This window comes from Bombina bombina, chromosome 5 (genome assembly GCF_027579735.1).
Source record: "Bombina bombina isolate aBomBom1 chromosome 5, aBomBom1.pri, whole genome shotgun sequence".
NCBI classification, from domain to species: domain Eukaryota; kingdom Metazoa; phylum Chordata; class Amphibia; order Anura; family Bombinatoridae; genus Bombina; species Bombina bombina.
This window is the reverse complement of record NC_069503.1, coordinates 545805457-545877545: the sequence shown is the minus strand read 5'-3', so window position 1 is coordinate 545877545 and position 72089 is coordinate 545805457.

Genomic DNA, 72089 nt, shown 5'->3' with positions numbered 1-72089 from the left:
AATTTATTATTATCAATGCTTGTATAAAATGTCGCTCTAGTATTTTAGCATAGATATTGGTATTTAGTAGAACTAACAAAATTGAAAAAGCTTCTCTTTTAATTTTGCCCTGCCTGTGAGTTCGCACATTAACACAAGTATTTGTTAAACTTTTATGCATTTAGACTTTAACCCCTTAATGACCACAGCACTTTTCCATTTTCTGTCCGTTTGGGACCAAGGCTATTTTTACATTTTTGAGGTGTTTGTGTTTAGCTGTAATTTTCCTCTTACTCATTTACTGTACCCACACATATTATATACCGTTTTTCTCGCCATTAAATGGACTTTCTAAATATACCATTATTTTCATCATATCTTATAATTTACTATAAAAAAATTATAAAATATGAGGAAAAAATGGACAAAAACACACTTTTTCTAACTTTGACCCCCAAAATCTGTTACACATCTACAACCACCAAAAAACACCCATGCTAAATAGTTTCTAAATTTTGTCCTGATTTTAGAAATACCCAATGTTTACATGTTCTTTGCTTTTTTTGTAAACTATAGGGCCATAAATACAAGTAGCACTTTGCTATTTCCAAACCATTTCTTTTCAAAATTTGCGCTAGTTACATTAGAACACTGATATCTTTCAGGAATCTCTGAATATCCATTGACATGTGTATATTTTTTTTTAGTAGACAACCCAAAGTATTGATCTAGGCCCATTTTGGTATATTTCATGCCACCATTTCACCGCCAAATGCAATCAAATACAAAAAATCGTTCACTTTTCACAAATTTTTTCACAAACTTTTGGTTTCTAACTTAAATTATTTACAAAAAGCTTGTGCAATTATGGCATAAATGGTTGTAAATTCTTCTCTGGGATCCCCTTTGTTCAGAAATAGCAGACATATATGACTTTGGCATTTTGGTAATTAGAAGGCCGCTAAATGCCACTGCGCACCACACGTGTATTATGCCCAGCAGTGAAGGGGTTAATTAGGGAGCATGTAGGGAGCTTTTTGGGGTAGTTTTAGCTTTAGTGTAGTGTAGTAGACAACCCCAAGTATTGATCTAGGCCAATTTTGGTATATTTCATGCCACCATTTCACCGCCAAATGCGATCAAATTAAAAAAAACGTTAATTTTTTTCTCAATTTTAGGTTTCTCACTGAAATTATTTACAAACAGCTTGTGCAATTATGGCACAAATGGCTGTAAATGCTTCTCTGGGATCCCCTTTGTTCAGAAATAGCAGACATATATGGCTTTGGCATTGCTTTTTGGTAATTAGAAGGCCTCTAAATGCCGCTGCGCATCACACGTGTATTACGGCTAGCAGTGAAGGGGTTAATTATGTAGCTTGTAGGGAGCTTGCAGGGTTAATTTTAGCTTTAGTGTAGAGCTCAGCCTCCCACCTGAAACATCAGACCCCCTGATCCCTCCCAAACAGCTCTCTTCCCTCCCCCACCCCACAATTGTCCCCGCCATCTTAAGTACTGGCAGAAAGTCTGCCAGTACTAAAATAAGAGGTATTTGGCCCTTTTTTAAAAAAAAAAAAAAAAAAAGCATATTTACATATGCTGATGTGTAGGATCCCCCCTTAGACCCCAACCTCACTGATCCCCCACCAAACAGCTCTCTAACCCTTCCCCTCTGCAATAATGGGCGCCATCTTGGGTACTGGCAGCTGTCTGCCAGTACCCAGTTTTGTAAAAAAATGTGCCTTTTTTTCCCAAAAATGCCCTTTTCTGTAGTGTAGCTTCCCCCCCCCCCCCACGAAGACCAACCCCCAACCCCTTCCAGGTCCCTTAGATTACATCTGTAATATTTAAATAATAATCGTTTTTTTAACTTAACTTTTTTTTTTTCTGTAGTGTAGCGGTTCCCATCCGCTCCCGCCCCGTGCACGCACCCGCCCACCACCCCCCGTGCACGCGCGCGCTCCCGTGCGCGCCCCCGTAGGTGCCGATCCCGCCCCCCTCCACTCCACACAGAGCATTGATGGCCGCCCACCCGCCTCCCACGTAAGCTCCCACCCACCAACGATACCGGCCATCGATGTCCGGTGCAGAGAGGGCCACAGAGTGGCTCTCTCTGCATCGGATGGCCAAGGGGGGTTATTGCAGGATGCCTCCATATCGAGGCATCACTGCAATAACCGGAAAGCAGCTGGAAGCGAGCAGGATCGCTTCCAGCTGCTTTCCAGACCAAGGACGTACGCCACACGTCCTCGGTCATTAACTGCATTTTTTTTGAGGACGTGTGGTGTACGTCCTTGGTCGTTAAGGGGTTAAATAAAGTTTTATGCTACTGTATTTCTATACTTTTAAAGTATTTACATTGATGCCATTTATACATAGAGTTCTCAATGAATAGTAACAATTATTTCAAACATAATATCCATTCCCAATTAATTTTAATGAACATGAAAACAAAAAGTGGAATATTAGTTGATTTTTGGTTTACCATTCAATTAAACCATGAAACCTACATATTTTCTTTCATGATTCAGTCAGAGCATACAATTTAAAAAAGTTTTCAATGTATTTATATTATCAAATTTTCTTTGTTCTCTTGTTATTATTTGTTGAAGAGATATCTAGATATGTAAGCCTGCACAAGTCTGGAGCACTCCATGACAGGAAATAGTGCTGCCATCTAGTGCTCATTGCTGTCATATAGTACTGCAGACACGTGCACACTCCTGAGCTTACCTTCCTGCTTTTGAACAAATATGATATATGAATGATGAAAAAAAACATGTTGGGTTTTATGTCGGGAATAGTTGCCAAATTAAAGGGACACTGAACCCAAATTTTTTTCTTTCGTGATACAGATAGAAGAAAAAATTTGGGTTCAGTGTCCCTTTAAGCTAAAAAAAACATACAAGATATATACACAAATACACAATACAAAAACATGCTTAATAATGTAGCTCTAATATTGTAGAAAGGGGGAAGGGAAATTGAGAGAGGGAGTGAAAGGAGGAGTGCAAGGGGGACTAAGAGGGTAAGTAAAGGGTGGTGTAAAAGCAATGGTGAGAGGATGACTAAGAGGAGAAAGGATAACATAGAGTTGGGGGGGAGAATCATGATAATGAGAAGGGGAAGAGACATGACTAGTGTGAGGTGACAGGAATGGTTACAGAGGGAGATACATGGAGAGTGAGAGATAAAACTGCAAGATGGAGAGAAATACTTTGGAAAAGAGAGAATTAAAGAGGAAGATAGAAGAGTGAGGGATGGACAAGAGTGTTATAGGGCGTGAGAGAGTGAGAATGAGATGTAGGGGTAGATTTATCATATGTCGAGTGGACATGATTCGCTATAGCGAATCATTTCCGCTCAACATCGCTAAATGCCGACAGCATACCCTGTTGTCATTTATCATTGCACAAGCATATCTAGTGAAATGCTTGTGCAATGCCGACCCCTTGCTCACTGTCAGCGAATCGGCTGCTTGCAGGGGCTGTCAGTCATCCCAACCATATTGGATCGGAATGATTTCAATCCGCCACCTAAAAGGTTGCGGAGAGGTTAAGAAGCAGTGGTCTTATGACTCCAAAGCAGCATTTGCTGCTTCATAAATGGAGCCCATAGATGAGAGTAGAGATATTAAATGTATCAGGAGATAAAATGGTTGTGAGCATAGGAATATGAAACTAAGGATTGTGAGAAATCAAGAAATGAAATTTAGAGATATATATTTATAGACAGGGTGCTGTAAAAACAAGAAATCAGAGCCTGCAAGAAACAAAAACAAACAAAAAAATTACAAATTGAAAACAAAATTTCACAAATAAACCAAAATTAACTTAAAAGGTACCAAGTGGTTGACCACAATCAATTGCTTAATAATTATCAATATGTTAAGGGGCCATTATAGTTGTAGCATGTTATTTTAAGACTATCAAGCCTAGACTACTGTGTGTGTAAACACCCCAATGGGGTTAAACACACAGTAGAAATACCACGCGGGACTCGCAGAGCACTACTGGTCTGAGCGGAAAACACCACTGATCCAATCAGCAGTGCAAATAGTGTGACTCAGATGTGGAACTGGCACTGCTAGTTAAACAAATAGTACTCTAGTTTCGATAGTCTTAAAATGACATGCTCTAACGGATTGGAACATGCACTTTTTTTTTACTGTAATGGCCCTTTAATGGCTGAGGATGAGCCATTTTCAATTTCAGTGGGAACACAATCAGCCATTTTCATTGTTTATCTGCAATTCATTTAGGAAAAAAATTGGCCCCTTAGAATGTGCTTGGACTGCTTTTCTGATCACAATCCGAATTCTCTATATTTAAACAGAACTGCATAATCAAGAAATGCATACTATAAGGTAATGCATTAGTACTCTGAATTTCAAATGAGCAGTAGAGTTTTTTTATGATAAATTTCTTCCATTCGATGGCCCCCTTTATCATTATGCCTGACCAAGGGACCTTAGTGTTCTGAAAGCTTCCAATTGTATTCACTATTTGGGCCAGATTATAAGTGGAGTGCTATTTAATGCTCCCGCTTGAGCATTAACTACACTAGAAGTAAGATTTATGCACACGTCAGGGTGCGCTCCTATTACAAGTTGAAAGCAAAAGTTATTGCTCATGTGCTAACCTGACGGGCGCAATATCGTAACTTAGAATATTGCGCTATCGATAACCTATTTCCCTATAGAAGACAATGAAGCAAAAACCTTGGAAAAAAACTAACACCCTACTCGCGTGCCAACCCGATCGCATATTCTCAAGTGCACTAACCTGTCATGAAAATATGAATATTTAACATTGCAATGTTATTTACATAGAATAATATGTTCTATTTATTCATAAATAAATATTTCTACATATATCTTGGTATTTTGGTACAATATATATATATATATATATATATATATATATATACACACACACACACACACACATATATATATATATATATATATATAGCTGATTATATATAGATAAATATATAATAATATATATTAATAAATACAACATATTCTGCTATGTGCAGAACATTGGAATGTGAAATATTTACAGTGAATAAATAGTTAAAGCCATTATTAAATATGAATATTGCATAACTATGCTTTTTCATGTTTTCATCTACTTAAAGGACCAGTCAACACAGTTGATTTGCATAATGCAAGATAACAAGACAATGCAATAGCACTTAGTCTGAACTTCAAATGAGTAGTAGATTTTTTTTCTGACAATTTTAAAAGTTATGTCTTTTTCCACTCCCCCTGTACCATGTGACAGCCATCAGCCATTCACAAATGCATACACACTTATTCTTGCACATGCTCAGTAGGAGCTGGTGACTCAAAAAGTTTAAATATAAAAAGACTGTGCACATTTTGTTAATGTAAGTAAATTGGAAAGTTGTTTAAAATGGCATATTCTATCTGAATAAAGAAAGTTTAATTTTGATTGAGTGTCTCTTTAACTGTAAAGGGTTCCAATACACTTATATATTTGTCTATATATGTTTACATATGTATTTATGTGTTTATATGTCTGTAGATACATATATCTATAATATAATCACGCTTGTAACGCGTCCGTCGCCAGTTGCACACACATCCTCAAAGGAATGTTGGCTGCGCGCAGCCAAATGAATCCACCTGGATGCAGCGTACGCAAACAAAGCTTAAAAAAAAAAAAAACATGCAACCGCCCACACGAAATAACAAAAAAACACGTAACCGCCTGCAAGAAATAATTAAAAAAAACTAACCTCCCACATGAAGTATAACGAAAAAACCTAACCTCCCGCATGAAGCATTAACAAACACCTAAACGGCCAACCCCCACATTGCAAAATAAAGTAGTTAACCCCTTATCCGGAAAATAGCATAATTAAAATATTAACCCCTAAACTGCCAACCTCCCACATCACAAAAAACCTAATTAACCTATTAACCCCTAAACCGCCAACCCCCCACATCGCAATAAACCTAATCATCCTATTAACCCCTAAACCGTGAACCCCCAACGCAAATAACTAATTTAATTACTAAGCTACGTATGTCATAACAGCCCCCTAACCTAACACTCCCTAAATTAACCCCAATACTAAGTTATAATTAAATTAAAAAACCCTAATATTAATTTAAATATAAAACCAGACATTAAATTACAAAAAAATAATCTAAAATTACAAAAAATAAAAAAGTCTAAAATTACAGAAAAAAATAAACAAAATTATAAAAAATAAACAAAAATTAAACCTAATCCCTATGAAAATAAAAAAGCCCCCAAAATAAAAACACCCTCTAATATAAACAACCAATAGCCCTTAAAAGGGCCTTTTGTAGGGCATTGCCCTACGTTAAAGAGCTCTTTTACATGTACAAAATACTAAGTCCCCCCCAAAAGTAAAAACCCCCACCCACCAAACCCCCCAAAATAAAAAAAACTAACAATAAAAAACTAAACTACCCATTGCCCCTAAAGGGGCATTTGTATGGGCATTGCCCTTAAAAGGGCATTCAGCTCTTTTACTCCATTTAAAAGGGCAATCAGCTATTTTTCAGCCCAAAAAACCCTAATCTAAAAAAAAGCCACTCCAAAAAAAAAAGCCTAAGACTAAGCCCCAAATAGGTACTTAGACAGAGAAAAAGAGTGTAGGAGCGCTAACTAAAGCTAAGGGGTCCTAGAGATCAATATACCAATTTACAACGTATCAAAAGTCTAATAACATATAAAATAGGGACGTCTCCCTTACACAATAACTGATTAAAATGTAAAAGAATGTAAAATAACAGCAATACAGAATCAAGAGTGGGCTCTTGTGTGTCTTGAAGTTATAAATAACAGCATTAGAAAATTTCCACCTTTAAAATTCCATCTTAAAAATAAAGCAATTAAAATGGCTCCAAAAAATATATCCTCCTTGTGATTTTAAGACTGTATAGCGTAACGGAGATATAGTTATTATACTGGAAATACGAATACATTTCACAATGTGATGTCTTGATGTCTTAGTCTCTTTGTTTGATTTGCAACAAAGTGTCAAAGGGATATATCTTTGTAAAAATTTATTTTGTGTATTCAGGCTTACCGGATATTCGGACACACTTCGTGTCTGGTGCAAAGTTCCTCTTTACTTTACCGGTGATAGATTACTTATTAGCTTTCTCCTTTACACATTCGTATCTCCAATGCTGGCACTTACTCCCAGTAAGTGATTGTTGCTATTGGTATGTTGCATGCTCCAGCGTGTTGTAAGCGGGAACATGTGAACAAACGGCCATTCGTTTAGCGTGCTCCTCCCCTGTACTTCTTACAAGATTATGCAGGAGTTAATGGAGCAATATCATATCCTTTGTATTCTCTTTAGTGATGAGCTGTATCAACGTCAATGCGTTTCGCCTGTGAGCAAGGCTTTATCAAGATACGTCTTGTAGTTGCTTGAAATGTCTAGCTACGGGAGTGTCTGATTCTTCATCCTCAATGAAGAGTAAATGCTCCAGGAATCTCTCTTTCAGCGGTCTCTTAGTTTTACCTGTATATTGTTTAACCTTTTAATGCCATTATGCCGTTCTATTCCGTCATAATTACACTGGGCTTTAGAGCCGTTATGACGGAATAGAACGTCATAGCCAACGGCTGTCCTGAAGCCTTCTGTGCTTCCTGAATTTGATCGCAGTCTGGAGGGCATTCCTAGGGTTGTAGGGACGCCCCCAGTCGCGATCCAATAATTGAAATCTTGCGATCGTGTGCACGACTGCGTGGTTTCAATTTGTCTACATCGGAACAGTTGTTCCAATGTAGACACTTTAACCCAGTCACGAAAGGGTTAAGCATATTTTGCAGGTAAGAAGATAAACTACATGTGTAGTTGCACAATTGAAAGAGAAATTAATCTCATGATCTTGTTGTGTAACAGTAGATTTGAATTTGTTACCCTCTGACACGAAATCACAGGTTTTACAGATGGCTCTCCTACACTTGAAAAATCAATTTCGTCTTTGGATCCAACATTTATTTGTCTATGGTCTTAGGTCGACAAATGATTAGCTAACGTTCTTCCCTTCCTGGGTATGAAGTCACATCCTCCCTGTGTAATGTTCCTAAGTATAGGATCTGAATACAGAATGGGCATCGATTCCCTTATGATACCACAAATGTTATTATACGCAAGACTGTAAGCAGTTATAAACTTAGGTTCCTGTATATGGTGTGTAGTCTTACTTTTTGTTTTATTGTTTTTGTATGTTAGAAGATCCTTTCCATACATCTTATCAACATCCTTCTTGCCTAAGTTTAAAACTTCTTCTGTATTACCTGTCTTGATAATATTACTGGTTTGAAATAAAAAGTTTCTAGAACAACATTTACTTCTAACATAATAGTGATCTATAGGGCTATTAAAAACAGGCAATACTATAGTTATGGAGGTATGTTTATTAATTCAACTATCAAACTACTGTGATGTCTTTATTTTATCCTCTTTTCCTTTGTAATATATAACTGTTACATACAATAAGGGAATTGTAATATTTTACACACTAACGCCTAGATTTAGAGTTCTGCGTTAGCCGTCCAAACCAGCGTTAAGGGGTCCTAACGCTGGTTTTGGCCGCCCGCTGGTATTTAGAGTCAGTCAGGAAAGGGTCTAATGCTCACTTTCCAGCCGAGACTTTTCCATACCGCAGATTCCCTTACGTCAATTGCGTATCCTATCTTTTCAATGGGATCTTTCTAACTCTGATATTTAGAGTCTTGGCTGAAGTGAGCGTTAGAACTCTAATTTCAGTCGCAGAAAAAATTCAGGAGTTAAGAGGTTTCTGGGCTAACGCCGGTTCATAAAGCTCTTAACTACTGTGCTCTAAAGTACACTAACACCCATAAACTACCTATGTACCCCTAAACCGAGGTCCCCCCACATCGCCGCCACTCTAATAAAAAATGTTAACCCCTAATCTGCCGACCGCACACCGCCGCAACCTACATTATCCCTATGTACCCCTAATCTGCTGCCCCTAACATCGCTGACACCTACATAATATTTATTAACCCCTAATCTGCCCCCCCAATGTTGCCGCTACTCTAATAAATGTATTAACCCCTAAAGATAAGTCTAACCCTAACACTAACACCCCACTAAGTTAAATATAATTTAAATCTAACGAAATAAAATAAATCTTATTAAATAAATTAATCCTATTTAAAGCTAAATACTTACCTGTAAAATAAACCCTAATATAGCTACAATATAACGAATAATTATATTGTAGCTATTTTAGGATTTATATTTATTTTACAGGCAACTTTGTATTTATTTTAACTCGGTATAATAGCTATTAAATAGTTAATAACTATTTAATAGATACCTAGTTAAAATAATTACAAAATTAACTGTAAAATAAATCCTAACCTAAGTTACAATTAAACCTAACACTACACTATCAATAAATTAATAAACTAAACTATCTACAATTAAATCAACTAAACTAAATTACACAAAAAAACACTAAATTAAAAAATTACAAGAATTTTAAACTAATTACACCTACTCTAAGCCCCCTAAAAAAATAACAAAGCCCCCCAAAATAAAAAAAATGCCCTACCCTATTCTAAAATAAAAAGTTAACAGCTCTTTTACCTTACCAGCCCTTAAAAGGGCCTTTTGCGGGGCATGCCCCAAAGAAAACAGCTCTTTTGCATTTAAAAAAACATATAATACCACCACCCCCAACATCACAACTGTAATAATTCCACAAAAATAAAGATGTTACTTTTCTGCTCATTGATTAGCAACTAGGTTGCTAGCAATTAAAAATAGGTGTGTTTCCAATTTCTAGCAGTCTAGAGGCAGACTTAACTCTATACTGCTTGAATGTTGGGAAAATATATTATAGTTCTATGCAAACACATTAACATTGTCTTGTTGCTAATGTTGTCCACACATGAACATATTAGAACAGTAAGAATGAATATGACTCTCAAGATTGCTAGCAAGAGAAAAAATACATTGCGCATAAAAAATGAAAAATTATAGGATTGTCTGAATTTTGAATTATAAACCTTACCAAGCGTTGGCAAAGGATATGAGTGCAAGTGTTCATGACAGGTAAGATTAATAAGGCAAGTTTGGATGGTACCTTGACAAAGCAGCTGATAGATCTGTGGCAGGTAGCGTGTATCTGGTGTACACGGAAGTGTCAGGCAGCAGCTGAGGTGACGTCACCGCCGATCAGCTGGAAGTGAGAGCGGAGCAGCGTCTTCGTGGAGATACTGGATATGCTTAAACAAGATTCTGCTTAGATTCAGAGAGGCTTGAAAGAGCAGTATTACCTTCAATACCAAGCAATGAAGGTTATGTGGGTGTGCCTTATAAGGGGGAAGGTGAGTGAAAAGGAGTATGTTACAGAGGGCCCCCTCAAAATGAACCACACCGGGGTTCAAGGATGAGGACGAAGTGGATTCCTCTGATGAAAGAGGGAAACCAGTCGAGGAGCTGAGAAATTAACAGAGGGTTCCAAGAGTCTTCTTCCGAAGGGTAGCCCTTCCAGGGCACCAGGTACTGTAAACGACCTGAAACTTTCCTAGAGTCCAGGATACTTTCCACTTCAAACTCATTATCAGGAGAGACAGGGAGTTGAATGGGAAGTGAGTTTGAACGTTCCCTCAGTTCTTTATATGGTTTCAACAAGTTGACATGAAAGGTGGGATGAATCTTATAAGAGTCCGGTAGATCCAGGGTAACAGCAATGGAATTAATAACAGCCTTGATCGGAAAAGGTCCAATATAGAACTTGTTTAACTTCCTAGAGGGCGTTGAGAGGCGAAGGTTTCTAGTGGATAACCAGACTAGGTCACCAATCATATAATTAGGAGCTGGTCTCCTTCTGAGGTCGTAATAAGTTTTTTGTCTGTCTTGGGCATGTTTAATATTCCCTGCTAATATGGAAAAAGTTTCTGCAATACTGTTGGTTGTATCGTTCACCACTGGACAAAGACTTTCTTGTTGAGGATTGACGTGAAAAACCGGGTGGTATCCATAATTTGCGAAGAATGGAGTGGTTTTAATTGAAGAATGATAAGCATTATTATGTGCAAATTCTGCGAAGGGTAGTAGAGATGCCCAGTTGTCTTGATTTTGAGTTGTGAAACATCTGAGGTATTCTTCTAGCCACTGGTTAGTCCTCTCAGATTGCCCATTCGAGGATGGTAAGCCGTGCTCAAACGCCTTTCAATGCCTAGGGAGGCACAAAGATCTCTCCATAACCGGGAAGTAAATTGGCTACCTCTGCCAGTGGTTATGGAAAGAGGGAGTCCATGTAATTTTATTACATTGTTGATCAAAACGGTTGCAGTCTCCATGGAGGTGGGCAATTTTTGGAACGGAATAAAATGAGACATTTTAGAGAAAAGGTCTACAACAACCAATATGGTGTTGTTATTGTTGGATTTTGGCAGTTCAACAATAAAGTCAGCCGCTATATGTGTCCAAGGCTTTTCAGGAATTGGAAGGGATAGTAGGTAACCAACTAGTTTACTTCTTTCATGTTTACAAGTTGTACAAATCTCACATGTCTGTACATAATTTCTAATTTCAGAAATCATGTTTGGCCACTAGTAGGACCTTTTAGTGAGTTCTATGGTCCTTTGAACTCCAGGGTGTCCTGTTAATTGTGAGTCATGCATACTTTTAAGAATTTCCAACCTGAGGGAAGGTGGTATATAGAGTTTTTCGAATTTGTAGAAGAGTCCATCAGTTCCTTTGGTTAGCAATGTCTTTGGAACTGATGAATCCTTTAGTTGTTCCGTCTTGACACGAGAGTCATCGTTAAAGGCCAAGCCTAGGTTTTCTTGGAAACAGTTTTCTGGGATTATAGTTCCGTATTGGTTTAAAATATTTGTTTTTTCTGGGAGTCTGGAAAGGATATCAGCTTTGATATTCTTAGAGGCTGGCCTGTAGATTATGTTATAGTGGAATCTCGAGAAAAATAGACTCCATCTAACTTGTCTGGCAGTTAAAGTGCGGTGGGTCTTCAAGTACTGGAGGTTCCTGTGGTCGGTATAAATCTGTATTGGAACTTCAGTACTTTCTAGAAGGTGTCTCCAGTGTTCTAGAGCAGATTTCATTGCCAATAACTCTTTTTCTCCTATATGATAGTTAAGTTCAGAGACAGTTAGAACACAAGAGTAGTAAGCAATAGGGTGTAATGGTTCTTGTGGTGTTGGTCGCTGGGAGAGGATTGCACCTATTGCATAATGAGAGGCATCCACCTCCAATACAAATGGAAGTTCTGGGTTTGGATAAATGAGTATAGGAGCTGTTGTAAAACATTTCTTAAGAAATTGGAAGACTAGATTAGTCTCATTAGTCCAGAGAAATGGTTCTTTGCTTTTTGTTAATTCTGTGAGGGGTTTAGCAATATTAGCGAAATTCTTTATAAATTTTCGATAAAAATTTGAAAAACCAAGGAATTTCTGTACATCTCTTTTTGTTTTAGGTATGGGCCAATTCAATATGGATAAGACTTTGTCAGTTTCCATGGACACGCCATTAGGAGTTATGTGATATCCCAAAAATGTGATATCTTGTGTGTGGAAAATACATTTTTCCAGTTTGACATATAAGTGGTGAGCCTGTAGCCTGGAGAGAACGGCTCTGACTTGTTTTATGTGTTCTTGAATATTAGATGAATAAATAAGAATATCATCCAAATAAATAACCATTGAAGTGTCTAGTAAATCTCTGAATATGTCGTTTATGAACCTTTGAAAGGTTGCGGGGGCATTACATAGCCCAAACGGCATGACCGTATATTCATACAATCCATAGCGGGTTCTGAACGCGGTGAGCCATTCATCACCAGGTCTTATGCGTATGAGATTGTATGCTCCCCTCAAGTCCAGTTTAGTAAAGATGGTAGCGCCTTTTAACCTTTCAATAAGCTCTGGGATGAGGGGGAGGGGATACCTATTTTTTATGGTTCTCTTGTTCAACTCCCTGTAATCCACGATGGGGCGTAGGGTTTGATCCTTGTTTCTTACAAAAAATATCCCTGCTCCTGCAGGTGAGGTGGAGGGTCTTATAAACCCTTTTTGAAGGTTCTCATTAATGTATTTTTTAAGATCTACTAGTTCAGCTTCAGATAGTGGGAATATGTGGCCGTAAGGAATATCAGACCCGGGTATTAAATCTATCGGACAATCGTAAGGTCTGTGCGGAGGTAGGCTTTCTGCCTCCTTTTTACTAAAAACCTGTTCAAAATCTAAGTATTCTGGGGGTATCTTAGATTCTGTTACTGCTAAGAGTGGAGTATGTGGAAAACAGGTGGTTTTACAATAGGTAGATGTAAAGTTTACCTTGTTTTCTACCCAACAAATAGTTGGTTGATGTACCCTTAACCATTGCAAACCCAAGACAATAGAGAAAATGGGTGAGGGAAGTACATCAAATGTGATGTATTCATGATGTTGATTGTGTGTTGTCATTAACAGTGGTACTGTTTGGTGTGTGATGGGACCGGAGACCAATTGTTGTCCATTAATAAGACGCACCATGACAGGTTTAATTTTTTTAATCAGTGGAATTTTATTTAATTTTACAAGTGCTAAATCAATATAAGAGGAGTATGCCCCAGAATCGATCACAGCTTCACAGCGGTGGCGGTGGTGGTCCCACTGCAGAGAAATGGGAATTAAACAGTTGGTTACTTGTGAGTTAGATAGTGATATGGTAACCTCAATGTTTTTTATCTTACCCCTCTTTGTTCTTTTAAGTAGTGGACAAGCGGAAACCTCATGTTCATTGGAGGCACAGTACATGCAAAGGTGATTTGCTTTACGTCTGTTTTTTTTCTTCGGAGGTCAATGGTCGCCTGATAGTTGCTATATACATGGGTTCATCTGTGACTTTTACATGCTGTGATGTTGTTTTCATATCTGAGTATCTGGTATTTGTGTCATGGGAATACTTCTCCTGTTTTCTTTCTCTTATTCTATGATCAATTTTGATACTAAGCTGCATTAGAGCATCTAGTTCATCTGGCAGGTCAAGTCTGGCAAATTCATCTTTAATGGCTTCTGATAAGCCTAGCCTAAATTGGCTCCTAAGTGAGACTTGATTCCAACCTGAATCCATTTGCCAGATCTTGAACTCAGATATGTAATCCTCAACAGGTTTTTTGTTTTGTTTTAAATTTCTGAGTTTATTTTCTGCTGTGTGTTGTCTGTGGGGGTCTTCATAAAGAGATGACAGGGCAGTGATGAAGTTATCTAATGAATTTAATATAGGATTGTTTTGTTCATATAGTGAATCTGCCCATGCTCTGGGTTCTCCCCTCAAATAGGATATTATAGTTAAAACTTTAATTTTATCTGTGGGGAAGGTTTTTGGTTTTAGGGTGATAAATAAAGTACAAGCATTAATAAACTGCCTAAAATGTTTCCTATCACCGCTAAACTTATCTGGGGGGCATACAGGTGGTTCTGGGTGTGAGTCACTGTGAGGTGGATTGGAACTAATCCCTTCTTTAATTATGTTCCTTAAAGTTTGGTTTTCCACCTGTAGTTCTCTTAAGCCCAGATTCAGCTGATCCACCTTTTGTCCAAGTGTGGCAACATAATTAGAGAGTTCCACAGGATCCATTATACCCCTTAAATTTTTTCGGGCTTGGTATTCTGTAATAATTCCACAAAAATAAAGATGTTACTTTTCTGCTCATTGATTAGCAACTAGGTTGCTAGCAATTAAAAATAGGTGTGTTTCCAATTTCTAGCAGTCTAGAGGCAGACTTAACTCTATACTGCTTGAATGTTGGGAAAATATATTATAGTTCTATGCAAACACATTAACATTGTCTTGTTGCTAATGTTGTCCACACATGAACATATTAGAACAGTAAGAATGAATATGACTCTCAAGATTGCTAGCAAGAGAAAAAATACATTGCGCATAAAAAATGAAAAATTATAAGATTGTCTGAATTTTGAATTATAAACCTTACCAAGCGTTGGCAAAGGATATGAGTGCAAGTGTTCATGACAGGTAAGATTAATAAGGCAAGTTTGGATGGTACCTTGACAAAGCAGCTGATAGATCTGTGGCAGGTAGCGTGTATCTGGCGTACACGGAAGTGTCAGGCAGCAGCTGAGGTGACGTCACCGCCGATCAGCTGGAAGTGAGAGCGGAGCAGCGTCTTCGTGGAGATACTGGATATGCTTAAACAAGATTCTGCTTAGATTCAGAGAGGCTTGACAGAGCAGTATTACCTTCAATACCAAGCAATGAAGGTTATGTGGGTGTGCCTTATAAGGGGGAAGGTGAGTGAAAAGGAGTATGTTACAACAACCCACCACCCACATACCCCTAATCTAACCCAAACACCCCTTAAAAAACCTAATACTAAGCCCCTGAAGATTTCCCTACCTTATCTTCACCACGCCGGGTATCACCAATCGGTCCAGAAGAGGGTCCGAAGTCTTCAGCCTATCCGGCAAGAAGAGGACATCCGGACCGGTAGACATGTTCATCCAGGCAGCGTCTTCTATCTTCATCCATCAAGCACGGAGCTGGACCATCTTGAAGCAGCCGACGCGGATCCATCCTCTTCTTCCGGCGACTCCCGATGAATGAAGGTTCCTTTAAGTGATGTCATCCAAGATTGCGTCCCTCAAATTCCGATTGGCTGATAGGATTCTATCAGCCAATTGGAATTAAGGTAGGAAAAATCTGATTGACTGATTGAATCAGCCAATCGGATTCAAGTTCAATCCGATTGGCTGATTGGATCAGCCAATCAGATTTAGCTCACATTCTATTGGCTGATCGGAACTTGAATCCGATTGGCTGATTCAATCAGCCAATCAGATTTTTCCTACATTAATTCCGATTGGCTGATAGAATCCTATCAGCCAATCGGAATTCGAGGGACGCCATCTTGGATGATGTCACTTAAAGGAACCTTCATTCATCGGGAGTCGCCGGAAGAAGAGGATGGATCCACGTTGGCTGCTTCAAGATGGTCCTGCTCCGCGCCGGATGGATGAAGATAGAAGACGCCGCCTGGATGAACATGTCTACTGGTCCTGATGTCCTCTTCTTGCCGGATAGGATGAAGACTTCGGACCGTCTTCTGGACCTCTTCTTGCCAGATGGGATGAAGACTTCGGACCCTCTTCTGGATGGATCGGTGATAACCGGCGTGGTGAAGATAAGGTAGGGAGATCTTCAGGGGCTTAGTGTTAGGTTTTTTTAAGGGGTGTTTGGGTTAGATTAGGGGTTTGTGGGTGGTGAGTTGTAATGTTGCGGGGGGGTATTGTATGTTTTTTTTAAATGCAAAAGAGCTGTTTTCTTTGGGGCATGCCCCGCAAAAGGCCCTTTTAAGGGCTGGTAAGGTAAAAGAGCTGTTAGCTTTTTATTTTAGAATAGGGTAGGGCATTTTTTTATTTTGGGGGGCTTTGTTATTTTTTAGGGGGCTTAGAGTAGGTGTAATTAGTTTAAAATTCTTGAAATCTTTTTTTATTTTTTGTAATTTAGTGTTTGTTTTTTTTGTAATTTAGTTTAGTTGATTTAATTGTAGATAATTGTAGATAGTTTAGTTAATTAATTTATTGATAGTGTAGTGTTAGATTTAATTGTAACTTAGGTTAGGATTTATTTTAAAGGTAATTTTGTACTTATTTTAACTAGGTAGCTATTATATAGTTATTAACTATTTAATAGCTATTGTACCTAGTTAAAATAAATACAAAGTTGCCTGTAAAATAAATATAAATGCTAAAATAGCTACAATATAATTATTCGTTATATTGCAGCTAGATTAGGGTTTATTTTACAGGTAAGTATTTAACTTTAAATAGGATTAATTTATTTAATAAGATTTATTTTATTTCGTTAGATTTAAATTAAATTTAACTTAGGGGGGTGTTAGTGTTCGGGTTAGACTTAGCTTTAGGGGTTAATACATTTATTAGAGTAGCAGCGAGGTCCGGTCGGCAGATTAGGGGTTAATAAGTGTAGGTAAGGTAGCGGCGATGTTGGGGGGCAGATTAGGGGTTAATAAATATAATATAGGGGTTGGCGATGTTAGGGGCAGCAGATTAGGGGTACATAGCTATAATGTAGGAGCGGCAGATTAGGGGTTAATAATAAAATGCAGGGGTCAGCGATAGCGGGGGCAGCAGATTAGGGGTTAATAAGTGCAAGGTTAGGGGTGTTTAGACTCGGGGTACATGTTAGGGTGTTAGGTGCAGACTTAGGAAGTGTTTCCCCATAGGAAACAATGAGGCTGCGTTAGGAGCTGAACGCTGCTTTTTTGCAGGTGTTAGGTTTTTTTTCAGCTGAAACTGCCCCATTGTTTCCTATGGGGATATCGTGCACGAGCACGTTTTTGAAGCTGGCCGCGTCCGTAAGCAACGCTGGTATTTAGAGTTGAAGTGGCGGTAAATTATGCTCTACGCTCCCTTTTTGAAGCCTAACGCAGCCCTTCAGAGAACTCTAAATACCAGCGTTGTTTAAAAGGTGCGGGGGGGAAAAAACACGTGTAGCTAACGCACCCCTTCTAACGCAAAACTCTAAATCTAGGTGCAAAAAGCATACTCTTACTGGACATACAGTAATATATCAATTCAATTTCCCAAATTTGGCTAACCTCCTTCTATAGCGGGATCTATTTTTAAAGTTAGCTATTCTTTTGCTATTAATCTATGAAAATATCTATCTCCTATATCATTGCATGCAAAAATATCAGCCTGCATTCACTCCTTGGTATTCGTTATTGGTCACATGCACATACACATAATGATTCCAGCTAGAGTAAGTAAGCAAGTTAAAAAATTAAAGATAAAATTCTCAGAACATTCCCCTTACAGTGTGTCTGAAAAGTGTGCTCTTGTAACAAAGTAAACTTCCCTATTATATCTATAAGCATAAGACAAAGTAAAAACAAAATAGGCTCCTAAACTGGATTCCTATGTACATCTAATATTGAGTATATCTCTTATATTCACCTACACTGCACATTTATATTAAAATTTGCAACCTCCATATATAGAATAATTATTATTATTATTATTATTGTTCTTTATTTATAAAGCTCCAACAGATTCTGCAGCGCTGCGCATGGGTACAAAGGTAAAAGTACAATGGAGAAACAATACAATAAAAGACAACATTTTATAGACAAATACAGAGGGAATTGAGGACCTTATTCCTGTGGGAATTTACAATCTAGATCTAGATAATTATAATCTTTTACACGTTTGTTGCAATTGAGTAATAGTTCGACTGTGTATTAATTTTGTCAATAAAGTTTAAGAAATAAATGCATAATTAAATACATTTGTGTGAACAAAACATAGTTACCTTTTTCTATTTTTTTGTGGGGCCAGGCACCCTTTTTTGTTGCTTCTCCTACAACTCATTTTAGTGAGGGATCATCATACAAAATGCTTATAGCTTAACACAAGAGTCCTAACTGTTGAAAACCTTACTATTGTTTTGAATCAAGTTATTTGCCAATGCTTGCTGTTTACCCATAACTAGAGCTATTGCAGTCTGAACATTGACAACAATTGTAGCATAAGTCTTAGTTTTACAGAAAACAGGAAGTCCAAGATATCAGGAAAGCCAGGATTATCTCAAGAGAATAGCCAAACACTTATTGCTATTCTCACAAGCACGTTCCTACATTAAGTTTGGAGCTTTTTCAATAGTCTCCTGGTGTTCACCCTATAAACTAAGTCATTTGCAGTGCCAACCTCATGGTTTGTGCCATCTGGAATGACCAGCATCTTAAATATACATCAAATCCTGCAGCAACCTGCAGCTTAAATCTTTATTGTAGCAAGCTGGGAACTGAGTAACCTGGCATCTGTTCAATCTTTGTCAAATTTCCAAAAATGTGGATTTCTTTCTATTCCTTCAATGTAATATTCAGTCATGTGTGTTGACATTATTATTTTTTCTTCTATTGTCTATGCTATATAAGGCAGCATGGGAACTTTTAATGCTGCAATAAGCACTGTTATTACCTGTCTTTACCAGTATTATGCCCACTGCTTTCAACTGAGTGGTTAAAAGCCATAACAAGTCTATAAATAGAGGAGGAATACAGTGTGGCACTTAAAAAGATTAGTATGTTGCTGTAGGCTTAAGAAGGGTAAGAAGGTAAGAAATGTGGGTTTTTTTTTTTTTAAAGGGATAGATTGCAGTTATGGGACTTCCTATGGTGTGTTAAAGTTAATGAGGATGGGGTAAAGTGTTTTGGGGCAAAATTCAGATAGTTGAATTTACGATTGTTTTAGTTGTGAGAAAATGAGTGTCTACAGTTAGTGTTTTGGTTAGGTACTTTAATTAGTGAGGGAGGGAATTTTGTAGAGGAAGGACTTGTATGAGTGGTCATATAGCAGAATGGGATGTCATATAGTGGTTATATAGGAGAAGTTAGTTTTAGTGCAATGGGTATTTGAGGTTAAGAGGGAAGTATATGAATTGTTACATAGGGTGTGTTTGATTTCAAGTAGGGTTCCATGGTGGTGTGTTAATTATGGTGTGGGTATCCAGTTATTAGAATCCAGATGGTTTTGGTTAGGGTTTTTATGTGGTAGGTGGATATGGTAATGTGAAGAGGGTTAATAACAGTGATAGAGACCACAGTCAGGATCAAAATATGGTAGGTGGTAAAGGAAAGTTGAGGAAATTCTAATTTGAAGTTTCAGGACAGAAGTTATTAGAGGTTTTGTGTGACAGAGAGTTAACGTCAGAGGATCACTACTTTTTGATACCCTTACTTTGAACTAAAGACTTCTTCAAGCAGCTATAAGACAGCTATAATAGTCCACTGTAAAATGTGCACAAAACAAAGCTTGAAATACAAAGGAAAAAAATCAAGAAAACCTTTTCAGCTTTGAAATATTGAGAAACAATTGTTAGACGAGATACTTAACTGATGCAAAAAAAGAGTCTTTAAAATACTGCATGTATGACAAGAGTGTAGTTTAAAAAGCCATTTTAAGCTCCCAGGATGCCCACAGTACAAAGACAGTACAAAGACAGTACAAAGACAGTACAAAGACAGCCAAAGCAAAACAAAAAGGGTCTCTGGGAGCAATGCAAGCTGCCACATTTAATAGTGAGCAATAAAATAATCTTGCTATCCTTCCTTATAATTGAATAGCCAGTGCTATCACTTGGGGGATTCTGTATCTCTTGATTCACTTTGTAACAATATTGTACAGCTGTCACTATCAAAGGTACTGGGCCTAAGTATGCTATAGATACTATTTGCATGTAGGTATTCATTACCGATAATTGATTTTTTAAAAATAATATTTAATATAGGCAAAGATTTGTTTGGTATGTTGAAATTAACTCACACAAACAGAACATACCAAAGATATGGAGCAGGGTTCCACAAACTTGTTGTGTAACAAAAAGCCACAATATCCTCCTTTCATTATATTCAAGGTCACTGCACCTTTTGACTCAATCTCTTTGGCTGAAAAAAGCCTTAGTGGTCTAAACAGATACTCCAGTCCATAGGGAGTGAGAGATGCAAATTTAGGCAACACATTTCTCCAAACTTAACATTGCAACTGCAGAGCAGCTAATAAACAAATGTCAGTAATTGTCAATCTCACCTCCCCTCCTCAGAGCTCTGGAAGACTGTTTAGCATACTCACAGCAAAGTGCCCTCTGTGCACAATGTGATCCGAGCGTCGCCGTATTCCCATCTGCTCCAAACAGTATCAGGCAGGAAAATCTGCATTAAAAGCATGCCAACAGCTTTACAAACACTTGTATCCACAGACGTCAACACCTGTGTGGTGCCAGTAGCATCACAGGTCAGCTGACGTGTTTCGGCCAATAGCCATAGTCATAGATGTATGACCTGCCTACCCAGCTCCTACATTGATAAAACACTGAAGCTACTATAATAGGTTAAAAATTAAATGACGTTACCGACCCAGTCCACTATTTGAAATTATGTTCGCAAAAATGTATACACATTGTGTTATATAAACCTTTGTACACTTAGATTTCATTTTTGAGCTGCTAAGTTATCACTTGTGGATGTCAAAAAAGCAGCCATCTGGCTTGTACTGTATTAAACTTTACTATAATGCAATTCTATATTCTTGTAAAACGTAGTATGAAGCATAGTTAAAGAGGACATAAACATTGGGGAAATGGTTAAACAGTTGAACAGTAAATTGTGTAGCTACAACAGTTGTCAGTTTACATAACGTAGAAAAACCTAGCCACATCAAAAAAAAACATTCATAATTTGTCAATTGATTTCTGGGTTAAAAATATTTTAAGGCCTTCAAGCAGTTTTTAGCTCTCCTAAACCAACGGGAACAATATTTAAACCCTTTTCAATATGTTGATATGTCTACTTAATTTCACCATAAACTTGGAAAGAAGGAGGGAATTTGTGATGGGGGGGGAATTTGTGATGGGGGGGCAAAACTAAACTAAATTCAATGCCCCAATTTTCTATAATCTCTGTGTACAGTTATTATAATGAGAATAACCCTCTGGGTTTATATATTGTTCCCGTTTGTTAAGGAGTGCTTGAAAGCCTTAAAATATTTTAATCCAAAAATCAATTGACAAATTATGAATGCAGGTTTTTGATGTGGCTAGGTTTTTCTATGTTATGTAAGCTGTGACATTTGACAACTGTTGTAGCTCCACCATTTACTGTTCAACTGAACCCACAACTTGTACCACTGCTATGGAAATTGGCAGTGCTATGCAAAAAAAAATGATAATAATACTAATAGAGATAGATGATAGATAGATAGATAGATAGATAGATAGATAGAGTGTAATAAATAAATTAAAAGAGAGAAGCGCTCAACCTGGGAACGAACAATAGCATAATAGCTTGTTCTATGGCTAGTTACCACCCTAGAAGCACCCTCTTTTTGCTCAACATGTGCCTTTCACAGAGAAGAACTTTCCTGTAGCATATCAGTCTGATCCTGACTTAACAGTGCAGTCCAGCCCCAAAATACCAGGCAATCCCTCTCTGAACGAGAGAAACAGCAAAACCCCAGACGTACGTTTCGGCCTAGTGTGGGCCTCATCAGTGAGGTGCAGCTATATCCCTCTAGGCACACTGAGCAACGGGTCCACGTCTGGATTCCCGCATCACGGGATCAGACTGATATGCTACAGGAAAGTTTTTCTCTGTGAAAGGCACATATTGAGCAAAAAGAGGCTGCTTTTAGGGTGGTAACTAACCATAGAACAAGCTATTATGCTATTGTTCGTTCCCAGGTTGAGCGCTTCTCTGTTTTTATTTATGCAGAGTGTAATAAATGGCTCCCAGGTCATTGGGCTTTCCTTTCCATGCATAAAAAGCCGTTGTAAACATGTAACCATGCCTCAGAATTAGATAAAACAATAATAGATTGCTAAAGATAACCTTTAGAACTAACATGAAGTCGACAGTTATCATCAAAAAAGTGGACTGAATCATTGATAAAGGCCAAAAAAGCATATGTAGGCCAGCATTATTATTATTATTATCAGTTATTTGTAGAGCATCAACAGATTCCGCAGCGCATCTTTGCCAATCTTTATATAACACTGATGTATGGGTTGCTAATAAAAACTTAATAATTCACACATACCAAGGAGACTCAAGAACCTGAAGCATCATCAAGGAAGAGGTTGGAAATACACAACCAAGCTCATATCAGAAACTAAAGAAAATGTTAATGTTAATCAATCACAACATGCATCATTCTAAAAAAAAACATAACATTAAAACCTATTACCAGGTCTTATGTTTCAGAAAAGACATGTTGTTTAGTTTGATATGTGCAATGAATTATTTCAAAGATGAAATATGCCACTTAGGAAATATCTGCTAAAAGTGAGAATGGTTTCACATGTCTACCTTCTAATGATAAATGGTGGCCACCCATCTGACCCCTTGAAGTGAAATAGAAATCAAGGTTTCAATTTTACATTGAACTGACAGTGACTATTGAAACTTGGTTGCTATCAAATGTCAATGTGGATGCTATTACATGCATACAGTATGACAATGTTTAGGGGAGACATCTTTCAATGGCCCTGCAGTACTTATAGGAGAAACGTCTTTGCCCCCACTACTATTTTTATAAAATCTACCTCAAAAAAATATACTTGTGCAAGGATTCCTAACATATAGATTTAAATGATGTTTAGAAGATAAGCAGCTATCTGGGAGTTTGTGGAGAAGAATAAAGTAATATAGTCACCCACATCTGACTTCTGACTTTGTAAAACAACAAACATAGCTAAATGGGAATTAAGGACATTTTTAATACTTTTTTTTTTTTAAAACAAACAATCAACCACATTACCTTAGCATTTAAGAATTGTGTTTTTATATATCTCTGTGTTAGTATTTGATCAAATAAAAGTGCCTTGACTATGTCATAATTAGGGATGGGCAAATGTGGTGAAAGTGCAATTTGCTTGGTAGAATGAATAGTCATATGGACATTCAATTTGGACAATTAAATGCTGATAAGAAGGAAAATCTATTTAAATTCACTAATCGAATATTATTTCCAGTTTTTTAATTTTACGTTCATTTTCAAATTTTCATAATTAGACCAAATATCCACATTTCAAAATTTTGAATTCAACATTCGATTTAACAAATACAATTCAGAAGCTCAATAGTTCATGTGGTACGGAATTGTCAGGGTGCCAGGAATCAGACTGAGACAAGAAGTGCAAAAATAATCACACCTTTATTAATAACAAAAATAATAAAAAAGCCCATAAGTCAAATAACAAGCAAGGAGTCAAAACCAGAGCTGGTAGTCAGACGAGCCGAGTCAGGAGCCAAAGCGAGTAGTCAGACGAGCCAAAATCAGGAACAAAGAAAACAGCAAAGTCAGGAACAAGCCAGGGATCAGGAACAAGAAGAGACGTCAGACTAGCCAGGTAATACACAGGAACTCACAAACAGGACAACACAAGGGCAAAGCATACTGAACAGAGGCCCTTTAAATAATGAAAAAAGTGATGACATCACAATTCTGAGACTACAACCTGTCTCATACGAATGATGTACAACAGTCTGACCATAAGAGGGCATGCAGGAAATGAGCAGCATTACACACTCTGAACCAGATTCAGCAAGAAAGGTGAGTAAAATGGCTGCCAACAGCACATGGCAAACAAAGCAGGGAAAAACCCCTGACAGTACCCTCCCCTCAACGACCCCTCCCCCGCGGGAGGACAAAAGGCTTATTGAGGAAACGGGCATGGAAGGCACGGAGGAGGGCGGGAGCATGAACATCAGAGGAGGGAAACCATGAACGCTCCTCTGGACCGTAACCCCTCCAGCGAACCAAATACTGTACGCGACCCCTGGACATACGAGAGTCAATAATGCTGCTGACCTCATATTCTTCATGGTTGTCAACAAAAGATAGGACGGGGACGAGGCAAAACAGTGGTAAACCGATTACAAACCAATGGTTTCAAGAGGGAGACATGAAAAACATTGGAGATGCGCATTGCAGGAGGAAGGTCAAGAGCATAGGCCACAGGATTGACCCGTCGGAGTATCTGAAAAGGACCAACATAACGGGGAGCTAGTTTATTGGAAGGCATACGAAGGTTCAAGTTGCGGAAGGACAGCCAAACCCTCTGACCAAACTGGTTGGAAGGCGCAGGCAGACGCCTACGATCAGCCTGGAACTTTTGGCGATGCATAGAACAATGAAGACAATCCTGAATCTGCACCCACGTGGAACGGAATTGCTGGAGATGCTCCTCCAAAGCCAGAATTCCCTGAGACATGAATGAATCGGGCAACAAGGATGGTTGAAACCTATAATTCGCCATGGACGGAGATAACTGGGAGGAAGCATTAATAGCACTATTACGAGTGAACTCTGCCCAAGATAACAGTTCAGACCAATTATTGTGGTGATCTGATACATAGCAACAGAGGAACTGTTCCAGAGCTTGATTAGACCGTTCCGCAGCCCCATTTAATTGAGGGTGATATGCAGAGGAGAAGAAAAATTGGATCCCTATTTGATCACAAAAAGAACGCTAAAATCTGGAGACAAACTGGCTACCCCGGTCCGACACTATCTCCTTGGGTAACCCATGTAAACGGAAGACCTCCCGGGCAAAAATTGAAGCAAGCTCCTGAGCAGTAAGCAACTTCTTCAAGGGAATTCAATGTGACATTTTAGAAAAACGGTCAACCACCATTAGGATAACAGTATTGCCATTGAAAACAGGGAGCTCGACAATGAAGTCCATGGAAAGATGTGTCCAAGGGTGCTCACCATTACCAATAGGTTGAAGAAGACCCACTAGTAGACGTTGAGAAGTCTTATTCTGTGCACAGACTGAGTAGGAGTCAACATACGCAGCAACATCAGAACGAAGACCTGGCCACCAGAATTGTCGAGTGACAGACCAAATCACTTGGTTCTTGCCCGGGTGACCTGCGGCTTTAGGATAGTGGTAAGTGTGCAATAATTTAGTTAGAAGATTCTCAGGTACAAAACACTTACCACTAGGTTTCTCAGGAGGTGCATTGGTTTGTGTAGCCAGGATCTCCTCCCCTAAGGGAGAAGTCAAATTAGTATGTATGGTGGCCAAAATATGGTCAGGAGGTATAACTGGAATAGGTACAGACTCCTCCTTGGACAGAGGCGAAAATTGACGAGAGAGGGCATCAGCCCTAACATTCTTACTACCAGGCAGGTAGGAGACAACATAATTAAACTGAGACAAAAATAGCGCCCATCTGGCCTGTCGGGGCGACAAACGTTTTGCTTATGATAGATAAGTCAAATTCTTGTGGTCAGTAAGAATGAGCACTGGTACGCTAGTACCCTCGAGAAGGTGCCTCCATTCCTTGAGTGACAAAATTATGGCCAGTAATTCCCTGTTGCCAATTTCATAATTGCACTCCGCTGGAGACAATTTCTTAGAGAAGAAACCGCACGGATGCAAAGAACTGGCGTAGGACATTGAGACAAGATGGCACCTACTCCAGTCTCAAACGCATCGACCTCAAGAACAAAAGGCAGGACAGGGTTAGGATGAGCCAGAACTAGAGTGGCAGCAAAGACAGTCTTAGGACTCTCAAAAGCCTTATTGGCAGTAGGTGACCAATGGAGTGGATTATTCTCCTTACGGGTTATGTTAAATATAGATTTGACCCAGGAAGAAAAGTTTTTAATAAACTTCCTATAGTAATTGGCAAAGCCCAAAAAATGTTGAATAGAGCGAAGATCAACTGGGCGAGACCACTGCAGGACTGCAGACAACATGTCAGGATCCATGAAGAACCCTGCAACAGAGATTACATAACCTAGAAAGGTAACTTGAGTCTGATGGAACTCACATTTCTCGAGTTTACAAAACAGGCCATTCTCACGTAGTCTCTGAAGTACCTGTGTAACATCAGAACGATGAGCCTCAAGAGTGGGTGAGTGTATGAGGATATCATCTAAGTACACCACAACACATTGTTGCAACATATCTTGTAGAACATCATTAATAAATTCCTGGAAAACAGCTGGAGCATTACATAAGGCCAAAGGGCATTACAAGATACTCATAATGCCCGCTCCTGGTGTTAAATACTGTTTTCCTAACGAGATTGTATGCTCCTCTCAAATCAAGTTTAGAAAAGACTGTAGCTCCCTTGAGGTGGTCAAAGAGTACCGTAATGAGCGGAATAGGGTAAGCATTCTTAATGGTAAGACGATTAAGACCCCTATAATCGATGCATGGTCTTAACCCGCCACCCTTTTTCTTCACAAAGAAGAAGCCAGCCTCTGCAGAAGAGCAGGATTTGTGGATGATTCCCCGTGACAGAGCATCGGCAACATACTCCTCCATAGCACAATTCTCTGCAACCGAGAGGGGGTAACCCCGGCCCCGAGGAGGAATGGCTCCAGGTTGCAGGTCTATGGCACAATCATAAGACCCGCAATAGAGACAGAGCCCCTCTCTCCTCTAAAGGCCCTCTCTGCAGTGGAGAGATGCGTAAATCCCAACTGCATCGGCACAGCAGTACCTGATGACTCGGACCAGGAGACATGGGAGGAGAGGGAGACATGGGTGGGAAAAACAACATAGGAGACAACGGTACAGGAGGCTTCCACAAGCGCTCCTTGAAAGAGGGCCTCTCTCTGAGTCTGATGTCAATTAGGATTAAAAAAGACACCAAAGCCTTGAGATCCTCTGGAAAATCTCTGGCAGCAACTTCGTCTTTAATCACATCAGAAAGCCCATGAAAGAAGGCGGCAACAAGAGCTTCATTGTTCCAACCAACCTCTGTGGCAAGCATACTTTTATCTTTGTACCCATGGGCAGCGCTGCAGAATCTGTTGGCGCTTTATATCTAAAGAATAATAATAATAATAATAATTACTTGTTAAAAAAAACATAAAAAACCCCAATAATAAAGTAATTTTTTTATAGTAATAAAACCTAACATTACTAAAAATAATAAACGCAATTATCCAAAATAATAAAAGTTATTCCAATTCTAATACCACGTTTAAAAAAAAAACACCCCCCAAAAAAAACAAAAAACGAATCTATAATAATCTACCAATGGCCCTTAAAAGGGACTTTTGTAGGGCATTGCCCTAAAGTTAACAGCTCTTTTGCAAATAAATTAAAACAAATACCCTGTAATAGTACAACCCCCACTCCACAACAACATTGACAAGTTTAAGAAGCACCTGTTCAATGTCAAACAGCAATACACATAGTATTGTGAGCTCAGTATATGAGGCATTGATCCACATTGATTTTTCAGAGAACATTCTCTGTAAATTAGCATCAGAGATACAAGCTGTACACTTTGGGGCCTCACACAAGCATGCCACTCTACACAGCGGGGTAATTCATGTATGGCAACAGAAGCTCATATGCTTCACCACAATTTCCCTTTAAAGACACAAAGGCCCTACTGCTATAGGGAAATATCTTGATCCAGTTGTAGGCTACCTTCATGCTACTCATCCACAGGTTTCTGTCCTGCATTTTTTTAGTGATGGACCTTGCACACAGTATAAAAAGAAAGGAAAATGTCCTTTTTACTATGGAAATCCATGTGGATTTAAAGCTGGAACATGGAACTATTTTGAGTCAAGCCATGAGAACAGGGCCCCCAATAATGAAGGAGGAGCATTAAAGAGAACAGTAGACAGGTTGATGGTGAAGGGCCATGACATCAAAGATGCACAGCAGCTGTATGAAGTCCTCAGACAATCACATCAGTGGAGGTGCTTTTCTTCAATGAGAATAAACCATGGCATCACCCTTGCTCTAGTTGAGCAGATATGTTGTGATGTCAGTTGCTTTTGATTAACAAATAAATACCTAAACTGTACATGCTTTAGAACACAGCACTTCAGTTTTGGTCAGAACATCCCAATGCCTGCACAATGGCCTTTTAGTGATAACATCCTCTGGTACCAATTTGATAAAGTCCTTGAAATGATTCCAGCTCCACATCATGTGACATTTCTTCGGGTATAGGTTCTGAAAGGGATTTGGGCCAGACTCTCAAGATAAAAGCCTGACTAAAGAGCTGTATACACACACACACCTGGTAGCTCAGCACTGCAGTGCTTCTGTGAAGGAATATGGATTAGAAACAGTTTTTACAGTTCTGGCATTTTATGAAAATGTTCATAAGGTAACTATTTTAAACTTTTGGAATTGTTGAGTGCAAGGTCCTGTGTCAACATGGCATGTTTTATGTAATGATCCACTACTTGTTATAATTGTTATGAACTCCCTGCTGCAGTTTTGTTTGGTGTTCCTGCAAAGAGGAATGTTTTAGACCCTAGTAAATTTACCAGTTGTGCCTATTGAGTAAAATGTTCTGTTTAGTAATGTATGTGGTAACATTAAAAACATTTTTTTACTTTTCTAAAAATATTTGAACGCTACTAATGACCCTAATATCTGCAGTCATTTTCTTTGTTTAAATACTTACTGCAAGTTGGTTAATAAAGTTCAAATTAATCTAAAAATTACTAATGTCTTTATTACATGGTTGCCTAATATGGAATACAGTGTTTTGGATGGAATTGCATAATAATCAAAACAAATTAAAACTGAAGGTAATGTGTCCCTTCAACCCTGTTGCATTCTTCAACCATGTCACACTATTATCAACCCTGTCACATTAATAATAGAATAGTGAAATATGGAAGACAATAAAAATCATGTTTTGGTGAGTACCACCTGACATGTTAAAGTTGTGGTATTAGTTAAACATCTAAATTGGTAAAAAAAAAAAAAAAACTACAGACACACAATTTGTCTATTTGTAAATTCCATCACACAAATATGTGAAAATGATCATAAATGTTACATTTGTATTAATTACATTGTGAGGAACACATGAGCAGTAGGTATATTTATCACAAGTTTTGTGTAAAATTCTTTCTAAACGAATTCCATTTTGTCCTTTATTGTAATGCACTTACTTGTACTAATGCTGCAGAGGGTACTCTTTCTGGTCCTCCATTGCTGTCCAGACTTAACAGTGCAAAGACAGCTGTACCTCCATGTGCTGCTAATGGAATCCTCCATATTGGTGCAACATTATTTATCTTCCCAACAAACTGCAGCAACTGTAAAAAGTACCTAGACTACTGCAGAGGTTGCACAAGCACTCCACATAGTGGCAGCAATGCAGTATTGGATAAACAGTATTGCAAAGGAGATGTGAGAGATTTAAAGCAAACACCACACCCCTTACCAGCTGTCACTTATTTAGCAAGCCTATAAAGCACTGTTGTCCAGTGAACTCAGTGCTCAGTTATTAAAAAGCTATCATTGAGTTAAGTTCTGTGTATAATTCTTGGTTTCCTGAACTTTTTGCCTTGTTTACTGTTTATGAACTATTTCTGCCTGCCCTGACCCCTTGCTTGTTATACTGTTTATGAACCTTTGCTGCCTGCCCTGATCTTGGAACATTTGACCTTGTTTTTGGATTTTCCTTTTGTATCACTCACTCCAGTGTTATCTAGCGGTCATGCTAACTATACTATACTACTGAGCTCCTATTCTTCATCAATCCTGACAAAATAACTGAGCCCATATGGATCCTGCGGAGGTTTCTAAAGCCTTAGAGATGATTACTCAGCAGCTAGCGACCCTCACTCACTCTGTACAAGAGATGCAAAAGGTACAATCCATGCTGCAAGACAACCAGATAAGACTTAACCAAATGATGCAAATGCCTGCAGCATCTGTTCCTGTATTAGATCCTGCTCCTATTTTCCCAGAAGGTGCTACTGCTGCCCCTGAACCCCAAAAAAGCACTTCCAGAGAAGTTTGGCAGAGATAGATTATAGTACCGCAGTTTTGTGACATCTTGTCAAATCCTGTTTTCTTTCCAGCCCAGAACATACTCCACCGATTTTATAAAAATTTGCACAGGGATCTCTCTCTTATTCAAAGAGCCTCAAGCCTGGGCTCATCATCTACTCAGAACTAATAGCCCTATACTAAATACCTGGGCTTCCTTTCTAATGGCAATGGATAACATGTATGATGATCCCCATAGAGTCACTACTGCCACTGCTTCCCTACGGGCCCTTAAGCAAGGAAGACGATTAGTAGAGGAGTATGATACAGATTTCCATTGTATGGAACTTAAATCTAATTGGAATGAGCTAGCATTACTAGACCAATTTAGTTTGGGCCTATTCGAACCGCTCAAGGATGAATTGGCCAGAGTCGTCATACCATCCACCCTGGAAGACACGATTGCTCTTTGTATACAGATAGATTGCCGACTCAGGGAATGAAGACAAGAACATACAAGTATGTTCAGCGGCCAGTGTATACCAGTACTCCAACAGTTCTCCCAGAGTCTCCTGCTGAAGAACCTATGCAAATAGAAAGGGCCCGCGGTCCCTTCTCAGAAGCAGAAAAAGCCTGCAGATGAGCCAAAGTCTTTGCTCATACTGTGGCAAGGCTGGGCATCAAGTCAGAGAATGCAAAGTTAAACCCAGACCTATAGGAGGTAAGCATGCGAGACCTGTTCTCAGTACTAAAACTACAGTGTATCATTCATCATCTAACTTATCCATACCTCTATCTTTACAGCTGAATAAATCATCCATGAATTTGATGGCCATGATAGACTCAGGAGCCAGTGGCTGTTATATGGATACTACCATGGCTAAAACACTTTCCATTCCTTCAATTATCAAAGAAACACCTACCTACATTCAGTTGATTGATGGCTCACCTCCTAGTTCTGGTCCAGTTAATAAAGAAACAGAACCCTTACATATTTTAATAGGAGAGAGACATAAAGAGATGCTTTCTTTTGACCTAGTGCATTCACCAATATTATAAAGATTACCAAAAACCATGATTCACAGCGAGATAGATATTTGTGGGGCATATAATCTGATGAGAATCAGAGAAAGGGATCAATAGAAAAACACATTTCGTTAAAGGTACGGGCATTACGAATACCTGGTGATGCCCTTTGGTTTAGGCAATGCCCCAACAACTTTTCAAAGATTTGTTAACGATATACTAAGGGATATATTGGACATATTTGTTGTTGTTTATCTGGATGATATTCTGATTTACTCTACTTCACTGCCAGAACATATTACAAAAGTTAAAACTGTATTATCCCTTCTCAGAAAACATAATTTGCATGCAAAACTGGAGAAATGTGCTTTAATATTGAAAAAGTAGAGTTTCTTAGCTATGTAATCTCTCCAGGCACTTTAGAGATGGACTCTAGCAAGATAAAAGGGATCCTCTCCTGGCCAGTACCTACTAATAAGAAAGGGGTACAATGCTTTTTGGGGTTCTGCAACTATAGAAAATTCATTCAAACTTTTTCAAAGATCATACAACCTATCACTGCCTTAACCAAGAGAGATAGTACATTTAATTGAAATTCTCAAGCCCAGAAGGCATTTGAAGAGCTAAAAAGATTATTTACCTCAGCTCCAAAACTGATTCTACCAAATCCCAATAAACCCTATTTTTTTGGAAGTTGATGCTTCTGAAACAGCAGTTGGGGCAATTCTCTCACAATGCTACGGATCTAAGGAAATCATACATCCAGTAGCTTTCTTCTTTCACTCTTTATTTACAGCTGAGCGGTATTATGATGTTGGAGATAGGGAGTTGTTAGCCATAAAATTGGTTCTTGAAGAATGGCAACATCTATTAAAAGGAACAAAAAATCCTGTCACAGTATACACAGACCATCACAACTTAGAATACTTGCAATCTGCACATCTATTAAAACAAAGACAAGTCAGGTGGGCTCTTTTCTTCAGGAGATTTTATTTGATCATAACATATAGAACTGGTTCTCGTAATAGTAAGGCTGATGCTCTTTCTCACATGACAGAAGAATTACCAATACCTAAAGAAAAACCCAAACCAATATTATCTCAAGAGTGTTTTCTCACTACTGTTCCTTCCATTTGGGATAAGATTAAACAGAACATTACTATTGTAGACATACCAGATACAGTGCCACCATTGATATCACAAGATGGGATCTATTTATACAAAAATAAAGTTTTTGTTGCTCCCTTAGTCGTTGTGGACATCCTTCAAAATCATAACGATACTCCTCTCAGTGGCCATGGTAGGATAAAAAAGACCAAAGACCTGATTACCCGTCATTTTGGTGGCCATCTCTTACCAAAAGATGTAACAACATATGTAATTGCTTGTCCGTTATGTGCCAGATCTAAAAGGTTCTCAAAAAAACCTCAAGAGTTGCTAAAACCATTACCATACCTGAAAGACCATGGTCAGACATTTCAATGTACTTTATAGTAGAATTAACTAAATCCCAAGGGTATGATACACTGCTAGTGATAGTAGACAGTTTTATTAAAATGGGACATTTTATACCTACCAAAGGCATTTATTCAGCTAAGCAGACTGCTACTCTTTTCATCCAAGAGATATTCAGATTGCACGGCATACTTGAATCTATAGTTACAGATAGAGGCACACAATTCACCTCTAAGTTTTGGACTTCCTTTTGCCAAGAGTTACACCTTTAGAGATCATTATCCACTGCCTTCCATCCACAAACTAATGGTCAAACCGAACAAACAAACCAAACTTTGAAACTGTATCTGTGATGTTTTATATCTCATCTACAGGTTAATTAATATATAACTCTAGCTGAGTTTGCCTATAACAATCAAATTCACAGTTCTATAGAAAGGTTTTTTCCCTTTTTTCCTAATTATGGTTACCATCCTGCAATGTTGCCTGGAATACCTATTTCAACTTCAGTTCCTGTAGCAGATAAATGAATTAAAGGCAATGGGGCCTATTTATTAAAGGTCTTGCGGACCTGATCCAACAGTGCGGATCAGGTCCGCAAGACCTTGCTGAATGCGGAAAGCAATACGCTCTCCGCATTTAACGTTGCACCAGCAGCTCACAAGAGGTGCAACGTCGCCCCATGCCAATCGGCCGCCAGCAGGATTATAAAGTGATTATAAAGTATGGTTTTCTACTGCCCATCTGAAACTAAAATGTCCTTCAAAGAAATTGGGTCCTATATATATTGGGCCTTTTGAGATAATTAAAATAATATTCCCTACTGCAGTAAAATTATGTCTACCAAATGATTACTTAATACACCCTGTATTTCATACATTGTTATTAAAGTCTATGGTTCTTGGTCCCTTTGCATCAAGAATGCCTCATAGACCTGATCCTGTAAGTATAGATGGAGAGGAGGTATAAAGTACAGGAGATTCTTGATTCCTGAAGGAGGAGGAGACACCTTGAATATCTAATCCACTGGCAAGGTCATGGACCAGAAGAGAGATCTTGGGTTCTTGCACAGGATGTTCATGCCCCTTTATGTGTTCAAAGGTTTCACAGAAGTCCTGGTCCTGATTGCCCCCAGAGGGGGCACCTAAAGGTTGTTGTAATGCCCTTACCTGTACTAATGCTGCAGAGGGTACCCCTGCTGGTCCTCCATTGGTGTCTAGACTCAGCAGTGCAAAGCCAGCTGTACCTCCATGTGCTGCTAATGGAATCCTCCATATTGCAGAGGTTGCACAAGCTCTCCACCTAGTGGCAGCAATGCAATATTGGACAAACAGTATTGCACAGGAGATGTGAGAGATTTAAAGCAAACACCACACCCTTTACCAGCTGTTACTCATTTAGCAAGCCTATAAAGCACTGCTGTCCATTGAACTCAGTGCTCAGATTTAAAAAAGCTATCATTGAGTTAAGTTCTGTGTATGAATCTTGGTTTCTGCCTTGTTTCCCTTTGGTGAACCTTTGATGCCTGCCCTGATCTTGGAAAGTTTGACCTTGCTTTTGGATTTTCCTTCTGTACCACGCACTCCTGTGTTATCTAGTGGTCGTGCTACCTATACTCAGCTACTGGGCTCCTATTCTTCATCAATCCTCACAGATATGGGGTTGAGAATAAAAGGTGTTTGTCATAAGATGCAGGACATATGCAGGACACAGCAATGATGGTACAACTCTATTTTATTGCAGAGCATGGAAACATACATCTAGTCAGGTTGATTTCACTAACTAACTGCGACAAGGACTACCGGACCTAAGCCCCGCCCCCAAACTAGTGACATCACATCCTGCTCTCATCACATCTTCCCCTTTTTCAAAGGCAAAGCATACATTTGAATATAACAAATAACAAGGTATACGAACAGAGTATACAACAACATTTTTTTCCGAACAATATATAAACAAATAGGTTCAGAAAATATAAACACATAAATTACATCCTGACTTAGACATTGGGGTAGACTACCCTAGTCCACAATGACCATGGGATTATTCTGCCCATACTTCCGGTCACTGTTCTAGCTAAAGTCAGTCCCTATATCGTGCCGGAAGCTTCACCACTCTTCCGCTTGATGTAACTTTGCATGAACTGTCCTCTGATACAGAAGATGGTGAATAAGAGTCCACTGGAGGCAAAGATATATACCCGCTGTGATCTTGCTGAGGGGAAGGCACCTCTCTTAGAACAGGGGATCCCACCGGCGGTGGTACTGAGGCATCCAGTTCCAGACTCTCAGGTACAGGCTGAAGATGTCTTCGGTTACGGCGTGTAACCTTTCCTCCATCAGTATGGACTGTATAAGACCTTGGTTCTGGAGAGCGTACAATTACCGTAGCAGGCATCTTCCATTTCTTCTCATCATCCAGTTTAATTCTGACACTTTGCCCCGCATTCAGTTCCTGTAAGGGCCTGACAGAATGTCTCCTGTCGTAGAAGGAATGATAACCCTTTTTGGCCTCTTCATCCCTCCTAAGGACTTCGTCCAGAGGAACAGGGCCAGGCGGCTTGAAGACACCCACTGAGGGTAAAGTGGTGCGAATCTGGCGTCCTAGCATCAGCTGTGCTGGGCTAAACCCAGTGGCTTGAATGGGCGTCACCCTGTATGACAAGTGGGCTAGGTACGGCTCAGATTGCTTTAGAATGAATTTTGTTGTTTGAACTGCCCTTTCAGCCATTCCGTTGGCCTGCGGGTAATGTGGACTTGACGTGGAATGTACAAAGTCATATTCCCTGCTAAAAGCACTGAACTCTGTAGAAGCGAACTGCATGCCATTATCACTCACCAGCTCCATCGGAATGCCCCACCGGGCGAAAAAGCTCTTCAGACGAATGATAATGGCTTGACTTGTGATATGATTCAAAGGTGCAATTTCCAAATACCTGGAATAGTAGTCGATCACAAAAAGGAACTTTTTCCCGTACAGTTCACACAAATCAGCAGCTATTTTCTGCCACGGCCCCACAGGCAGCCTAGTAGAAATCAAGGGCTCCCTTCTCTGTTTAGGCCGGCGTTCCCGGCAAAAAGCACATTTAGAGACGTGATTTGCAATGTCACCACCACAGCTGTAGCTGCCCTTTCTCTGCACTTTGTAATGCCTAAGTGGCCATCGTGAATCCTGTTTAACATCGCCTTCCTCATGCTGACAAGGATAACGATGCGGTCTTGGAACAGCACCAACCCCTCCAGCTCCGTGAGTTGCGATCTCTCTGACTGGTAAGAACTCAAAGACATCCAGGCTGCCCGGCTCTCGGGCCAGCCTTCTTTTATGTACCTTATAACCTCTTGCAGATCTGTGTCCAAGTATGTCTCTATCTTTATTTCTTCCAGTCTCCTTGAAGAAATGGACTTTGAGGCCAGAACCGAATCAACATACACTTTCACATCAGATTTGGTTGAGGATTCTTCAGCAGCAGCCAGCAGGAGCCTGTATAGTGTATCTGCCACAACCAGTTGTTTCCCCAGCACATGCACTGCCTGAACATTGAACCTGAGCAATCTCATTAAAAGTCTCTGGCATCTTAAGGGTGTTTTGTCAATATCATAAGAGTTGATTAGAGGGACTAGCGGTTTGTGGTCAGTCTCCAGACTAAATTTCTCCAAACCCACTAGATAACGCTGAAAGCGCTCACAGGCCCAAACTGCAGCCAGGCACTCTTTCTCAATTTGAGTGTATTTTGACTCTGCAGCCGTCAGTGTGCGGGAACAGTAGGCGATGGGCTGTAGTTTATTTTCATTTAACTGCAGGAGAGCAGCCCCCAACCCATAACTGCTTGCATCAGCACTAACCACAGACTTTTTTGAAGGGTCGTAGAACCCCAGCACTGGGGCAGACACCAGCAGGGACTTGGCCTGCATAAAAGCTTTTTCTTGTGAAGGTCCCCAGACCCAGGCAACATCTTTCTTTAGCAACTCTGTGATAGGGTGTAGAACTGTTGATAAATCTGGAAGAAACTTGCCCACATAATTTACAAGGCCCAATATCTGTCTCAGCTCATGTACATCAGAAGGACTTTTCATCTGTTCAATAGCACAAATTTTCTCAGGGTCTGTCTTGATGCCATCCCCATTGATGATATTCCCAAAGTAACATAATTCAGTTTTCCTAAAATGACATTTTTCTTTATTTAACTTCAGCCAAGACTCTTTGATAGCCTGCAGCACACAACAAACGCTGATCATGCTCCTCCACTGTAGACCCATACACTAGAATGTCGTCCATGATGACTGCCATGCCCACGTGGTCACTCAGGAGAGAACTCATTTCCCTTTGAAAGATTTCTGGAGCAGAGGATATCCCAAAGGGGAGTCTGCAGAAGCAAAACCGACCTACCGGTGTGATAAAGGTAGTCAGTTTGCGGCACTTTGGATCTAAGGGGATCTGCCAAAAGCTGCTAGAAGCGTCCAATGTAGAAAAGAACCTCGCCCCAGCCAACTTTGGAGCTATATCTTCTAATGTCGGCAGCACAAATCTCTCTCTCTTCACAGCCTCATTCAACCTTTTCAGGTCCACACAGATGTGCACCTTTCGGTTTTTCTTAGAAACAGGAACAATGGGGGCACACCAATCAGTCGCTTCAACAACCTCTTCAATAACCCCCATAGACTTCATGCGCATAAGCTCTTTCTCCACTTGAGGCATGAGCAGGAACGGAATTCTATGGGGAGTAGAAATACTGTATGGGACTGCGTCACTTTTAAGTGCTATACGGACTGGCTTGCAATTCAGTAGGCCCAATTCGCCAAACATATATTCGGAGATCTCATTCACTCTGGCCACGAGGTCCAAGTCACAGGCTGCTTTTCTGCTCAATAGATTGCTAACACACTGACCTCGAATCACATGCACCCACATGATGAATTTCCTTTCCTTGTACTCACAGCTTGCAAGAAATTTCCCCGCACAATCAATGCGGCCACCAGGACTATGGACATTTATAGTAACCTTCGCCAGCTGGGGCTGTCGAGGCAGTTTCATAAATGCAGCGAAAGACATTACAGTGATATCTGCTCCTGTGTCGATCTTAAAATCAATTTTGGCTCCCATTACAGTAAAAGTAACCTTCCAATCTGCCTCTGAGCTTGGCCGTTCCACAACAGACCCCACAAAAGACACTTCCTGACCCTCCTGGTCACTGTCCACCTGCATCTCCTTAATGTATTAATTTTTACACACCACTTCAAAATGGCCCATTCTGTTACATTTTCTGCATCTTTTATCTCTGGCCGGGCATATAACACTCTGATCATGGGCACGGTAGCACCGTGTGCATTGGGCATGCTGCGCCCATCCACTTCTAGGTCTATCCATTATTTTAGATCTACCGCTCACACTGTGCCTTTCACTAGTAGTTTTCCTGGACTGTTGCACTTCATCCACAAAACTCTCAGACCTCAGATCAGCACTTTGCTTTTTCACCAGTTCACTTTGGCGGCCCATCCTAATAGCCCCATCTAATGTTAAATCAGGCTCTAACTGCAGCTTCAGTGAGACTTCGACATCTGCAATTCCAATAACTATTCTGGCTCTGATTTGCTCTTCTTTAGCAACACCAAACTCACAGAATTCAGCTAGTTCATACAGGCTGCGCACAAATGACTCCACAGATTCTCCCACAAGCTGATCATGTTTGTGAAAACAAGCTCTCCCACATTTCTTTTGGGCACAAAGTGGGCACTGAGTCTTAGGAATTTTGTTCTATACTGCTATTTGCCTTCCTCAAATAATAAACCTTACTTATGCAATAGGAATGAAAAATGTCAGCATAGGAAGAGTGACACCCTTCTGCAGTGAAGGCTGACATAGGGCCAGGTTACAAGTGGAGCAGTATTTAACGCTCACACTTAAAATGTAAAAAAAGTAAACTGTTTTCGGTCGCGCGCTAACCCAACACTCGTAAAAAGCAGAACTTAGAATATTGCACACACGGTAATGTAATCCCCCATAGTAGTCAACAAAGCAAAAAAATGGACTTCAATGAACCATGAAAAGTGTGTGTGGGGGAAAATATGTTCTATTTATTCTTAAATACCTATTTCTATATATAACGGATGGTATTTTGGTTCAATATATATCTATACCTATATATATAGATGAGATATATATATATATATATATATATATATATAGGTATAGATATATACAGATATATATATATATAGGAATGTCTATTTAAAAATACAAAGAACATATTCTGCAGGACATTGGAATGTGAAATATTTACAGTCAATACAAATTATAATACTTTATTAAATACAAATATTGCATAAATATGCTTTTACATGTTTTCATGTACTTGACTGTAAAGGGTTCCAATGCACTTATTATGAGAGTAAAACACGATGCACGCAAACACCTACGATAAACCCCTTTTCAATTGCGTGTAACTATTAACACGCCACTCGTAATTTTGCCCATAAGGAGATAGTTGGTGAAAATATGCAGTTGGATTTGGATCATATCTATAATTTTGGAGACAGACAGTAAGTGACTTGGTGGCAAATTGATGTCAAAAGGACAATTTCCTTAAGGTTTCTGAACACTGACGTATCTAAGAATTTTATGTATTTGGCACATTGCATGTAAAAGCCATTTCATCAGTTTTACTAATTATACACTGTTTTGTATGTGTGGTAAGGTTTTTCAAGTTGGATCATGGAGTCCCTTGAAATTTTGGGTATGGCATATGCCATTGGATATTAAAGGACCATCAAATACAATAGTATAGCATAATAAAATAATTAATAATAAATAGACAATGCCATAGTAGTCTGATTTTCAAAGAGCAGTATTTTTTCTGACAAATTTCAAAATGACCTCCCCTTTTCCTGTACCCATAACATGTGACAGCCATCAGCCAATCACAGATCCAAATACATAGGGAACTTTTGCACATACTCAGTAGGAGCTAGTGCACCATTTATTAATAATGAATTTTATTAAAGTTTAATTTTTACTTTAAGGTCCCTAATTAGACAGTCTCCAACTAAGTTTAGTATCTGTAGTGCAAATACAGGTAATGTTTTGCTGATCTTAATGTGAAAGTCTGGAAATATGGACTTTTGAGATCTTATATTTCCACACATAAGGTATATGAGCAGTATTTAGTGACTAAGCTGCATTGGTTATAATGCATTTGCTATTTTTTTAATGACTCAATATAGATGTATTAGTTTCTAAATGTTCTCATCTTGTCGGTTAGACTATATGGACCCTTATGAGTAAGTAAGTAATGGTGACCACTTACTTCTAAGTGGTGCTACAATCTCAATCTGGTAGAAATGTTGAAGGTCTTGTCTTACCTAGACTTTATGTTGCCAGACTTTTTTATGGTAGAAGAAAAATCTCTAACAAAATTTTTGTCTGGATTGTTGTCTTGGTTTGATTAAATATTTAGGGGTCGATCCGATAAAAATCGTCGCCCGCAAAATCTGGCGACGCCAATATTTGCGCGGGTTTGGTATCCTATATACTGCGTAACCTAGAAGTTACGCGCGTATATTTCTGCCGTCGCCCGTAGTTTTTTGGGCCATAGGCAGGTATACCAAACCCGCGCAGTTTAGTATCCAATATACAGCGTAAGGACTTACGTGGCGAAAATGGAGAAATCTTACTCCATTTTCACCTCGCCACAAAAAGCAGCCGTAAGAAGCCTTACGCTGACTATTGGAGCCCCGTAACTCCCTAAACTAGCTGCTAAATAAACCTAACACCTAACGCATGCGCAATGTCTATCTACCTGTCAACCGCGATCTGCTAAATAAAACCTAACACCAAACGCATGCGCAATGTCTATCTACCTGTCAACCGCGATCTGCTAAATAAAACCTAACACCTAACGCATGCGCAATGTCTATCTACCTGTCAACCGCGATCCCCGCCGCAATCCCTAATAAAGTATTTAACCCCTAAACCGCCGCCATCTACATAAACTAACCCCCTACTGTGAGCCCCTAAAACCGCCGCCATCTACCTGATCTATCCCCTAATCTGACCCCTTACACCGCCGCCAGCTATATTAATATTTTTAACCCCTAATCTAATATCCATAAAGTAATAAACTCTATTACCAGCCCTTAAAAGGGCCTTTTGCGGGGCTTTGCCCCAAAGTTAACAGCTCTTTTGCCCTATAACCTGCCCTCCCTACACCGCTGCACCTATATTAATGGTATTAACCCCTAATATAAGCCCCTTACACCGCCGCCATCTATATTAAAATTATTAACCCCTAATTTAATCTACCTATCCCGCCGCCAGCTATATTATCTAAATTAACCCTAAGTATATTATAGTTAATATAGTTATTACATTATATATATATTAACTATATTAACCCTAATTATATTAGGGTTAATATAGTTAATATAGTTACTATAGTATTTATATTAACTATATTAACTCTATCTAACCCTAACACCCCTAACTAAATTCTTATTAAATAAATCTAATTTATATTATAAACTAAAATATTCCTATTGTTAATTATTTTAACTAGGTATAATAGCTATTAAATAGTTATTACCTATTTAATAGCTACCTAGTTAAAATAATTACCCAATTACCTGTAAAATAAATCCTAACCTAAGTTACAAATACACCTACACTATCAATAAATTAAATAAACTACAAATATCTATCTAAAAATACAATTAAACTAAACTAAATTCCAAAAAAAACAAAACACTAAATTACAAAAAATAAAAAAAAGATTACAAGATTTTTAAGCTAATTAAACCTATTCTAAGCCCCCTAATAAAATAATAAAGCCCCCCAAAATAAAAAAATTTCCCTACCCTATTCTAAATTAAAAAAAGTTCAAAGCTCTTTTACCTTACCAGCCCTTAAAAGGGCCTTTTGTGGGGTCATGCCCCAAAGAAAACTGCTCTTTTGCCTGAAAAAAAAAACACAATACCACCCACCAACATTACAACCCACATACCCCTAATCTAACCCAAACGCCCCTTAAATAAACCTAACACTACCCCCCTGAAGATCTCCCTACCTTGTCTTCACCACACCGGGCCAAACTCCTCATCCGATCCGGGCGATGTCTTTATCCAAGCGGCAGTAAAGTCTTCTTCTATCCGGCAGCATCTTCCATCAAACGGCATCTTCAATCTTCATTCGTCTCTCCTCCGACGCGGGGCATCCATTCCGGCCGACGACTGAACGACGAATGAGGTACCTTTAAATGACGTCATCCAAGATGGCGTCCGTCGAATTCCGATTGGCTGATAGGATTCTATCAGCCAATCGGAATTAAGGTAGAAAAATCTGATTGGCTGATTCAATCAGCCAATCAGATTCAAGTTCAATCCGATTGGCTGAACCAATCAGCCCATCAGATTGAACTTGGTGGCGGTTTAGGGGTTAATAACTTTATTAGGTAGCGGTGGGCTCCGGGAGTGGCGGTTTAGGGGTTAATACATATTTTATTGTTAGGATAGTGAGGGGGGATAGCGGATAGAGGGTTAGACGTGTCGGGCTATGTTTAGGAGGCGTGTTAGACAGTGCGGGTGATTTAGACTTTAGTCAGGTTTTGCAGGCGCCGGCAGTTTCTAACGTGGCGCAAGTCACTGGCGACGCCAGAAATTTGTACTTGCGCAGATTTCTGGACATCGCTGGTTTATCCGACTTACGGCACGTTAGCATCTGACGGCACCGTATATGGGATAGCTCGAGATGCGAGCTGAAACTGCGGGCGACGCGGGTTCCCTTGCTTGCGCCGCAAACTACGCCGTATATCGGATCGCGCCCATATTTAATAGTTCAAATTTGAATATTTTAATAGCGCACTGAAACACATAAAAAATAAATTTCAAATACAGTTACATTCATAATAACACTAATACAAATTATTTTAAAAAATTGCAATAAAAAGTTATAAGGGTTCAAAGATATGAGGTCTCAGGACTGCAAAGGGCTTTAACAAAGATATACATACACATACATGTCTAAATATGTACAATCCCAATTCCAAAAAAGTTGGTATAGTATGGAAAATGCAAAAAAAAAAAACACGCAAAAAGAGTCATCTGAAAATTTTATTAATCCTGTACTATATTGAAAACACATTATTAACACATTATTTGATGTTTTACTTTGTGAATTTAATGTATTTTTTAAAATATACACTCATTTCAAATCTGAAGACTGCAAAACATTTTAAAAAAGTTGAGACAGGGGTATTTTAGGACTAATAGTGATGTGACAAGTTGAAATAAAGAGGTAATGTGAAACAGGTGAAGCAATCATGTAATCATAGTATATAAGGAGCCTCCAAAAAAAGCCTAGTCCTTCAAGAGCAAGGATAGGTCAACGCTCGATAATCTGCAATAACACTTTGAGAACAACATTCCCCAAAGACAAATTGTTAGGATTTTGTGCATATCACCTTCTACAGTGCACAATATAATTAAAAGATTCAAGGAATCTGTTCAAATTTCGATGGGTAAAGGGCAAGGCCTAAAACCACTTCTGAATGCGTGTGGTCTCTAATCCCTCAGACGTCACTGTCTAAAAAACTGTCATGAGTCTGTAATAGATATCCTGACATGGGCTCGGTAAGATTTTGGTAAACCTTTGTCAGTCAACACCATTCTCTGCTGCATTCACAGGTGCAAGTTAATGCTTTACTATGCAAAGCAGAAGCCATACATCAACACTGTCCAGAAGCGCCTCCAACTTCTATGGGTTCGGTCTCATCTGAGATGGACAATTGCACAGTGGAATCATGTTTTGTGGTCCGATGAGCCAACATTTCAAGTAGTTTTTGGGGAAAAAAAGCCATTGTGTTCTCCGAGCCAAAGAGGAAAAGGACCATCCAAGCTGTTATTAGGTTAGGTCCCAAAGCCAGCATCTGTCATGGTATGGGGGTCTGTCAGTGCCCATGGCATGGGTAACTTGCACATGTTTGAGGGCACTATTAATGCAGAAACATATGTATACATTGTGGAGCAATTTATACTTTGTCTTTTACGAAACGTCCGTGTATTTTCCAGCAGGATAACACCAAAACCCATTCTGCCTGGATTACAAGTGCATGGTTGCGTAATCAGAGAGTGCAGGTGCTAGCATGGCCTGTCTGCAGTCCTGATCTGTCTCTGATTGAGAATGTGTGGCGCATTATGAAGCACAAAATAAGGCAACAAAGGCCCTGTACAGTTGCGCAGCTGAAGACATGCATAATGGATGAATGGAGGAAAATTCCACTTGCTAAACTTAACCAACTGGTGTCTTCAGTGCCCAAATGCTTAATAAGTGTTATTAAAAGAAAAGGATGTAACACAGAGGTAAACAGTCGACTGATCCAACTTTTTTGGAGTGTGTTGCAGTCATCAGATTTGAAATTAGTGTATATTTTTAAAAATACATTAAATTCACAAAGTAAAACATCAAATAATGTGTTAAATGTGTTTTCAATATAGTACAGGGCAAATTGAATGTTTAAATGACTCTCTTTGTTTGTTTTTTGCATTTTTCATACTGTCCCAACTTTTTCGGAATTGGGGTTGTATATGCATTGATGTGTATGTGTGTGGGTGGTGTGTGTGTGTAAATATGAATGTACACATATATACACATATAAACACGGAAACATCGCCACAGAGGGAAAGGTAGAAGTACCAAAAAGAAGAAACTTTAGAAACTAAGTAAAGGTATTTATCATCTCTCTCCATATAAATTATCCAATGAGGAAATTGCAATCTTAGGTAGAGGACTTTCTTTCAGTCCTTCAAATCAACACAATATCTTTAGCTATTCGTAGATTTAAATTGATTTGTACACAAATTATCTTTACAGAAATATTTCTATAACAAAAAGATTAAGAAGAATAATTTGATTCATATTATAACTGAAAATATGGATGAAAGGATAAAATCCAAGGAATTTTTGGTGATTGACATCCGTTTGAAAATTATTTTCATACAGATCTTAAACTGGCGTCAGATTTTAGTCCATCAAATTTAATCCACCAAAACATTTTTTTTTTTAAATTTAAGCTCTGAAGGACTTTAATGAGATTCCTAATACTAATCAAAAAAGATCTAACCTTAATCCATTTGAAAAAAAAGAGTGCTATGGAAGTTATCATCTAATAACGATATAGTTATCAGGCAAGTGGCTAAAGGGGGAGGAATAGTCCTCCAAAATAGGACAGATTATTTAATTTAAGCGAATAACATTTTATCAGACAAAGAATATTATAGACATCTAACATTTGATCTAATAAATCAATTTTTAAAACGTTTGATCAAACTTATTGATTGAGCATTTCTAGAGGAGATCCTAACTAAGAAAGAGATTGTCTAATACCTTTAAATCGTAATGTAGCATATTATTATTATCTGCCAAAGATCCACAAATGGGAGGTTGCCCCCTCAGGGAGACCAATAATATTGGGCATTGACAATTTAACATGTAATCTCTCCCAATAAAGATCAATTTCTAAACAAGATGGTACTAACTTTGCCTTCTTTTATTAGGGATTCCACTGATTTGATTTTGAAGCTTGCTCCTTTTAAAAATATGAGGAAAAGCTGGTTTTGGATGGCATGCAATGTGACTTCCTTATATTCCAACATAGAGCATAATTTAGGGGTTGAAATGATCAAGTTTTATCTGGATGAAGATATATTTATGCCAGAAAAACAGAGGAAGTACTTACCAGATGCTACTCTTTTTGTTTTACAACACAATTTTTTTTTGTTTTTCAGGAGCTGTTCTTGCAGATCAAGGGAACAGCAATGGACACCAAGTTTGCCCCAAGCTTTGCAAACTTGTTCATGGGACAATTTGAGGATAGGTATATCCATAAATCAGAGTTTGGGGCAAACTTGGTGTTTTATGGTAGATTCATAGACAATTTGATTTTTATTTGGGAAGGTGGATACACTACAGTAAAACATTTGTGGAACATTTAAATTCCAACAATATGGGTTTAAAGTTTGAGGGAAATGTAGCTACTAAAACTTTTTTCAAAAAAGTAGATTTGAATAGTTACTTAAAGGGACACTAAACCCAAATTCTTTCTTTTGTGATTCAGAGCATGCATTTTTTTTTAATCTTTATTTATAAACACAATGTGCAACACATATATACAAAAAAAAGAAAGTAAGCTTTTACCCCCGATGGGGTGCAAATAACAAGAAGAAGACAGACAATATGTATTTACATCTTCCATAGAGATTTTAGTCTTACAATTTTATCTGTACAATACTAAAGTAGAAAAGTAAAGTTTAACCCGAACGGGGTACAAACCAAAAAAAGAAAAAAACAAGCAATATATGCTTACATCTTCCATAAGATTCTTACAATTTTATCTACACATTGTATTATTTTTCCTTTTTACACAATAACAATTATCAAAAGAAAAAACAAAAAACAAAAACAAGATAAAACAAAACAAGACAAACAAGAGAAAACCAAGGAAAACAAAACAAAACAAAAAAAAGGGGGAGGAGAGGGGGAAAGAGAAAAAAAGGAAGTGGAATATTTACCATAATCCTAGTAGAATCAGATCGGAATTTCGAAAATGATATGTTAAATATTCAATTTCAGGGGTCGGGAGTGCTTTTATAAATAGTGACCATTTGGAGAAGAATCTCGTGATATTTTCCTCATTATCCATACTTGTTCAAGAATACATTGTTTTTTAAGACAATTTTTAATTTCCGAAATACTCGGGACTGTCCTCATTTTCCATTTTTTTAATATGAGATATCTAACAGCCAAAATAGCAAGGTTAATAATTTTGACATTAGGTTGCTTGTTTTCCAAATGGTAACAAAGAAAAACTATGTTCATTGCCGAAAAAGTTATATGGGAAGCATTCAATATTTTATGAAGCCAAAATTGAACTTTGAGCCATAGATTTCTAATTTTTGGGCAGGCCCATATCATGTGCAGAAGCTTCGCTTCTGGGAGAGAACACTTAGGACAGGCATTAAAGTTTATATTTCCACATTTGGCTCCCTTTTCTGCCTCTATCAGAAGTCAAGACCGAATAACAGGGAGTAATTGACATATGTCGATTTTTAACTAGAGTGAGACAATTTTCAATAATCCCAAGGGACCAATTCCAACCGTAATCACTTGTAAGTTTTAATGCATAGTGTCTAGCCTGGAGATAAGCAAAAAAAATTCTATGTGGTAAGTTAAATTCTATTCTAAGAGTATCAAATTACTTAATACAATTTTTTCTGAAATCTAATATCTGATAGACCTCAGAAAAATCGACCAATTTCCATTTTAGAAAAAGTGTAGAAGTGTAGAATTGAGGGTTCCCCAAGAATGGGACATATTTCGAAACGTGATATTCTATAGCTAACATGTTACAAATCTTCTTCGATGCCAATATTGGATTTTATAAAGACCTTAGTTTTTTTATATCAGACGGAATAAAAGCCGTGTCAGAGTGAATAAGGGCAACAAGGGAAAAAGGGTTTGACATGCTATTTTCAAGAAAATTATCTGTAACATAATCTCTCAAGAACATACAATCAGTTACAATACGGGCTAAAAAAAGCATAGTTATAGAGCCTAAGATCAGGTGAAGCCAAGCCTCCATAGCTTACTGGGAGGGAGAGTTTTATAAATGAAATTCTAGACCTCCTATTTTGCCATAGATACAAAATCAATTGGGAGTTAAAGAGCGCTAAGTCCTTCCTATTTAAGAGCAATGGGATATTCTGTAAGATATACAGTATTTTGGGAAGGAGAATCATCTTATACACTGCTATACGTCCGGAGAGAGAGAGAGGTAAATTATACCAGTTTTTAAAGGTATCTTTAACTATACTTAGAATTGGGATGATATTAAGAAAATACCAATTATCTGGGTTAAAAGATATATTTATGCCTAGATATCTAAAAGAGTCATGAACTACAGAGAAAGGTATATTTGTAGACGAATCCCCTGTCTGATTAATCCAAAGAAATTTGGACTTTACTATATTAATTTTATACCCAGCAAAAGATCCAAATTGTTGTGTTATTGAAATTAGTCTGGGTATATTTATATTAGTATTAGAAATATAGATAAGAATATCATCCTTATATAGTGCCATTTTTAATTCCTTATTACCTATTTTAATTCCTTCAAGGTGTTGTCTAACATAGATAGCAAGAGGTTCAATAGCAATATTAAAAAGAAGAGGAGAAAGGGGACACCCTTGTCTAGTTCCCCTAAACAAGGTTATGTCATAAGATAACTGCCCATTAACTATCAACCTTGTGGAAGCCTTCTGGTATAATTTTTCAACAAATTTAATAAAATTACCATTTAATCCAAATCGCTCCAGCGAAAATAAGAGATGGTCATGATGTACTGAATCGAAGGCCTTTTTGGCATCTATCGCTAATATTGCCATATCCGTGATAGTACCTTTCCTTATCTGATTAGAGCCTTCACCTTTTGCAAAATAGTCAATTGTAAGAAAAAGTTGCCTAATTTTAGCTGCAGAATTCCTATTCTTCATAAATCCAGCCTGATCTGTATTGATAATAGAAGGAAGAAGAGACTGGAGCCATTGGGCCAAAATAGAGGTTAATAATTTATAATCTGTGTTAATAAGAGCGATTGGTCTATAGGACTCCTTTATGGTTGAATCTTTTCCTTTTTTTAATATCAGAGTCATATAGGAGGCTGTAAAATTAACCGTAAGTTCATTCCCTTCTACATATATATAATTAAATAAAGAAGTAATATAAGGTGTTATAGTAAAAGAAAGTATTTTGTAGAATTCATTAGGGAGTGCGTCTGGGCCAGAGGCTTTGTTATGGGCAAGCTTTTTAATTGAATTAGATACTTCTAGTTCAGTAATAGGAGAATAAAGATCTTGAAGTGATACGTCTGTTAATGAAGGATAAGAAATCTTGTGCCAGAAGTTCTCACGCTCCTTGAGATTGGAGAATCTAGAAGAATATATATCTTTATAATAATTAAAAAAGGATTGTACCAGATCTTCCAGAGATCTAAGCATTTGACCTTCCGCAGCGAGTGTGTCTATCAATTGGGAGCCGATATCGTGTTTAAGAAGTTTAGCTAAGAGTTTCCCTGTCTTGTTTCCATATCTATGGAGCTTTGCTTGAAATCTAATATATTTTTGTGTAGACTTGTATATTAGAAATGAGTCTCTCTCTCCCAGTGCGGAAATATATTTAGCCCATTGCCGCGGAGTTTTTTCAATTAAATAACTATTATAGGCATTTGTAACCACACTGAATAATTCGTTCTCCTGCAGTTTAAGTTTCTTAGTACGCCAGATATTGTATGCTAAAATTTCCCCCCTTAACACCGCTTTAGCAGTTTCCCAAAATAAATCCGGCCGACTCAGATATTCGGAATTAAATACAGCAAATTCGCCGAATTTAAGTTCAAGCCAATTTCTAAACTTAACATCTGAGGTTAAAAAGGTAGGAAAAAAGAAGCGATTATTTATACATGGAGAGATATTAGGCTTAAGCTCCAAACATATTGGAGCCTGATCGGAAACCAAAATGGGTAATATTTGAGAAGCGATCTTTTGCTTACATAACCTTTCAGCAATCAAGAATAAATCAATACGTGAGAGTGATTTATGTGCTTTTGAGAGACATGTAAAATCCCGTGTATCAGGATTTTGAGATCTCCATATATTGCGTATATGTAGATTATTGAAAATTCTAGAAAAAAAGTCTTGATTCAAGATTATCTCTTTTCATTTTTTTAGTGGAAGCGTTTTGTCTCAGTCTATCTATTGGATATTGGGGTGCCATATTGAAGTCGCCTCCCATAATTAAGAAACCCTCTGCACAAGACAAGAGCCGCGCTTGTAGAGTATCCCAAAAAGATAAGTTGAAAACATTTGGGGCATAAACATTACATAAAGTATACAAAATATTAGCAATTTTAATTTTCAGTATCAGATATCTCCCCTCAGAGTCTATTTCTTTATGAAAAACCTCATAATTAAATTTCTTACCCAGTAAAATGGCGACTCCGGCTTTACGTGTCAGACTAGGGGAGGAAAAGACCTCTTTAACCCAAGAAGATTTAAGTTTAAGGACCTCCTCAGATTTCAAATGGGTTTCTTGTAGGAAGACTATGGAGGTCTCAATTTTCTTGAGCAAAGATATTATTGTTTTTCTTTTAATAGGAGATGTAAGCCCCCCTATATTCCAAGAGGTAAATTTAATTCCATCATACATGTATATTATTTATACAGATTAAGGGAAAAAGAGAAGGAAGGGAGAAGGGAAAAAAATAAATAAATAAATAAATCCCCCCCGACATGTATATAAATAGACATCTGACCCATCTAGAACATCTACACCCTTGAACTGAAAGGACCAAAACAGAATCCCATCTGTAGTTTCTATTATCACCTGTATCATAAATTTATTTTATTCAGGGGAACAATTCTTAGAGTAAAATTTTTCTGCCACAGGGGCTGTATCAAAAAAATGTACTGTATTATCAATCACCAGTTTAAGTCTGGCAGGGTGAATGATAGTTGCATGAAGCCCATACTGTATAAATTTCGTGCACATTGGAACTAATTCCTTTCTTTTCAAGGCCGTTTCTGTTGCATAATCTTGAAACATCAGGACTTTAGCCTCCCCAAGCTACAAGGGTTGATACTTGTGATAAGATTGTAAAAACATGATTTTATCCTGATAATTAAAGAATTTAACTATGATAGGTCTTGGTATAAATTACTGGTCCTATCCTATGTGCACGTTCTATAATTATTTTAGGATAAATCTCAGGAATTTGTAGTAGTTGTGGGAGCGTGAGTGTAAATAATCTACTGAAATCTTCTGGTTGTTTTCCCTCGGGAACACCAATTAGTCTTAAGTTATTTCGCCTTGCGCGATTCTCTAGATCTTCAAGTTTATTCTGTAGTTTAAGGAGAGTAGTAGAAGTAGTTTACAACTTAACATTCTGACTTGAAACAAGATCTTCAAGATCAGATACTCTTTGCGCTACCTCCGAAAACCTTTCAGCAAATTGTTTAATTTCTGAGGTTAAATGGGCAATATTTTGTTTAATCTCTTTTCTTAGAGAATCGAATTTGGGTGAAAGAGCCTCAGATATTTTAAAGACTAGGGACTGTACGTCAGTAAGTTCTTGTGGATTTTGGGAATCACGAGAAAGGACCTGTGCTTCTATTAAGGCCTCGGGAGTAGATTTATGCTTTTTATCCCTCTGACTAACCGACATGGCTGCAGGTGAAGTTTTAGTGTGAGAGTGGAAATATTTATCCATATTGTTGTGAATATAATACGTGTAGTGAGTGCTAATAAGGTTATTTGTGTGAATAGGAGGGAAAATCCCAGGAGGAACAAAAAAAAAAGGGGGGGGGGGAAAGGGGTGAGGGAAAAGTGAAGTGAGAAAAAAAAATGTGTGTTAATAGAGCATGGCAGCCATATTGGGGACAGATGAATTAGTTAAATAATGCTAAAATAAAAATAAGCAAATTGAATTAAACTTTGAGGAGTTTTTCTTTCCTTTCTTTCCCTCTCCCTTTCCTTTTTCTTTCCTTTTTCCTTCCTCTTTCTCCTGCCCTTAAGATTCTTTAACCTTTAACAATAATATGATATGTCCAGTTTATAAGAGTTATATTTCTGCAATTAGAGAAAAATTACACAAAAAGCAAAAAAACAAACAAACAAGAGTTCAAACAGTCATATGTAGCGAGATTAAATACATATGTAGCGAGATTAAATACATATGTAGCGAGATTAAATAAATAAATAAATGAACCTAAACTAGTAGAGTTTGTAGGGTGTAGTGAGCATGCAGATTTTTTTAATAGATACTAGGACAGCACAGTTGATGCTCTGCCGTTTCGTCTATATGTATTTTTTGAGCAGTTTAAAGAGAGACTCAGAAAAAAGTCTTCCAAAATTAACAGGTCAAATAGTTATTTATGTATTAACCACCTAAGCCTTTTTTTTCATTCTTTAATTATACTTTAAGTATATTTAGCAAGATTTAAAGTGTTTTAACCTCTAGCAAAATATAAAAAGACAGGAGTACATTTAGTAAGACAAGCAGCACATGCTAAAGATTTAACAATAATAGAAATGCAGGATAAAACATCCAGACATATTGGTTCTGAAGAGAAAATATTTTAAATATACATTTGTGGGTTGTACTAAACCTATACAATATATCTAAAGTGTTTATCTAATCTGCTTATAAGATATTTTCTCTTTTCGTTCTTTTCTCCCCTCTTCTTTCCCCTATTCATCCCCTTCTTTTTTAAAGGAGGTTAAAATAAGATCATGAAAGGACAACACGTATTATTACATCTGCAAAAAAGAACATGTAGCAATGCTAATTCTGTAATAAAAAACTATTCAAGACAGATATTTATAGACAATAGTGATGTCGCGAATAGTTCGCCGGCAAATAGTTCCCGGCGAACATAGCATGTTAGCGTTCGCCGCAGAGGGCGAACATATGCGATGTTCGATCCGCCCCTATTCGTCATCATTGAGTAATACTTTGACCATGTACCTCACAATCAGCAGGCACATTCCAGCCAATCAGCAGCAGACCCTCCCTCCCAGACCCTCCTACCTCCTGGACAGCATCCATTTTAGATTCATTTGGAAGCTGCATTGTTAGTGAGAGGAGGGACAATGTAGCTGCTGCTGATTGAATAGGGAAATCTATAGCTAGGCTAGTGTATTCAGTGTCCACTACAGTCCAGAAGGACTCATCTGATCTCTGCAGTAAGGACAGCGGCCCAAAAAGCCCTTTTTAGGGCTATAACATCTGCTTTTTTTCCTGTGTAATCTAATTGCAGTTGCCTGCCTGCCAGCATGTGTGTCAGGCTCACAGCGTATACTGTGCCCACTTGCCCAGTGCCACCACTCATATCTGGTATAACAGTAGTGTAGATTTAAAAAAAAACACTTTTTTGACTGTGTTAAATAATAGCAGTCAGTTTCCTTCACACGTGTGCGTTTAAGTGCCTGCCTGCCAGGGCATAGTGTCGCCCCAGTGCAACTCATATCTGGTGTAACAGTAGTGTAGATTTTAAAAAAACAACACTTTTTTGACTGTGTTAAATAATAGCAGTCAGTTTCCTTTACACGTGTGCGTTTAAGTGCCTGCATTCTGGGGCACAGTGTCACCCCACTGCAACTCATATGTGGTGTAACAGTAGCGTAGATTTAAAAAAAACAACACTTTTTTGACTGTGTTAAATAATAGCAGTCAGTTTCCTTCACTCGTGTGCGTTTAAGTGCCTGCCTGCCAGGGCACAGTGTTACCCCAGTGCAACTCATATCTGGTGTAACAGTAGTGTACATACCTGATGTTTTAAAGCACGTTATTCCAAACAATTTAGGAATGTTAGGTGATTTATGCCCTTTATGGATTAAAACCAGACTCTGCATCAACTATGTAATTTTCCATAGGAGTTTTGCCATGGATACCCCTCCGGCATGCCACAGTCCAGGTGTTAGTATCCTTGAAACAACTTTTCCATCACTATTGTGGCCAGAATGAGTCCCTGTGGGTTTCAAAATTTGCCTGCCTATTGAAGTCTATGGCGGTTCGCCCGGTTTGCCCGTTCGTGAACAGTTGTGGAAGTTTCCTTCACTCGTGTGCGTTTAAGTGCCTGCCTGCCAGGGCACAGTGTCACCCCAGTGCAACTCATATCTGGTGTAACAGTAGTGTACATACCTGATGTTTTAAAGCACGTTATTCCAAACAATTTAGGAATGTTAGGTGATTTATGCCCTTTATGGATTAAAACCAGACTCTGCATCAACTATGTAATTTTCCATAGGAGTTTTGCCATGGATCCCCCTCCGGCATGCCACAGTCCAGGTGTTAGCACCCTTGAAACAACTTTTCCATCACTATTGTGGCCAGAAAGAGTCCCTGTGGGTTTCAAAATTCGCCTGCCTATTGAAGTCTATGGCGGTTCGCCCGGTTTGCCCGTTCGTGAACAGTTGTGGAAATTTTAGGTTTGCGACATCACTAATAGACAATTCTGAGGCTTAACAGCGTGGATGCTATGTTTTTTCAGACTAAAGGCCCCATAACCTGGTTATACGGTATTTCTAAGCCAATGTAGGAGAGTTCCATATAGATCCTAGGATCAGAGATAGGCAAAAAAAAATGGTACTAATATAGCATTACACCTTCAGAACTTTCAGCTATGTAATTCTGACCGAGGTGTCTTTCTCCTTATCTCTTCTTTCCCTTGATTGCAGCATTTATAGGGAAAAAACAATCTTAGTTGACAAAGAGTTCAGGATATGAGGTAATGCGGGGAGAGTCTGGCTATACTAAACAACATAGTTCAATAGAGCCGAAGGAGTTGTTACTCCTTAACCAGATAACAGCTGTAGTCAGTTGAGGAGAAATGAGGCAAAAAAGAACGCCAGTAGTGGCTTCAGTACTTTACCCGGTCTTGTAACATCTGTTAGCGGGTGAAGAGCGAAACAAGCCCCTCTCCGTGTTAGCCCCCCTCTCGCAGCATCGGTGGGAGGGGGAACCTAGTAAGAGAAGCCGCTCAGTCGAGCATTACTCCAGCTCTGTATGTAAGGCAAAAGGAAAAAAATCAAGATTACAGTCCGGCGAGCATCAGCAAACCTAGTCCCTCACGCAGCAACGGTGGGAGGGGACTCTAGGTGGAGAAATAGTATGGCTCCAAGATCTCAGGGCTTCCCTTCACTTTAGCAAAGGATGTGATGATCCACACCTTCCCGGGAGTGCAACAAACAGCCCCGTCTCCTTCTCAGCTTGATAAGCACAACAGGACAGCCGGGTAGTGTGCCAGGTTAAAATCCGGAATAGGTTGAAGGCGGTAGATTCCTCAGAAAGCAGGGATAGCTCTGGGCTTCTGATCAGCACAACCTCTGTGGGAGACAAACCTCATCCCCGGATCAGCCGAAATCAACAGGTAGAGTCATTTAAACAAAGACGAGAGCCTCCCTTATACAACACCTGGAGGAGGGAGGTATGCCGTATGTTTGTTATATTAATCATACAGACTTTCAACTTCTATCCCCTTCACTCTCTTAATCAGGCGTAGGGTAGAGTATAAGCAGTTGTTGTGAGATAGTTCAAGGGAAAATGGGTCCTTTCAGTTGCAGGACTATACAGCGCAAGTGTGTTGCTATAGCGCTGTGAGGGTTCCAGTAGCAGTGGATTTAAGCTATCCAAGCCACCCAGGGTCTAAGGGTTTAGGCGTGTATCTCGCCAAGAGCTTGAAGGAAGGTAGAACGCTGCAGGTGCAGCACATGACCACACACCTGAGCTCCTCCTCCGGAACCTCCTCTAGAGCATACAATTTTCTAGAGCATGCAATTTTAAGCAACTTTCTAATTTATTCCTATTATCAAATTTTTTTCATTCTCTTGGTATCTTTATTTGAAATGCAGAAATTTGAGTTTAGATGCCAGCCCATTTTTGATGAACAACCTGGGTTGTCCTTGCTGATTGGTGGATATATTTATCCACCAATAAAAAAGTGCTCTCCAGAGACTGAACCAAAAAAAAAAAGCTTAGATGCCTTCTTTTTCAAATAAAGATAGCAAAAGAATGAAGAAAAATTGATAATAGGAGTAAATTAGAAAGATGCTTAAAATGGCATGCTTTATCTGAATCACAAAAGAAAAAATTTGGGTTCAGTGTCCCATTAAGTTTTAAAAGCAATCATTATTTGCCATGGAAAAGAAATATCCCATATAATCATTTTTGTAGATAAAGGAAAAATTGATCAGATAATAACAGTTTTGAAGAACAATCTCCAGATGTGGCAAGAGATTATGTGTTTTATGTCATATTCCAATAGGTGTTGATTGTTTTCAATCATCACATACAGAGGAGATTTTTGCAATCAAGTCTTATATTACATGTGACACAAAATTTGTAGTGTATACTCTCGACTGTATATGTGGCCTTAAATATGTAGGTCATACTAGTAGACCCATAAAGAAAAAATGGGGGGGGAACATCGTAGAAATATTGAAAATCTAATGTAGTTTGTAAAGATGAGGGCAATAAAGATGCGATTAAGATTACACCTATAGAATGGATCCCTAAATCTTGTGAGTCAAATAGGCTCATGCACTTGCAACAGCAAGAGACCTATTGGATCTGGAAATTACGAACACTAGTTCCATTTGGTTTGAATGAAAATGTAGATATGGCGGCCTTTTGAGTAAAGTATCTGACATCACATTAACCAGGTAGAATTTCTAGGATTCTCTACTTGTAGATCGTTAGATGTGGGACCAATACTAATGTGATTAATAGCTTATCTTATAGGAGTCATCATTTTCTGGCATTATAAATCTATCTTTTTTTTTTTTTTAAATATTACATGTAGCTACGTTCTCCCCTCTATGATATCCACCACAACTGTTTTCCTTAGTAATCAAGTTTTTTGAATTTGTTAAAAGATATATTTATATAGTGTATGACACTTTGTTTCCCATGATGATGTGCATATTTGTATGCTGGTTATGTATTATTGGTAAATTGTACTCCTATTTGAGACTTTCCGTGATACCAGAGCATAGATACTTGTAGCTGTGTCATTTCCTCATTAAAAGAACCCGCTCTGGAGTTTAAGTCAGATGGTCAGCTTCCAACAGTTCAGCCTGTTTGATTAGCACTGGTTTGAGTGATTTTTACCTTGTGAGTACGTTATTTGATGATTACATCTCCAAGAGTCTGAAGAATTTACACTATTGGGGTGCCCTCTACTCATTTGTGTTTTATAAATACATATGAATACATATATAGACATACAGGTATATAAGTGCATTGAAGCCTCTTGCAGTAAATTAGCTGAAAACATGAAAAAGCATTCCAATGTTCTTCACATAGGGGAATATGTACTAAGTATTTATAAATAGATATATATCTGTTTTATTACTATACCAATATATAACTCTCTTTCTCTCTCTCTCTGAAGCCATTTATTATCAATCAACTGTGTTTACTCTTTTTAAATCATAATGACAACAGAAACTACCCAAATGACCCTGATAAAAAGTTTACATACCCCAGTTCTTAATACCGTGTATTGCCCCCTTTAACATCAATGACAGCTTGAAGTCTTTTGTAGTATTTGTGGATGAGGCTCTTTGTTTTCTCAGATGGTAAAGCTGTCCATTCTTTCTGGAAAAAAGACTCCAGTTCCTGTAAATTCTTGGGCTGTCTTGAATGAACTGCACGTTTGAGATCTCCCCAGAGGGGATCAATGATATTGAGGTCAGTAGACTAAGATGGTCACTCCAGAACCTTCACTTTATTCTGCTGTAGCCAATGACAGGTCGACTTGGCCTTGTTTTTAGGATCATTGTCATGTTGGAATGTCCAAGTATGTCTCATGCGCAGCTTCCGGGCTGATGAATGCAAATTTTCCTCCAGTATTTTTGATAACATACTGCATTCATCTTGCCATCAATTCTGACCAAATTTTCTGTGCCTTTGTAGCTCACACATCCTTAAAACATCAGTGATCCACCTCCGTGTTTCACAGTAAGAATGGTGTACCTTTCATCATAGGCCTTGTTGACTCCTCTCCAAATGTAGCATTAATGGTTGTGGTCAAAAAGCTCAATTTTGGTCTCATCACTCCAAATGACTTTGTGCCAGAAGGTTTGAGGCTTGTCTCTGTGCTGTTTGGCGTATTGTAAGTGGGATACTTTGTGGCATTTGCGTAGTAATGGCTTTCTTCTGGCGACTTGACCATGCAGCCCATCTTTCTTCAAGTGCCACATGACATGTTTTTCAGAGAGTCCTGTATTTCCCCTGAAGTTATTTGTGGGTTTTTCTTTGCATCCCGAACAATTTTCCTGGCAGTTGTGGCTGAAATTTTAGTTGGTCTACCTGACCGTGGTTTGGTTTCAACAGAACCCCTCATTTTCCACTTCTTGATTAGAGTTTGAACACTGCTGATTGGCATTCTTAATTCCTTGGATATCGTTTTATATCCCTTTCCTGTTTTATACAGTTCAACTACCTTTTCCCACAGATCCTTTGACAATTCTTTTGCTTTCCCCATGACTCAGAATCCAGAAACGTCAGTGCAACACTGGATGAAAGATGCAAGGGTCTGTCAATAGTCTAGAAACTCATTGCCTTTTTATACACACACACAAATTACAAGCAAACAGATCACAGGTGAGGATGGTTACCTTTAATATCCATTCAAACCCCTTTGTGTCAACTTGTATGCATGTTATCAGGCCATATATTTTTTTTTTAAAAAATTTTTTACTGCTATATACAGCTGAGACCTGGCTCTGTGAAGCCTTGGCTCTGAGATTCAAAGTGGCTCTGAATTATAAGTGGCCGAGTTAAGAACTGGAGTTAAATCCATAATGCTATCATCTAGAATGCTCTACTAACAACATGAAGCATTGTTCTAACTATTCATCATCTCATCTCTCCACAGGTATGCATTTCCTTCTCTGCATGTCTTGCCCTAGTTGTTATCCCACGTCCCTTTAATGTTTTTTCTATATACTGGTATGCATTTCCTTCTCTGCATTTCTTGACCTGGTTGTTATCCCAGGTCCCTTTAATGTTTTTTCGATATACTGGTATGCATTTCCTTCTCTGCATTTCTTGCCCTGGTTGTTATCCCACGTCCCTTTAATGTTTTTTCTATATACTGGTATGCATTTCCTTCTCTGGATTTCTTGCCCTGGTTGTTATCCCACGTCCTTTTAATGTTTTTCAATATACTGGTATGCATTTCCTTCTCTGCATTTCTTGCCCTGGTTGTTATCCCACGTCCCTTTAATGTTTTTTCGATATACTGGTATGCATTTCCTTCTCTGCATTTCTTGCCCTGGTTTTTATCCCATGTCCCTTTAATGTTTTTTCTATATACTGGTATGCATTTCCTCTGATGTCTGAATTTATTACTTTTTCTGTATAATTGTTATCAGCTCCATTGTATAATTTCTGTGTCCATCCCCCAGCCATTTGCTTACCCCCCTTATCTAATTTACAAGTGTGTAACTCCAGTCTACCTAACTAGTCTACTTGTAACACAGCTGCCTTGAATCAAATCATTCCAACCCTAATTTTACTACTATATACAGCTGAGACCTGGCTCTGTGAAGCCTTGGCTCTGAGATTCAAAGTGGCTCTGAATTATAAGTGGCCAAGTTAAGAACTGGAGTTAAGAAACTGGAGGGGAAACTGCAAACCCCACCAACAGGTAATCCTTACTAACTATACACCTGCACAATGCTCTCTATGTCCTTTCTGCTCTTTCTGTCTGCCATCTTCCTAAAACTCACTGCAGGCCCTTATAACATCACTAATCCCCACACTATCCTTATCTCTCCCTCCCTTCTCTCATCCCCTATGCTGTCCTCTCATGAACTACTGTGTTTCCTTAGCAATACTTCCCCATCTAGTGTCTAGTCATACCCGCTCCTACAAGTCTCACTCTCACCTTCTGTCACTCTCACTGCTACTACTGCTTGCTTCTGGTGACATCTCTCCTAACCCTGGCCCTGCAGCAATCACCACACCCTTACACTCTCGCTCAGTCCCCCACAATACAAACTCAAGGTCACGCGATCCCAACAACCCATCTACCCCTGCTGCCTCTAAACTTCTCTCACTCACAAACTCCTTTAGTCTCTCACAATCCACCCTATTCCCTACTCACCGTGACGGACACTCTCTTGATCTGGTATTTTCCTACCTCTGCTCCCCTTCTGATGTCACCTGTTGCCCATTTTCCATCTCGGACCACCATCTGCTCACCAATAATCTCAATGTACAGGCTAAACCTATTTCTACCTCCTGCCTCCACACCTGTAGAAATCTGCACACTGTGGATCCTCTCCAACTTTCTAACCTTATTAAAAAATGCCTTCCCCACACTTCCACGGTATCCTGCCCTAACCTTGCTACAAGCCACTATAACAATACTCTCTCCTCTGCTCCTCCACAAATACGCAAAACCCCACATCGCCAGCTCCAGCCCTGGCACTCTCAGCAAGCACGCTATATACAAAAATGCTCCCGTGCCTGGAGGAAATCCCGCTCTGAACCAGATTTTCTACACTATAAGTTCATTCTTTATTCTTACTCCTCTGCCCTTCACTTAGCCAACAAAACTACTTCTCTTCTCTCATATCTTCTCACTCAAACCCCAAACGTCTCTTCTCCACTTTCAACACTCTCCTCTATCCACCTGCACCACCCCCCTCATCTGACTTTAGTCCTCAAGACTTGGCAGACTACTTTTTCAACAAAACACTTACCATCAGAAGTAACATCCCACCACAAGACTGAAACCTTTCATCTCCGCCCCCGGTCACCCCCTCCAACACTCTCAGTACCTTCCCCCCAACCACTGAGAATGAAGTGAGTTCCCCAATATCTTCCTCACACCTCACTACCTGCCCCCTTGACCCTATCCCTTCACATCTAATACCTTCTCTGTCCTCTACCCTCACCCCAGCTCTTACTCACATATTCAACTGATCCCTTACTACTGGTTCATTTCCATCATCCTTCAAACATGCAAAGGTCATCCCCATCCTCAAAAAACCCTCCCTCTACCCCAATTCTCCTGCAAACTACCGCCCCATATCACTACTTCCCCTAGCTTCTAAAGTCCTGGAAAAACTAGTTTTCGATCGCCTAACACACTTCCTATCCTCCAACTCATTGCTTGACCCCTGCAATCTGGCTTCCGTCCACAACACTCAACTGAGACTGCCCTCACCAAGGTTACTAACGATCTTCTTTCTGCTAAAAACAATGGCCACTATTCTATACTTATCTTACTTGACCTGTCTGCTGCCTTTGACACTGTTGACCATCCCCTCTTCCTATGGACTCTCAGGTCCCTTGGGCTCTGTGACATTGCCCTCTCCTGGATCCACTCTTATCTCTCTAATAGGTCCTTTTCTGTCTCATTTGCTGGCGACTCATCCTCTCCATTGCCTCTGTCTGTTGGAGTACCTCAAGGCTCTGTTCTAGGCCCTCTACTCTTCTCTATTTATACTTCCTTACTGGTTAAACTTATCAGTAGCTATGGCTTCAACTATCACCTCTATGCGGATGATACTCAGATCTACCTACCCACCCCTGCACTCTCTCCTTCTGTCCTTTCCCACATCAACAACTGCATGTCTGGCATTTCTTCATGGATGGCCTCTCACCACCTAAAAATCAACATGTCCAAGACTGAACTTCTTCTAATCCCCCAACTAATTCTACTCCAGTTTCTAACTTTACTATCACTGTCGGTGACACCACTATCTGCCCATCACCCCAAGTCCGCTGACTAGGAGTTACACTCGACTCAATTCTGTCCTTCAAACCCCACATCCAATCCGCTCTCTTCATCCTGTCACAACCACCTACGCAATATCTCCAAAATTCGTCCTTTTCTGAATGCTGAAATTACTAAACAGCTAATCCATTCCCAAGTAATTTCCCGACTTGATTACTGTAACAACCTACTAACTGGCCTTCCTCTCTCCCGCCTCTCCCCCCTTCAATCCATCCTAAATGCCTCTGCTAGGCTAATCCACCTCTCCCGACGCTCTGTACCCGCCGCACCCCTTTGTGAGTCCCTTCACTGGCTCCCCATTCACAGCAGAATTAAATTCAAAATTCTCACTCTGACCTACAAAGCCCTTACCAATGCAGCCCCACCATACCTGTCCTCACTCATCAACAAATATACTCCAGCCCATCCCCTAAGATCCAACAACGATCTACTCCTTGTCTCTTCTACCATCACCTCCTCTCATGCTAGATTACAGGACTTCTCTCGTGTGGCACCAACCCTCTGTACCCGCCGCACCCCTTTGTGAGTCCCTTCACTGGCTCCCCATTAACAGCAGAATTAAATTCAAAATTCTCACTCTGACCTACAAAGCCCTTACCAATTCAGCCCCCCCATACCTGTCCTCACTCATCAACAAATATACTCCAGCCCATCCCCTAAGATCCAACAACAATCTACTCCTTGCCTCTTCTACCATCACCTCCTCTCATGCTAGATTACAGGACTTCTCTCGTGTGGCACCAACCCTCTGGAACACACTTCCTCAAGCTGTCAGACTTTCCCCCAACCTCTCCTCCTTTAAACGCTCCCTAAAGACCTTCTTGTTCAGGGAAGCCTATCACCAAATCAGTAACAAATTAATTCCACTTGCCTAATAGCTGCCCTCATCTAACTTCACACAAACATCATTCCCACCTTTGCAGTCCCTACCTCCTGTTTCTCACCCTCCTACCCATTTAGATTGTAAGTTCCCACAGGAACAGGGCTCCCAATTCCCCCTGTATTTGTTTGTTAAACTTTGTCTGGTGTCTCATATTGTACTGTCCTTTTATCTTTGTTACCTATCTGCTGGCACTTTATAAATAAAGAATAATAATAATAATAATAATAATAATAAAAAACACAAGAATGGACCGCACTCACAGACTGGACTGAGTACACATCCTAAGCCACAGCAAACTCCACAGCCCTGAACACTAACAGATAGCTGAAAAGTTCCCAGCAACCCAGGCAGTTAACCCCAGAGTAGTCTGGGTGACAGGTTCACAAACATTACAAACATTATCAACACATTAAGCAGTGATAGATCCCAATTCAAATATTATCTGGAATCCTATGTTCTATGCTTGTAGTACACTTTACGCTTAGTTAACGTTGGTATTAGTGAGTTATTCCTAAACAGTGACAGATCCAAATTCCGGTATTATCTGGAACCATATGTTTTCATCAGTCTTTATTAATTGTGTATTCAATTCTGTTTATTAAAACATTGTATATTTTAAACCTCCTGGGAGTTTGAGATTAATCAATACGCTATTCATACACTATAATCTATGTGTATACACTGTACAGCATAGACTTAAGACATCCTCACGGTGGATCACAACCTTCCGTGTTAATATATATTTTATATATTTTATATATACTGTATAATATATTTATATATTTCACTTTAAAAATTTTCACGTTATATATTTTTCACTTTTCATCTAATTCTTTTTTATTATTATTAAATATTTTACACTCTGCTGAAGCCCCTTTGTTTTAAGCGCCCTCCACATTTAATTTTCTGACACTTTGTATTTTCCTGGCAACTTGGTGAATAGTTGCTAAGGATTGGCACTGAGTGACATAGCACAACACTTGAACCTTTTTCCTTTAACACTTTATCTTTCCACATACTACTGTTTGCAGCTTGTAACAAATGGCATCAGAAGATGTTTTTTTCCTTTAGAGATAAAATATGTGCAGAAATAACAGTTGATCTTAATAGTACAACTACACATGTTATCACGAATGATATGGTGAGTGTCAAAATGTTGTTGTCTGATTTAGAAAAAGCAATGGTCAAAGAACTCAAACAAAAAATAGAACTGGTATTTCTTGATAAATATAGCAAAAAAAACACTTATCCCAAGAGGCTTACAACTTAAGAAAAACTGTACATTTAACCTTAGTACTCCACTACAAAAGGAATGGGAGGGGATTTTGAATACAGCATCAGAAGGACTTATAGAAGTTCTAAAAAAATCTAGAAAAGAAACGCTACAAGATCTAAATACTCAAATTACAGAATTTAGGAATAAACTCATAGGAAGAAAGGAAGAACAAGAATATAAAGAGAGACAAAAACTAATGCTAATGAGACTAGATAACCTTAAGAGGGATATTCTAGTGAATAAATGGAATAAATTTGAAAGGGATGAATCAGATGTCCAAAATAAGAAAAACAGAAATGAGGATATGGACACCAATGAGCCCAAAACAAACGATATAAAGAAAAATTATCCCACGTTAACTAGGAACCAGGTCCATTATAGAAGAGAGACGAATCACGGTAATGATCAAAAATTAAACAGACAATATGATGATAGAGGAGATAATTATCATCAAAATCATAGGTACTATGGAAATGATACAAGGAATAATAGACATATTGACACAAGACAAGATATGGGTCGACATAACTGGCAACAGAGACTAGAACCATACAAAAAACTTAACCTTAGAGAACAAGAAGGATATGACAATAACAAATATAGAGAGATGAATTATAAACACACCAGATTTAATTATAGAGAATATACTTATGATAGATTGGAAGGAAACAACGAATTGAACTATAGACATAATAAGAAATATATACTTCTAGAAGAAATAGCGAATACTATAATGATAAACACAAATCCAGAGGATATTTGGGCAATAGACATAGGGAGAGAGGTAATAATGATTGGCATGCAAATACATATAACAGATTCACACCTTTAGACTCAATAAGAAGATATGTAACTCATGATGAACAAACTTTTTTAGGGAACAGCCCTTTCAAAGAGGGCACCTCAAGAGACCTAATCCAAATAGATCAAACAAAAAGATCAGGGGGCAACAGAAGAAAAAGAGGATACGAGGGAAGAGAAGAAGAGGAATTAGAACAAGAACACAAGAGACAGAAATAGATAATGAAAGTACAGGTATTTTTAATATAAGCAGTGTTAAATTAAGTAAGGAAGAGAATAGGGTTCTGAACATAGGTCTCACATTTGCACCAACAACCAGACTTAATAAATTTGAGACTCATATCAATGTAAAACAATGTCAGGAAGTTAACACTAAAACAATATTTTATGAGACATCCTATAGAGAAAAACATCTATACCCCTTCTGGAAATACCACTAGGACATATAAACACACAGACCTGAAACCCAGATCCAAATTTTATCCGACACAAGAAAAAGGAAGTAATTTAGATGCATTCGAGAGAGAAGTTTTGAAAGATCTGAGAAAGGAAAATACTAACAAGAGAATTAATTATCATCTAAATAAAAAAAGAGAGAGAGATATTGAGTCCATCATAATAAAAATCGTGATAATGAATAAAGAACAATATATACAGGAAGCAAAAAGATTTCTGGGCAACAGGAGAACATATAAAAAACTGGACCTTGATCCCACAAATCTTTTTTTCTATCAAACTGCTGAAACTATTAAACAAAGGAAAAGATACAAATATTCTGAATAGGGATGAATATGCATTCATATTACAAGAATTTCCAAGAATTCCCATTTTTTATTTTCTACCGAAGATTCACAAAGATTTAAATAACCCACCTGGTAGACCAATTATTTCTGGTATTAATTCAATCACCTCAAATCTGTCACAATATGTAGATAAGTTTTTACAAAAATATGTCAAAATTCTTAATTCATATATCAAAGACTCTACTCATGTACTAAAAATATTAAATGATCTTAAAATTAATTGTAACGTCATTCTAGCATCATGCAATGTCAGCTCCCTTTATACCTCAATAGATCATAAACTTGGCATTGAAGCCATAAACAGTTATCTTGATAAGGATCCAGAAATACCACAGGAACAAAAAACATTCATTGTAGAAAGTATACTATTCATTCTTGAACACAACTATTTCTTGTTTAATGTGAATTATTTCCTCCAAGTAGAGGGTACAGCTATGGGGATGAGATTCACGCCAAGCTATGCCAATCTCTTTATGGGATATTGGGAGGATAGTTTTATCCCATTGGTGGAGCCTGGCACAAATTTCATTCTATTTAAAAGATTTATAGATGATATTTTGATAGTATGGCAAGGAAGTAAGTTAGAACTGATAGAAATGTTTAACAACATGAATAGAAACAATAAGGTATTATCATTTACCTATCTATATAGTAAAGAGACCATCACATTCCTAGATCTTGAAATCACAGTAGAGGAGAATAAATATGAAACAAAAACATTTTTTAAACCGGTTGATTCAAACAAACACATTCATGGAAAGAGTTGCCATCTGAAAAGATGGATCGATAACATCCCATTTGGACAATTCTTAAGAGTATGGAAAAACTGTACAAAATACAGCGATTATGAAACCCAAGTTTCCATCCTAGAAAAAAGATTCCAAGAAAGAGGATACGAACAGAGTAACATTATCAAAGCAAAAGAAACAGCCAATAATGTAGATAGAGATGCCCTAATCAGCCAAAAGAAAATTAGAGATACCAAGAATGATACAATAAAAGTTCCATTCATAACAATACAGTAATAATCATCAGGTGATTAGAAAAATAATCAACAGGCATTGGCATCTTGTAAAATCTGACCCAGTTATTGGAGACCACATCACACCTACACCAACAATTATTTAAAGAAGAGCCAAGAATTTGAGTTCAAAAAGAAAATAAATGTAATGAAAGACGTTGATCTCACAGGCAATTCTTTAAAAGGTTATTTTCCATGTTTTACATGCAGAGCCTGCAGATATAGTTCCAAACTTAAACAATTTGTAATCCCCAATACAGGTAAAGATTTTATAATCAAATAGACAATCAGATGTGCACAGAAAAGAGTAATATATATATATATATATATATATATATATATATATATATATATATATATATATATATACTAAAATGTAGTTGCAATTTTATATATATAGGAGAAACGACTAGAAATCTCCGAGATTGAATCCGTGAACACCTTTGGTGTATAAAAAAGGGGAACAAGGACTCACACCTTTACAATCATTTCAGAGAAGTCCACGGAAATAATTTAAAAGACCTACAATATTGGGGTATATGTACAGTCAGACAAGACTGGAGAGGGGGAAACTATGAGCAAAAATTGCTCAGAAAAGAGGCAGAACTTATATATTATATGGACTGAACTCAGAATTGGACATTTCTCCCTTTCTTCTAGTTTAAGACATTCTTGAGGAGCAGTGTGTAGACCCATTAGATATGTGAGAAAGACTTAGTTTCAGACCCCCAACCATTTTGTAATTCATTGCCAACTAATAGGAATATCAGTATGTCGCAAACATACAAATCACCTAAAAACAATCCCGTAAATATGAAGAAGTTTTTTTAAACAATCATCATAATAATTTTGAACAGGATGAATATATGTGTAATTGTAACTTATTTCATGTCTAGAGAGCTATGGTCTACACCCATTTTTTTCCTGAATCTATATGACAGGGGATATAATGCAACAACACCCCTTTTCTTGTAATATATAATGACATTTCAACTGTCAAATTCCTAAATATATTTTTTACCCTAAACAGATACCCCCAAATATCTTTATTATATGTATTAGTTCTGTTTATTATATCTCACCATTATGATAGGCACTAAAGATGCAGTTTAATGACTAACGTGTGTACATAAATATCTGCATTTGAGGAAGGGAGTTTGGTATGTTTCTCTAATAAAAAAACTTTCTAGAATATATTGCGCATATAGTAGGTAGCGTATACCACCTTTTAATATTCCACCTTTTAAAGAAAAGTATATATACATATACTTCATATATGTGTATATATCTTATATACTTATTCCTCATGTTTTATATGTATATTATATGCATTATATATTTCTATTCTCTGAATTTATTTTACACATATGCTGGAATATTGCCTACAATAAATATGATTAAAAAGGATTACAGCTTTAAGTTGTGAAACCAACCTGGCAATAATGAAATACCATCTTAAAAGACTATTCCAAAATACTTTCTTAAAACATTGTAACCAATAGAATCACAATGGAATTTGACCAATAAGAAAAAGCACACAGGTATGTAAAAGTGAGCTATCACAGCTGACAAATAATCTTGAAAAAGTCCCATTAAAGGGTGAAACACGTTGAAGTACTGTCAGCATTTACCTGTGACCCGTTCTTGCAACATTCACATCATCTTCAAGGAGAGTTTGGCCAAACTTGTGACAAGTTTTTTGCAAAACGTTATACACCTGAAGTGCATCTAGAATACAGCGAGAAGTAATCTCAATCAGGTGTCCGTTTGAAGCCTGCGTGCATCACGCACTAAGTGCAGAGTTCAACAACCTGAGAACCAGACGCCACAAGAAGCTTTCTAAAAATCCCCAAAGTGGGACCAATAAAGCGAAAATGGCCTTTAGGGTTCATATTTAAGGACTAGAATCTCTGCGAGGAACATTGAGCTTAAGGTACCCCTATGATTTATAAATTTACAAAAGGGTGAGTAACGTTCATCTATATTATTGTGGATTATCACTAAGAAACAAAGTTACTGAAAAATATTACTCCAAAGAACTGTGCGTTAATTCACGGACACTAAAGCAATTAACAGCACACAGATACTTACTGTGAACATCCGCATAAATGAATGCATTTATATATTTGCTACAGTAAACCTAAATATCCTAAATATCAGCCAATCAGAATCAAGTTCAATCTGATTGGCTGATCCGATCAGCCAATCAGATTGAGCTCGCATTCTATTGGCTGATCGGAACAGCCAATAGAATGCGAGCTCAATCTGATTGGCTGATTGACTCAGCCAATCGGATTGAACTTGATTCTGATTGGCTGATTCCATCAGCCAATCAGAATTTTCCTACCTTAATTCCGATTGGCTGATAGAATCCTATCAGCCAATCGGAATTCGAGGGACGCCATCTTGGATGACGTCCCTTAAAGGAACCGTCATTCGTCTGGAAGTCATCAGAAGAAGAAGATGGGTGGAGGTCTTCAAGATGGAGCCGGTCGTCATCGGATGAAGATAGAAGATGCCGCTTGGATCAAGATGGTTGCCGGTCCGGATCGCCTCTTCTTCCCGGATAGGATGAAGACTTTGGAGCCTCTTCTGGACCTCTTCAGCCGCCGGATTATGGATCGCCAGCCCCCGCTTGGGCTTGGATGAAGATTTTGGAGCCTGGAACGATCGGTGATACCTGGCATGGTGAAGACAAGGTAGGAAGATCAGGGGCTTAGTGTTAGGTTTATTCAAGGGGGGTTTGGGTTAGATTAGGGGTATGTGGGTGGTGGGTTGTAATGTTGGGGGGGGTATTGTATGTTTATTTTTACAGGCAAAAGAGCTGAATTCTTTGGGGCATGCCCCGCAAAGGGCCCTTTTAAGGGCTGGTAAGGAAAAAGAGCTTTGAACTTTTGTAATTTAGAATAGGGTAGGGCATTTTTTTATTTTGGGGGGCTTTGTTATTTTATTAGGGGGCTTAGAGTAGGTGTAATTAGTTTAAAATTGTTGTAATATTTTGCTAATGTTTGTAAATATTTTTTTATTTTTTGTAACAGTTCTTTTTATTTTCTGTACTTTAGTTAGTTTATTTAATTGTATTTATTTGTAGGAATTTTATTTAATTTATTTATTGATAGTGTAGTGTTAGGTTTAATTGTAACTTAGGTTAGGATTTATTTTACAGGTAATTTTGTAATTATTTTAACTATTTTAGCTATTAAATAGTTCTTAACTATTTAATAGCTATTGTACCTGGTTAAAATAAATACAAAGTTACCTGTAAAATAAATATAAATCCTAAAATAGCTATAATATAATTATAATTTATATTGTAGCTATCTTAGGGTTTATTTTACAGGTAAGTATTTAGCTTTAAATAGGTATAATTTATTTAATAAGAGTTAATTTATTTCGTTAGATTTAAATTATATTTAACTTAGGGGGGTGTTAGGGTTAGGGTTAGACTTAGCTTTAGGGGTTAATCCATTTATTACAGTAGCGGCGAGATTCGGTCGGCAGATTAGGGGTTAATAATTGAAGTTAGGTGTCGGCGATGTTAGGGAGGGCAGATTAGGGGTTAATACTATTTATTATAGGGTTATTGAGGCGGGAGTGAGGCGGATTAGGGGTTAATAACTTTATTATAGTAGCGGTGTGGTCCGCTCGGCAGATTAGGGGTTAATAAGTGTAGGCAGGTGGAGGCGACGTTGAGGGGGGCAGATTAGGGGTTAATAAATATAATATAGGGGTCGGTGGTGTTAGGGGCAGCAGATTAGGGGTACATAAGGATAACGTAGGTGGCGGCGCTTTGCGGTCGGCAGATTAGGGGTTAATTATTGTAGGTAGCTGGCGGCGACGTTGTGGGGGGCAGGTTAGGGGGTTAATAAATATAATATAGGGGTCGGCGGTGTTAGGGGCAGCAGATTAGGGGTACATAAGTATAACGTAGGTGGCGGTCGGCAGATTAGGGGTTAAAAAAATTGAATCGAGTGGCGGCGATGTGGGGGGGACCTCGGTTTAGGGGTACATAGGTAGTTTATGGGTGTTAGTGTACTTTAGAGCACAGTAGTTAAGAGCTTTATAAACCGGCGTTAGCCCAGAAAGCTCTTAACTACTGACTTTTTTCTGCGGCTGGAGTTTTGTCGTCAGATTTCTAACGCTCACTTCAGCCACGACTCTAAATACCAGCGTTAGAAATATCCCATTGAAAAGATAGGATACGCAAAATGACGTAAGAGGATCTGCGGTATGGAAAAGTCGCGGCTGGAAAGTGAGCGTTAGACCCTTTCCTGACTGACTCCAAATACCAGAGGGCGGTAAAAAACAGCGTTAGGAGCCTCTAACGCTGGTTTTCACGGCTACCGCCCAACTCTAAATCTAGGCGCTAGGTTCTATACTTGTAGTACACTTTACGCTTCGTTAACGTTGGTATTAGTGAGTTATTCCTAAACAGTGACAGATCCAATTTCCGGTATTATCTGGAAGCATATGTTTTCATCAGTCTTTATTAATTGTGTATTCAATTCTGTTTATTAAAACATTGTATATTTTAAACCTCATGGGAGTTTGAGGTTAATCAATACGCTATTCACACACTATAATCTACTATGTGTATACACTGTACAGCATAGAGTTAAGACATCCTCAAGGTGGATCACAACCTTCCGTGTTAATATATATATTTTATATATTTTATATATATAATACATTTATATATTTTTCACTTTATATATTTTCACTTTATATATTTTTCACTTTTCACCTTATTCTTGTTTATTATTATGAAATATTTTACACTCTGCTGAAGCCCCTTTGCTTTAAGCGCCCTGCACATTTAATTTTCAAACATTATCAGCACAACACAGAAAACCCGGCACTCGCCAGCAGATTCACAGTAATGTTTAAAAGCAAAACTGGGGGAAGTCAGTTACATTTGGTGCTAAAGGATCAAGCCCAGTACCACGACAAGGTCTCCCCCTTCCTGGGACCCTAAACCAGCACCCACACAATCCATACTTCCAAACAAACCAACTGGGAACCTCCCAGGGTGATACAGTCTGTGAATCTGCTGGCGAGTGCCAGGTTTTCTGTGTGCTGTGTTGATGTTTGTAATGCTTCCCTTTTGAAGACACAAAAACAGTCATAGCCTTCTTATGATTGCAGCAATAACATGTGAAATCTGCAGAATTAATCAGGTACATTAAACTGAAAAATTAAAAACAGTAAATGTATTTGTACATATAGAAACATTATCAGCATGAAATAAGATAAATAAATGCCACATTATTGAGCTGAAGAGAATAAAATCAGATTGACAATAAAAACACACTTAGCTTGTTGAAGAAATGTGTTTAGGGCATTTTCTACAGTAACGTTTTCTACAGTAACATCAGAGTCAGGATCAGTCTGAGACATCTTGCAAAATGTAAAAGGAAAAAAATTAACATTTAAACAAAATATTAAATTTCCTCATATAGCAGATTCAGGAATGGGAAAAAATGCTTATACTAAAAAAATAGGCAAAAAAGCAAACAGCATAGCTCTCTATAATAGAAAGAGAGCAAGAAGCATAACAAGCGCGACTTCGCACCAAAATTACTAGCATCAACAAAGACGCAGGAAATTACAAAACTTGCGCCACTGTAGGCGCAACTTTGAAGCAAAAAAAATTTGCACCAAAAATGACGCAATAAATAACAGCATTTTGCGTCCATGCGAGCCTAGATTTGTCCACGAAAATTAAGGAAAAACAAGTCAAATTGGAAAAAAAAGACTGAAACCCCAGGTAAGAAAAAAACTTTAAATAAACTTCCTAAAACATGATTCTCATAGTGAAACTGCTAGACTGCAAAAGGGAAATATACATAGACCTGACTCATGGCAAATATAAGTAAACACATATATTTAAAACTTTACAATATAAGATAAAGAACCAAACACAGCTGAGAGTGTCTTAAAAATCTATACATACATACCTGAAGACACCCATCCACATATAGCAGACAGCCAAACCAGTACCGAAAAATATCAGTAGAGGTAATGGTATAAGAGTATATCATCGATCTAAAAAGGGAGGTAGAGAATGAATCCCTACGACCGATAACAGAGCCTTTGAAAAGATTTCACATGAGTAAAACCATGAAATCAAAAGGCAATACTCCATTCACGTCCCTCTGACAAACTCTTTACTTTGA